We start from the raw sequence: 59,962 nt of genomic DNA, 5'->3' as shown, positions 1-59,962 counted from the left end.
TACATTAGTATTCAGTTTAGGTATTGAAATATTTTGGCCTTGATTATGACTGAAGATAAAATTGTCGAAATGCTGGTGCAGTAACAGTTGTACCGGTACATGTTATTTCTGAGTGTTATTTAGTTCGACAGAATATTCGTATGTACATGATTGATTTAACTTTTATTTATTAATTGAAAAATACAATTCAACTTAAGCAGATAGCATAAATTAACAAGAGAGGAGAGAAAACAAGTTCATTATTGTCCGTTTTGCAATATTTACAGTAAGCTAATGTAAAGAGCAGAAATTATGTTATAAATAATGAAAGACTAAGTTCATACATATACAAATTAAAAGATAACGTGTGAACATATTGATCATGTTGATAATACTGTCTTATCTTTTATAATCAATGTACAGTTTTGCTTTTTGTACATTAACTTCATATTCATTTTATAAAATATATAAACACAGAAAATATATTAAGGTAACATTTATCAAAATATATGCACTTTTAGGAAAGTCAATATTATATTTGTGTATGGTCTATTTTTAGAACTGAAGGTTGACGACCATATCGTTTTGTCACAAGTAAATATTTCGTCATTTTAATATTTGCAGTATCAAGTATTATTTCATACGAGCTTGCTTATCAAACTAAGATTATTATTATATATACATGTTAGTAAAACATATAAGACAGAGTAACGACATCCTCGACGACATCCAAAGAAGTCAGTGATAGAAGAACATTTCCTGTTTTGAGTGTAAATATGCTCGATTTATGGACAGTTTTGCTAGGTTTGTGTGTACTGGGTCTATATATTCTGTGGCAGAAGACAGTAAGAAATGCCACGTTGCCGCCTGGACCACCAACAGTTCCATTTGTCGGCAACCTAAATTTAAAGCTAGACAATATGCCAGAGAATTTCCGTAATTTTAGACGAACTTATGGAGACGTTTTTAGCTTGATACTAGGATCAAACACTTTAGTTGTTGTGAATGGATTTGAAGCATTAAAGGAAGTATTTGTTAAAAATGGAGATGTAACGTCAGAACGCGCAGATTCTTTTATTACCCGAGAACTAAGTCATCATAAAGGTTTGTGTATTTCATGTGTACTCTTTCATATAAAATTATTTATCATGTTTATATAGGTCAATCGTTCTTTTATAATTTAATAACAAACAAGGTTTATTTGTCATGTTGAGGTCCTGAATAATGTATGCATTAATTTTGCCTCTGGACGGTCAACTATCATCTATCCAAACAATACATTATATAGTAAATAAGTATTATCAAGCATTCTTTCGGTGCATCTAGCTCCATGCCCAATATTTAAATAAGTAGGAAGATAAAATGAATAAAACAAATAATGTTGAGTCAAATAATAGGGAAAACGGTACTGTTTATTCTGCCATAGGCGACAATACTAACATTTTCTAATTTTACCACTTTTTATAATAAAAACCGGGATAACAGTTATGTGTGGTGTTAGTACTTTACTACTCTATTTTAAAAAATTGAAGCCAAATAGTATCATGATCAATTTCCAACGGAGCTTGTTTATGTATTCATGCCCACCGTCATTTTGCAGCAAATTTCTAAAAATTTTGAAAGCCTTTTCGAATAATTCTCTAGAAAATATTTCAATAGGTTTTAAAATTAATATTGTAAATATAAACACTGCAGTTATTCATAGATAAATAAAAAAAATATATTGTACCCTTACATCCAATCACGGCGCTCCTTAGTTGACCTCCTTCACCTGTCTTGGGTACACAAAAGTCCAAGTAAAACACATATTTTTGTATCTATTCTATATTCTTCAATACTACACATGTACAGTTATGCTACAAATCTACAACTCCCAGTTTTTGGCTACACGTGCTGTTCTTATCTATAAAGTCATGAATATTTATTAGCTATGTAGGCATGTCAAATTCGTATCATACGCGATAATGACCAGTCAGTACATACTGTAATGATTTCATTAACCAGTATTAAAAAGATAAACATAACATCAGTGACGCTCGAATAAAAAAACGGTTGAAAATGCCAAATAAAGCACGAAGTTGAAGAGCCTTGATGACAAACAAAATCTCTTTTTTTTTTTACAAAATACAGCTATGGTAATCCATGCCTAAGGTAGAAAAGCGATATGTTAAGGCTTGTTTCATTGGAGGGAATTATAGCAACCAAAAGTTTATCATTAGGTTTTATTCTTATAGTATGTTTTGTTTATTAGAGTTTTCAAAGTTTGCGTTGTTTTTTCTTGGCTGGTTGGTATGTTTTGTGTACAAATTAAAGAAATTTATATTATTCTACAGGTGAAACCGAAATAAACTAAATGCTTGCTATACACTGTAATTTTATGTAATGGTTCAATGGTACCGAAGAGAGTTCGAGTTTCGTTCCGGTTGGACGATTGTTTATGAAGTTCTGGTCCCTCGATATTTGACAATAGTTTAAAACAATCTGTTTGATGAGACTTTTGTATTCGAAACGCACGTCTGATGTTAAAGTCATAAGACTGGTATCTCACAGTAGGTTTCATTTTCATATTTTTTCTGTAATGTCCGAATCAATTCATCAAATATTTAAAATGTTTGATAAATTAATTTGGAAATAAAATATTGTTTTTACTTTAAATCTTTTAAGAATGAGTTTCGTAACGGTTGGACGATTTCTGCAGACGCTGTGAAGAACATCGTGAATTGCTTGAAAATATCAGTCATTGCATTTTTCAGTTATGCCTAAATATATATAATATTCAGTGTATAGGCATATTGGTTATAGTAAATGATAGCATTTGTCCAGTGGCATAGAAAATTGTATGAACATACCAGTTTCCTGTGTTTTGTAATACCTGTAATCGATTTATAATGTATTCTGTACCAAATCATTCCGTACGAAGTTACATATACATAACAGGAATGGGTTTTGTTTCCTTGGAGGAAGACGTGCAGATTATATTTAGAAAATTACTGGAAAATAAATTTCCCAACATCTTCTGAGGAATAAAAGACGTAGACAAGTGTTACAAATCGTGGCAACATTGAATAATAACCGGGACAGTTAATAGTTCAAGCTTCATATTTAATGCATATCCTCGTATAATCCTCCATAAACAACAAATCACAACACCATTTATGAAATGTTTTGGCAAAAAAGTTGAAGACAAATACTACACATGAACTTTGAGCAATACGAACTCCACCAATAATGTGGAAGGAGATATAGTATTCTTTTTGGTTGCAGCGGTAAAATAAGGCTATGTGCACATGTATTTTATGTGTTGTAAAGTTTTTATTTCATGATTTTTTTTCAGGAATAGTTAGCTCATCTGGTTCCTTATGGAAAGAACACAGAACGTTTACATTAGGAGCATTGCGCGAGTTTGGGTTCGGTAAGAAGAGTCTTGAATCAAAGATCATAGAAGAAGCTGAAGTTTTAATGAAGCTCATCGAGGAAAAGAATGGACAGTCATTCAACATCAGGCAACTTCTATATTTGTCTTTTTCTAACATAACGTGTTCCATAGTTTTTGGTCAGCGTTACGAATACAATGACAAACGTTTTATGTCATTACTGGACAAAATTAAAGAGAACACAAACAGTGTAAACATAACAATGCTTGCTACAACCTTTCCTTTCCTTCAATACATCCCAGGTGATCCTTTTGGGATCAAACGTACAGTAACCAATGCTGATGTCGTGCGAAATCATCTGAAGAATATTGTTAAGGAACATGAAGAGACATTTGATGAAAATAATTTGAGAGATTATGTCGATGTCTACCTTAAAAGAATGAGGTCAGATGAAGACAATCCAATATCTACATTTGATCGTAAGTGAAAATAGGTTTTTTCATACACCAGGCACAATGAGCAAATCCCAGACGGTAAAGGCTCCAACATGATAAAACTTGAATTAATTGAACGAAAATCTTACTGTCTGCTTGAATCAACATTATCAGTTGGTGGCAAAGGGGATACAATTATATATCAGAATTACTTTCTTCAATTGATGGTATATATGCTTTTTAAGCACTAATTAGTTTATCGCTTTTTTCAAATAACAAAATGTTACGCTTATTGTACTTATTAAGCTAGAATTAATCAAGGTAAAATGCTAATGTATTAATTTGTTTTTGAAGAGACACGTTTTGCCGTTAAAAATCGTATTTTAAATTAGTATGCCTTTGTATGACTCTAGAGAACAAATCTCCAATTTAGTGCATGTACGGTAACTTGTTTAAACATAACTGAATTTGGTCAGGATAATTGTTGATTAATCATATAGCTTTCTTTCTTGTGGTATGTTTGATCGGATAACAAATAATTAAAAGCAGACAACTTAAATTCTATTTATATAACACAAATATAAAACTGTAAAACTAATTCTGTCTTTGACTAAAAAAAAAGAAATAAAATTGATGAGGATACTCGTTGTCATTCATATCACATCTCTTGGTTTACAAAACACTACAACAAAAATAAAATGAATTAAAGAACACTACCAAATAATTTTCTGAACACTTTTGGTTCATTGTTTTATTTTTACGCGTATAACATCTACTGTCTCTTAATTTTAATTTAAAATAAATAAATTTGGTGATTTTAATGTCTTCTGATTGGTTAAAAATATTAGTTTTATTTTCAATGTTGTCCATTTTGATGGCGACACGCCCACTCTGACGTTGTGTATTCATTAACCAACATGTGTGTACGTTGTTATTGTTAATATAAATAATATAAAAAATTCTTTGAGCCTTATTTTTGATAGAAATATATTTATAATGAATGGCAATAATTTATTTTGATTTTATTGAACCATAAAACTAATTTTTGACTCTTCACATTTAACATAATCCACTTCGCGGATTATTCAATGTGAAGAGTCAAAAATTAGTTTTATGGTTCAATAAATTCAAAATAGATAATAGCCATTCATTAAATATTTTAGATGAGCAACTTACTTGTACAATAGGAGACCTGTTTGTAGCGGGGACCGACACGACATCAACAGCTTTGCAATGGTTTATTGTTTTGCTGATAAATCATCCTGAAGTTCAGGATGAAATGAGAAAGGAGATAAACAATGTCATAGGAACATCCAGATATCCATGTATGCAGGACAAACCTAAGTTACCTTATACGGAAGCAGTTTTAAATGAGGTCCTAAGATTTGGATGTATAGCACCTTTTACACTACCTCATGGACTAACGAAGGATTTTAATTATAAGGGTTACATGATCCCGAAAGGTTCCCAATTGATGCCTAACTTACATTCCGTCTTATATGACCCAGAGATATTTGACGATCCAGAGGCGTTTCGTCCTACAAGGTTTCTGGATACAAAACGAAAACTCATTAATCTGGACAAGGTTCTAGCTTTTGGACTAGGTAACATAGTTTTTGTAATCTTATTTCTTTTCTTAAAAAGTGCTTAAACACAAACTCTCTTTGTTCATTTAAAACAAAAGGAATAAAGTATCATGCTAGTTTTTTTTTGCATAATCACTCCTGGTTGTATCTTGCTCAATACGCAGTCATGGAATTAATACGTAACGAAATAATTTTTTATTGCGAATGAAAAATGCCTGAAGACTTCTATATATTTATGCAAGAATCATTTTTTAAAAGTTTGCTTTTATACTTTATAATATTGATTTTAACTATCTTGTTGGTATTTTTATTATAGGAAGAAGAGTTTGTCTTGGCGAGTCATTGGCCAGAATGGAATTTTTCCTATTTGCAACAATACTCATACAAAGGTTTAAACTAATAGCTGCTGACATCGACAACTTGCCGTCAATAAAAGGAAAATTAGGACTTACATTAGCACCCGTTGAGTTTTCTTTTTGTGCCGTCGGAGTATAATAATGTAAATAGGAATATTATTAGGAACAATCGCTAGTTAGTTTTGTTTTGTAAATGCCTCAATATTAAAAACAACTTTTCGACAGGAGAAAAAAAACAGGAAAAGAAAAGAAGTTCACAGTCAATTAGTTAATTCAAATAAATCTATATTCATTGTATTCAATCCAAGTTGGTATTTTATTCCCGTACTGCCTTGATCTACATCTACATCACAAAGGCTTAATATGATTACAAAAAATACTAACTTGGACAATAAATATACCACAGCATATTAAACAATTTATATTTATGTTATAATTACACCTTATGTAAGAATCATGGGTTTTGATTGGTTGGTAGTGTATTTTTCCCCAATTTACTGTTAACAAATGAATATCGTTCATTTTTTAACGCCGCCGGGGTATATGCAAAAAGGATATGCCTTTTTTACCCTCTCTGCCGTGGTATTTGCCAAAAAATACTCTATCCGACTGGACGCTTGTAACGTAACGATCATCAAGGCGAAAAATATAATGAAAAGTCATTTAAAATATAAAAGCCGAAGAAGAGTTGGCATCGGCATGGCAATTTATGCAAAAGTTATTGTTAAGTCTTTTGAGTGGCAGGAAAGCATATAAATTATTTGACAAACGTCCGGTAGTGGCTACTATAAAACTGAGAACAGAAATAGGGAAAATGTCATATAGTCAACAACCCGACCCGAGATCAGACAACAGCCGAAGCGCAAAAATCACGCACCCGGACGTCATACATTTTTTCGGCCAACGAATTTTAACAATTTTACAAAAAAACTATTGAGAGATACCAGGCTAAAAACAAATTTTGCTAGACGAGCGACTCACTTGTGACGCTAGAATAAAAAAGTAAAAAAGGTCCATTAAGATATGACGTTGAGTAGCATTTAGGACCTCAAATTCCGAAATCAACACCAAATGTTTCAATGCAAAAAAAACAAGCTATTTGAAAGCTTTAAACGCAAAGTAATACGGAACTTTCTTAGTCGTTTAAAGGCAACATTCGATTTATTGAGTTACAACCGTAGTTCTATATATCACGAAATATATTATTCCCACGTTTACGCAATGTTAAACGTGTGTCTCAACAGAAAATAGCATTTGTCAGTTTTTAATGTAAATACTTTGAACGAGTGGCGAAAGGTACTAAATGGACTTTTAAAAATAAAGACCAAAAAACAAATACAATTAAGTACGCAAAACACAACATAGAACACTGAAGACTGATCAACACGAACCCCACCAGGGATGATCTCAGTGTCTCCGGATGGTTATGCACATCCTCTGTAATGCTCATGTCAGTACGAACTCGATGATAAGTCAAATTCGATTGGTCACATTCGGGAAAAAGAGGGCAGGGTTGTGGTTACGACAATTCGAACATATCCGCCGTCATCTGTGAAACAAATATTTCATAACGGTCAACCAACTTGGGATGGCATCCATAAATAAAGACAACAGTAGTATACCGCTGTTCGAAATTAACGAGGGGATGATTTCAAATTCTATTTTATCGTACAGTTTTGTTTTCAACCGATCATTTTTGTTAATATATCTAGTTGTAAGTCATGATACAATAAACAGACGTAACACTATCTGCAGTACCCATTTGTAACTTCTTCTCATTCTTTCTGAGATGATCTTGTATTAAATCGTTCTAAAGGAACAAGTCGGCAAGATGGGCACAGATTGGTCGCGTATGAATGCCGATTGTTTGTTGGAAAAAAATTAAAATGTTCTCCTTACATAACAAATATGTTGTTCTAGTACACAGCGGTACTTGTAATATTTTCAATAATGTATTTTATTTGTTACATTCACTACTGGACTGTTGACCTACGATAATAGAGGGACATTATATTTTCTGGTCTGTGTGTCCGTTCGTCCGTCCGTTCGTCCGTCGGTCCCGCTTTAGATTAAAGTTTTTGGTCAAGGTAGTTTTTGATATTAGTACACGTGTTCCCTATGATATGATCTGTCTAATTTTATTGCCAAATTTGTGTTTTTACCCCAACTTCACGGTCCACTGAACATAGAAAATGATAGTGCGAGTGGAGCATCCGTGTACTGGGAACACATTCTTGTTACTTATGAATTACAAAAACATACGTTCTCGATATCCCATTAACGTTTTTAAAAGCAATAGAAAGATTGAGTTTCAAACGTCATTAAATTTCGATTTAATGCCACAAGTTCACTTTTTTGGAGCGTTATTTCATTAACAAAGAGCTCTCTGATACATGAAAAGTATTTTTTTCAAAATAATCATTCTGAATAACTCAATGATATTTTCTAAAGTGCGTACGAGTGAATCTTGGTATAGCAAGCATGGAATTTCCCCACAAAACCTTATCATACACTAAACGTAATCTATGTATTACTGGTAAATTATTAAACCAGGGATATCATTACCATAAATTACTTAAAACCTTTACTTACTTTTTCCATAGATATAAAGATTTGGTTTTGAAGTCTGGTTGTACCTGTAATAAATGTATTTCAAACGGGATAGCACATCCTCATTTTTACGGAAATGTTGTTAACCGAGCCCGTATTCAGAAATGATCCTCGTAAACTTATCACTCCTTTCAATAAACTTATCCTAAAATGTTACCAATTTAACACTGTAATAAGATCATTGAATATTGTTTTATTGGTATAAATATTGATTTTGTTATCAGTAAATTAAAAGCAAACTAAATATTACTAGTATGTTATATACATATACACATCCTTGGATCCACTTGTATTGTTGTTCATCAGCTGACAAAGCCCATTACGCATAGTCAGCTATGAAGCCTTTTTCAACTGATTTTTATAGTTCGTTCTTATATTGAACTGTTATACCACTGTCCCAGGTTAGAGGGAGGGTTTGGTTCCCGCTAACATATTTAACCCCGTCACATTATGTATGTATGTGCCTGTCCCAAGCCAGGAGCCCGAAATTCGTTTGTTTTTGTGTTACATATTTGTGTTTCGTTCATTTTTTTAATTTGAATAAGGCCGTTAATTTTCTCGTTTGAATTGTTTTACATTGTCATTTCAGGGCCTTTTATGGCTAACTATGCTGTATGGGCTTTGTTCATTGTTGAAGGCCGTACGGTGACCTATAGTTGTTAATTTGTGTGTCATTTTGGTCTCTTGTGGAGAGTTGTCTCATTGGCAATCATACCACATCTTCTTTTTTATATAAACATTCATGGAAGGTTAACTTACAACCATCCAGGTAATACACATTTAGGACACGCATACAGTAACCTTTTTTTGGAACAAAAACAATTTACTAATTTGCTTTTTTAAAGTTTAATTTCATCATTAATAATATATGCTCATATCAACACATGAATTGTTCGTCACTTGTTGAATAGGACGATAATAAGAAAGTACTAGACGTGACGATGATCGACTTCTTGACAGTGGTTCTATTCTTTTGTGGACTTAGCGTCTATATTTTGAGGAGCAAACAACAAGAAATGTCAAACTTCCATCGTATCCATCTTCAACACCATTTCTGGGAAACTTAAACGTGAAGTTATACATTTTAACAGAAGCTTTCAGAGAATATAGGCTTAAGTATGGAGATGTGTTTAGTTTAATATTAGGATCCAAGACAATGGTCGTAGTTAATGGACTGGAGACACTTAAAGAAGTTTTATCAAAACATGGAGATGTAACGTCAGAACGTCCTGATAGCTTTATTGTAAAAGATATTTCTCATAATAACTGTAAGAAGCCAATAACACTTAGTGGAGTGACAAATCAAGAAAAATGTGTTTATTTTAACTGAAGGCTGAAAATTGTTTTTTGCAAAGCCAATACCTTTATCTTACTTTTTTCCCTATCTGATCACCAACCTAGTTTTATGTTGAGGTCGAGTCTGCATTTTTGTATGCACTGTTTTGTGTACTTTCAGTTGTTTCTTTTTTGCCATGGCGATGGTTTTTTTTTCTCTAATTATGAGTTTTGAATGTCCCTTTGTGATCTTTTTTCGTTATAAAATACATCTTGCACCAAATATCTCTTTGGATAGAGAATTGACTGAAGATTTACCATTGCTATATAACCAATGATAGTCATTGACAAAGGAAATCACTTATTGTAGGTTGTACTTGGTAAAAACAGCTGTTTCTCAAGTCACGACTCTTTGGGAGATATATAATATTCATAGATATTTTGTTTTGATTACGTACTGGGTCCAAGATATGATCTCTATCTTTCATCTAATAGAGACATAACTTGGGAAGGTTACCAGTATAAAACTATATGAAAGCGGTGAAAATTAAAATGTAAGGAAGACCAGAGTGTAGGTGGCGGTAGTACAGAATTTTAGTATACGTTTAAACTCTTAAAAATTCGGGCATATAAATGTTGAAAATATGCACCTATGTTTTGACCTTTGATTAAGAAATAGTGCATATAGACTTTCCGTTCTAGGATATAATTGTTTACAAAACATCATAGTTAAAGTGGCACATGTTTAGTTAGAAAGGGAGTTCCTATTGGTAAATTGCATTTTCTGTATTAACATAAGTGCAACCTATAGATATCTCAAAAGTCAATGACATAAACTGTAAGTGATGGGGAAACTAATGAATGTTACAACATAAATTTTATTGTTAGGTATATTTTGCATGAGTTTTAATGATTGAAAATTAAATCAATATTGTTTCAGCTATTGGAAGTTCGTCTAGGCCCCTGTGGAAAGAGCATAGAACTTACAATAGGGGCACTTCACCAGTTTGGATTTGGTAAAAGGAGCCAGGAATCAAAGATAAAGGAAGAAGTTGAAGTTTTGATTAGGGTCATTGGAGAAAAAAATGGAACACCATTCAAAATCAAAGGACTTTTGACTTTATGTGTTTCTAATATAATGTGCTCAATAATCTTTGGAAAGCGTTATGAACACACTGACAAGGTTTTTATTGCACTTTTGGAAAAGACTAATGAAATCATGGGCAATGGCAACAAATCGTTTTTGGCTACAATTTTCCCTTTTCTCAGATATGTTCCCTGTGATCCTTTTGGTATAAAACATACTATTCGTAACGTCGATGACGTGGAAAAACATTTAACACTTGTCATAAATGAACTTAAAGAGACCTTTGACGAAAATAGTCTGAGAGATTATATTGATATTTACTTGAAGAGAAGGGAAAACAGAGTCTACGTTTGATTGTAAGTTTATGGTCAAAATGTGCATGGGTTTTCACATACTATACAATATTAGGTCAATATCATAAATATTTCATAACTTTGTCACTAGAGAAGGGTGGCCTTGAATCAACTCCATGAGCAATTTTCGAAAGTTGATATTATTTCTGACTTTAGTCATTAATTGTTTCATCATGTTAACATAGCAGCTATAAAAGGTTATAATAATAGACATTAAAGTGTAACCACATTTTCATGTTGAGGTTAAAGCATTTATGGTTTAAATCCCTAAAACTGCCTATGATAAACTCATCATAGATACCAGGATTAAATTTTGTATTTACGTTCGACGCGCCTTTCGTCTACAAAAGACTCATGAGTGACGCTCGAATCTAAAAAAGTTTTTAAAAAAAAAAAAGAAAAAAAAAGCCAAATAAAGTACGAAGTTAAAGAGCATTGAGGACCAAAATTCCTAAAAGTTTTGCCAAGTACAGCTAGGATAATCTATTCCTGAGGTAGAAAAGCTTTCATATTTCAAAAATTCAATAGGTTTGTAAACGGTTAATTTTGTAAGAATGACCATTTAAATGCTAATTCATGCCAGCACAGAAGTGCCGACTACTGGGCTGGTTATACCCTCGGGGAATTAAAACCCCACCAGCCATGGCATCGACCTAGTGGTTGTAAATAAACTCATCATAGATACCAGGATTAAATGTTGTATTCACGCCATTTTATAGAAATCAACCATTGAAGCAAAAAAAGATATTTGTATACCTCTTGTTTGGGTCGGTTTTTTAATGCTGGTTTTTTTTTCCATGTTATGGACAATAGTTCACTGATTATAGGATTAAGGGACTGACATGAAGATGTGTTGCTATTTATTGGAAATTATGACAACTGGAAGTTAAAAGTTACAATAAGAAAACCTTTTTCTCTCCTTATTCTGTGATATAAAGCGACTGTTAACTCTAATGTTTACCACACTGTCGGTTATGTAAGCACATGTGTTCTACAAAAATGTATGTTCGCTTTTTAGGTCTTTAATCTTTTAAAAATAAATTAATAGAAATGTAATTTATAATCAAAATGCTTATTTTAGTCTAAATTGATATGCTGTACTCGAATTCACAAAATAATTGTAATTGAATATTACAAAGTTGTCAATGTCAACAAATATTTTTCTATAGAAACTAAAAGGTAATTCCGTGATTAAATGGGTCGTGACAACAATTTGTCAGGTTTTTTACTCATAAACGTAGACAACATAACTTAAGGGCATACGATACAGTTTTGAACCTGTATTTACAAGTTCATGAAAATTTGCATATAGGCTATTTTTTACCTGATTAAATCAAATATGTAAAAAAAAATATACCTTCATGAACTACTTTTTGAGTTAAATGAGGTCGAAATTTTGTATATTTGCTCAAAATTCAGATTTGTGGCCGTATTTTCTTTTTCGAAAGAAAGACATAACTTTTTTGTTATAAAAGATACACACAAACTGTTTTTTGTTAAATAATCAGCAATGTCTCTACTTTATAAGTATTCTAAACAAATATACAATTTTTATTCAGAAATAACTCATATTTATCAAATGTTCCTGATTTGAGGAAAAACGTCATTTTTTGCTCCATGTTTATCAAAATTAAAAAAATGTCTCTATTTACAGCTTTATAAAATTTGGGTCAAATAATCTCCTTACAAAATGGAACAAATTGCCGTTTTGAAAAATGGGGGTCCATGAACTCATTTTCAAGATATTTATTAAAAACTGCAGAAAAATACAGCTTTTCCGACTGTGTCACGTTGTGGCGGGATTGAACGTAACGTTTGTTGCTCAATCAGGAAGTGGTGACGTTATCTTTCCTACGTTATTTCTACCGGTAAAAGACTCCGTGTAAAATCAATAAATGATTCTCCTTCGAACTATACAATGCTTCGTCTTGTAATATGTAATTGTCATCCAAGAATTTGACCTTTTGTTTTATGTTGCAATTATATAGAAAACGATACACCAAAAACATTAAAATTTTGAAATATTGTTTTTAAATGAAATGCAATAAAAAAATAAAATGATAGGATGTCGCCGTCTATCTGTTTCCGTTTGTTCTGGTTGATTTGTCATCAACAGAATTTAACATGCATATATGGCGATTTATAATTTATTTTCCAATATAATTGAATGTTTGTTTTTTTTATGTTAAAGTTCAGTGAGCAGTGTCAGCGAAATATCTTACATTTCATAAATATATATATTTTTTTATGAATAAGAAAATGTGGTATAACAAATATGTCCTCCACGACTAAAGTATCAATCAATCAATACAAATATTTGCAGTTTACGCCTGTCCCAAGTCAGGAGCATCTGGTCTTTGTTAGTCTTGTATGTTTGTTTTTAAATTTCAATTTCTTTTGTATAATTCTGAAATTAGTATTACGTCAATAATCACTGAACTAGTATACATGTTCGTTTAGGGCCAGATGTAGGACTCCTCCGTGTGCGGGAGTTTCCCACTGCATTGCTGTCTGTTCTATGGTCGGGTTTGTTGTCTCTTTGACACTTTTCCCATTACCATTCTCAAAATTCTATACAATGGATTTTTTAAAATATGCTCCCATTCTCAAAATGTTACAGATGCATATCAAGGTATGCGTAAGCAGGGGCGGATCGATCCATATTAAAAAGGGGGGTCCCAACCCAAAGTAAAGGGGGGTTCCAACTATATGCTCCCATTCAAATGCATTGATCGTCTAAAACAGGGGGGTCTGAACCCCCGGACCCTCCCCTTGGATACACTAATTTTAAAAATGTCTTGCTTGCTTTGTTGAGTGCAAATATTATAAATTTATTATTTTCCGACAATGTACATATATTGTGTTTATCCTAAAATTACTACCAACACTAAAAACTTTAGTTATGAAATCTAAATCATTGTCACTGATTTCTCAACTGAGAAATCGGAATATTTGAAACGCGGACCGGGAAGAGCGCTCAAAAATATTCACAACATGCCATTGGGATAACAGGAGATTTTATTTGTACAAGTAAATATAAACACAAATTTATTTAAAAATTTGTTATTTTACAATAGTCGGCTAATTACAGGATAAAATATTGTACAAACAAATATAGCTTTGAAAAATTCAGGAGTTGGTTGGGTAATTCTGTTACAAGTCACAGACATAAAGAGAAATATAATTGGTCTAAAACTTGTATGATATATATTCGTACATTAAGCACAAAACGAGGATGAGTTATCCTAGAGTGTCTAAAATGTTCTATAATCATGAAAACTTACCAATTGCGGTTTTTGTATTGATGTCAAATACTCCCGGGCCTCTTGAACCGTTTACATGCGTTTTATTTGTTTGTATTGTATTAATAAAGTTACATTCAGCACAGCGAACGCTTAGGTAACTCCCAAGTCCTTGTCTTTTTTCACCTTCGGTATTGTGCAACTGTAGCGGGATAGTACACATTTTACATGACCGTAGTGAATTTGCCAGCACATCCAGCTCAACAATACGTCTCCCATCCTGCCATGATATTTCGGATGATGTAGATAAGAACAGGTCACAATTCTCAATTTCGGGTTTCTCTATTCTTACTTTTTTCATGTCCTCATGATATTGAAGCATAGATTTAGAAACATTACTCCTGCGTTTTCTCTTTCCATTCTTCTCGTAAGGCATGGTGCCCGTTTTTGAATCGCGGGACAACCGATATTATGACGTCAATTTTTTTCCGCGAATTTCCGTTATTACAAAAGGCGACGTTACGGCAGAAACAACGGCAAAAATTAACGTTATTTGTCGCGTTTTCGCGAAAGAAAGCATTCTACGGTAGCAACGTAATCAACGTGATTATCTCCCCTGTAACTGTATCGTATGCCCTTAAATATGAATGAGGATCATCTTCATACAAGGTCTTTCAATTGTATATGAGTATATGGTCCTGCTAGCCTATGGACACTTGAATAGGTGTCGCGGTCTGTACCGGTAGGTCCTTATTTTAGGTTCGATTCGGAAAACATATTTGACATGTAGAGACAAATGGGTTTTTTTTATCAATTGACAAAAAGGTGTGAACTTCAGAGTTCTTATAACAATTATGAAATTATAGGATTATAGGATATAATTTCACGTATGAAATTCATATTATTAGTAGTTTATTTACTTTTTAGAATTCAAACGGTTTTCAAAGTAACATTTTTTTATCTAATTTTTATTTGATAGGTTTCAAAATTAAGATATAAAGGATAAGTTTTTTCCCCTAATTTAACAGCTTACAGCTTGAAATGGTCAAAAGATCTGACGATTAATATTAAGTTAATTGAAAGTTATATAGAAAGCTGCAATGCTTCCAATATTTTTTTCAGATGAGCAACTTCTAAAAACAATATTAGACTTGTTTGTAGCAGGAACTGAAACGACATCAACGGCTATGCAGTGGTTCATAGTTTTGCTAATAAATCACCCAGAAATTCAAAACTTAATGCGAAGAAACATTTATGACGTCATTGGTACATCTAGATATCCATGTATGGAGGATAGGGCAAATCTACCCTATACAGAGGCAGTTTTACACAAAGTCCTGCGATTTGGGTGTATTGGCCCTATTTCTCTTCCACATTGTTTAACTGAAGATCTTAATTACAAAGAACATTTAATTCTTAAAGATTCCATGCTAGTACCTAATTTACATTCTGTTTTGTACGATCCTGAAGTATTTGAAAATCTAAAAACCTTTAGACCTTCAAGATTCTTGGATGCCGAAGGAAAGCTTGTAAATGTAGACAAAGTTTTAGCATTCAGTCTTGGTAATTATCTATCTATACGAATAATAATAAATACTTTTGATGGCTCACTACATTAATGTATTTGTTGATAAGCATCTAAAACAAATAGACATTCTTTACAAAGTGCATGTAGAGTTTTAGTCTTGTGTCTTTTGCTTGCTTTTTTGTGGGAGAGGGACTGTGGGTGATCGTACTTGTGTCATTTCAAATACTGTCTTTACTTCTTGGTGTAATTTGGTCTGAAACTTTCAGACAAATGTGAAGGAAGATAGTTTAACAATTCTATAGTTATTAAGGAGATATTACTGTTGAAAGATGTCTTTTCTATTTTTGTTCTGGATACACAGATTTCTGTTGAGGGTATTAAAAAAAACATTATCTATAAACAATGAAATCTCAACCATGAGTAAAATTGATAAATTGGTTTATAATAGTTAAACGTAAGGTTAGAATTAACAATGCACTTACCCAACACAATTTAGATATCTGAAATGTGAACTGTATCGGATAAAAGAGGGACGAAAGATACCAGAGGGAGAGTCAAACTCATAGATAGAAAATAAACTGACAACGTCATGACTAAAAATAAAAAAGACAAACAGACAAACAATAGTACAGAAGACACAACAAAGAAAACTAAAGACTTAGCAACACGAACCCCACCAAAAACTTGGGGTGATCTCATGTGCTCCAGAAGGGTAAGCAGATCCTGCTCCACATGTGGCACCCGTCGTATAAAGGTTAAGCTACGTACAAATAAAAATAATTTTCTCACTTATTTGACTTATGTAAGATTTTTTAAGTGATTTCATTTGAAATTTAATCGAAATGCGATCACTTACTTCCATAAAAGAATAACATTTCACAAGTTTGCCTTGCATAAAAAATAATTTGTATTTTTTTGTATCTGTTATTTATAAAGATATTATATTAGTGCTTTACATAATTATGCTAAATAGTGTTTTATTGTACTGCAGATATTTTTATTTTTTATGTCCGAAATGAATTAAAGTAGTTGTGAGGTAAACGTCAATGAAGAAAAAAATCCAAAAGATTTCAAACGAATAACAATATATAGCCATCGATGTTGTGATATAAATTGTTTTGTAGGGCGAAGAGTATGCCTTGGCGAGTCATTAGCGAGAATGGAGTTTGTTCTGTTTGCAACTACACTTGTGCAAAGATTCAAGTTTCTTCCATCAGATCCAAAGCATTTGCCATCAACAGCTGGAAAACTAGGCGTAACGTTGGCTCCAGACGATTTCTCATTCCGTGCTGTTGAAGTATAATAACATAATGACAGTTAGTTTTTTTCATTAACAAAGCTCCAGTAATAATGTAAATGCATTATGTATCATAAAAGTAAATATGTATTCGTTTCTTGCGATCCTGTAATATTTTGGTTTATGTCATAAAGATGGGGAAATAAAACCTTTATGGTACATATTTCTGGAAATAATGACACTTTTACTATCTTTTTAGGTTGCACAAAGGAAAATCTTTTTATTTTTTTTTCTTATTTTTTTCACAAAGAAGTAAACCATAAGTTTTATCGATAGCCTAACGCTCCAGATGACTATTACGGCACTGCAACAGGGGTAAATATATTGATTGAAACCTATTAAGTTGTATAACAGTGATCCAGTTACGGTTAAATAACTAAATTATATGTTTCCAAGGATGATATCGAATTTAATAAGGCAGAATGGTAGGGCTGCAATTGAACAATGTTTATTCATAATTGAAAGAAACATAGTGAAAATTTACTGAGAGAATTGTATTAGCAAAAGATTCTTATAAAGTTTAAATACAAAATAATATTCACATTTCGTTCTTTGTTTTACTCTTTGCGCTTTGAGTTTCTTTTGATTTGCAAAAAAAAAACCATATTTGTCTCTTTTTCAGTTGGGTCTATGTATAAAAGTACATTTTGTCAAATAAAAGTAAAGTCAGTCATTGTTGCCACTTTCAGTCATATATAACACAAACGCACACATTTTGACAGATTTTTCGAGGGATGAAAATTTTCTAGACGGTTTTTTCAAGTTATCGAATCAGTACCGTTTACTATCAAGGTCAATTTACAGTAAATAGACTAAGTCACAGATTCCAGTAAAATTTTACAAACAACTCTGGCTCGATGAACAACAACTGAAAATCGAAAAAACAATGCATTTATCTAATTTATCATTTAAATTATATTACTGATTAGATTCTTTTAAAACTGGTGAACATATGTTTAGAAAGCAAATAAAATCGGCGAAAAAAACTTCTAAATTGTGTCTTTAAGGTGGCTCGGGCCTATTCGAAGTTTCTATTAGAAGTGCCGTATTTTTTGTTATTTTATTCTTTACAGAAAGTGAATCAAATTGGTCGACAAAAATAGGGGATCACGGACCAATTAAGCTCAAAATTTTACTTTTAAACAGGTATGTAAAAGGGACCATTTTTCAATGAAATGATAGGGAAAATAGAGGTGTTGACATATCTTTATCAGAATATCAAAAAAACGTTCTATAACAATTGGTCCAAAACTGTAATATAAAAAGCTGTAATATAGCTTCAAAGAATGAGCCAACATAAAACATAGGTCACCGATAAGGAAAATAAAAATTATTTTGCCTTAAAACCCAAATTTTGGTGGGAAAATGGGTGAAATGTTATTTTGACAAATACGGATAATAACGAAAATATTATATTAGTCGGATAACTACAATGATTTAACATTTCTAATCAATCAAAATATTTTTAAAAAATATATTGAATTTACGACAAATACTTTTGTAATTCATGGGTGAAATTATGCGCAGTCGAATAGTCCCGAGCCACCTTAATCATCAAATCCCTGATTTCTACTCCATAGATTTTTCTTTAAAAAAATATCTTGTTGATACTTCCATTTACTTTTTGATGATGCAAAATACAGATAGAGTCACCGACTTCGTTTGTATGATATACATCATTCAAAATTATGTTCTTTGTGAAAAAAATCCAATAAAACGTCGAAATAATCGTAACGTCATCGCGTTGCAGGATGTAAAATGTTTTTCACTACCAAGGTAACAAATTGATTATTAGACAAAAAACGAAGTGGGTAACCATATGATTACTTTATATCATTAAAATAGAAATGTAAGTGTTTTTAAAGAAGAAAAAAACTATGGAGTACAAATAACAGATTTGATGATTTTAGACAAATTTTAGAAAGTTTTTCGCCGACTTTGTTCTGTTTTTTTTTTTTTTTTTTTTTTTTTTTTTTTTTTTTTTTTTTGTTCTTTCCATACAAATATACACCCATACTGAAAGAAATCAATCTATAATATTTCGTATAACAAAAGAGATTAATGCATTATTATTTTCAATTTACAGTTGTAGTTAAATTGAAGGTTGTATGCAAAATTTAAGCAAAATCTGATACATAGGCCGTTTAATGTTCCTTGGCCTTAAATAAAACAACAGCTGTCCTGCAAACAAGTGGAAATACGAGTAGATTTCCATTAATCCGGTCATTTCTAAACTGTACGATAAATTTGGCATCCGCACTTCCAATAGCCGGTAATAGGGTGTGGGGATATCATTGCTGTCTTTTCCGGATTTTTCATTCTTAAAGTTCATATTCATATTCCATGGGTTGTTTTGTCTATCGTGATTTTCGTGATAGATGATTACTGCTTACAGAAAAGAAATTGATCCAATGCAATTCAATGGTAAGACTGAATCTCTTCTTTCATGAGTTATTTACCGCTGTTGAAGTATAATAACATAATAACAGTTTGCATTCTTATGGTTTACCGTAAACAAAGCTCCAGTAATTATTACTTGAAATAATGTAAATGCATTATTTATAGGATAAAAGTAATATGTCTTCGTTTCCTGCGATCCGGTCCATATTTTGTATAATGTCATCAGGCTGGGGAAATAAAACCTTTATGGCGCACATTTCTTGAAATAATGACACTGTTCACTTAACAAATAAGCTCAAATTCAACTTTTTTTAAGGAATGTACTTGACACTCTTACTAGCTTTTTATGATGAACGAAGGAAAATCTTTTATTTACAAAATGGTCACACACTCCTGTAGTAGTTTACTCAGGGTACTATTTTTTCCACAAAGAGGTAAACCTCAACTTTTATCTAAATCTAACTCTTTAGATGACTATTATTATAAGGAAAGCTAGGTGTCAGCCAGGGTTCTCAGAGGCTATTACGGTTTACTACGTTACAACACGGTAAAATACGGAATACTGTGGATTCTTTTATTTTCGTTGGTACCAATTTTCGTGGATTACGGAAACCTCGAATTTTCGTGGATATTTTATTTCAAGGTTCTGCAAAAGTCTGGATACAAGTTTATAGAAATTTGTTTTTCGTTGAACGTTGAACATTGAAATTCGTTGTTCACTTCTACCCACGAAACACACGAATATTTGTTCCAACGAAAAATAATGAATCCACAGTATTATGTCTGTAACAACGACATACTGACATAAGGCTATCTTCTGTATAAATACTTCATACCTAGGGTCATATAGCTACATATTCTGTGTCTTAACGTTTAGGTATACGTATAATAATGATTATCCAACAAGAATAATCAACAACTGCTGCTTGCAAATAATTGGCTGGAAATGGATATTGATATGGCACAAAAGGCTAGATACTTTATGACAGACGTAGAGGTAGCAGGAGGCAGAGTAGTTGGTGGTTTAAGGACAGACTTCCCTATCCATGGCCAGTTTGAGCCCCTCATGACTCAATTGTGTGCGGCAAATTCAGCTACATTTAAGAATATTGAAAGAATAGTCCTTAATATGTTTCATTGGTCCGAGAGTTACGAATAATACCTCATAGTACAGACAAACAGATAAATGATTTAGTTAACAAGTTCGAAAAAAATCTCAATTAACTGCCATATAGAAATGATGAATAACAAGTAAATTATAGAAATGTGACGGTTTGTACTATTCCGTGTAGACCGTTCTCATTCGTGAGATGATTTCAGCTTCCGAATTGTGAACTTTTCATTTCTATCGATTTTTTGTGTTTAATAAGGCTAAAACTATTGACTGTTACGGAATAACTGAGTCAAAATTGAGTCAATGACCACGTATACATATTTTCAAATTGTCGTCACTTCTTTTCTTTATTCATAACATTTTCCATTGCAACTTGAATATAACTTAGAATGAGCTTGAGAGAATGAGCAAAACAGAGAGTTCCACCAGTAGAGTGGTAACTGCTTACCCTTCTCCAACGTGATTTCCGTATCTTTTTTTTTAAGTAAGGTTGTTTGTATCGCTGTTAATTCGTGTCTTTTAAGATTTTACGTTTTGTCATATTGTTCATATTTACTTCTCTTTTTTTTAATTATGCTTGCTGTTTAAAGAGGTTTAATTACCTATGATTAATTTCTCCTTTCTTTTTCACGGCCGACACTCGGCTAACCGAGAGATTGGTCGGTTAATCTATATTGAGTATGCGGCTATATCGGCGGTTGGTCTGTTAATCGGGTTGGCTAAAGTCTGTTAATCAGGTGTTATCGAGAAAATCATTGAAAGTTCAGCATGTTTCATTGCATGACTTTCTAAATATATTTTCATCATAAAAAGTATGCATGTCTAACAAAACAATTCATTGTACTGAATTCAGTGGTGTAATTATTATTTTTCTAGCTTCGATGTACGATCTATAAAATGAAAAGGCGGGTTACTCATCAACAAATTTATACACATTTTACATACATAAAATGTTCACAAAATGACACATTGGTTAAATTTACTTGCATTCAATATTTTGAACATCGAAAAAAGAAAGGCATTATGTTTGTTAACCATATTGATATCATTGTGTGAAAAATCTACACGAAAATCCGTATTTTGGTGACATAAATCAATCTTTATTTAAAACCTGGTCTGTTAATGGGTCGGATGTATAAAACCCGGTCTGTTAATTGGTCTGTTAAGAGTTATGAATGGCAATAAAAGTATAATTTTATTGCTATATGGGGTGTTATCGGATCAAATAAGTAGGCTCAAGACGAGAGGCTAAAATATACGAAAAAAACACATGAGCAATGAAACATAACATATAAGGAAACAACACATGAAATTGGAAATCGATAAAAATTGTTTCAAAAAGTGTAATATTAAAGTTATATTAATTTCATCCAAGAATGATCGCATATATCATGTTGATTCTGTTTAATTGTCATGAATGACACAAATTTGTCATCTACATTGATTGATTGATTGTTGGTTGCTTAACGTCCAGTGCCATCTACATTGGTAACCAGTATATAAATCAGAGATAAACGTCGTAATGTAACTAAACATCAGTAAGTAAAATATATTGGGATGACAAAATATGAAAAATAAAGAAAGAATAATGAGTAAGATAAATAAAATGTAGAAAAAAATTACATAACAATTTAAAGAATACAATCCGGACCCTCATGGTATACATAAGAATCTGGATGGAAACGCAGAATATAAAATAATATAAAGGAACAGTAGAGAGTGATACATTGGTAAAAACTAGAGAAAAATAATACTTGTTTAAGTATACACACATGAAACACCGATGGCTGTTGAAACAGTAACGGATTGCGATGTACTTATATTGGTGACAAATTCTAGAAGTTTACATGCGGACAACTATGGTGGCAGGTTAATGCCATTTTGCGGTTTAGCGCTTTAGCGTTTTCGCCTTACATATTCTATATGGCGAAAACGCGAAATTGCGGAGTCGAAAACGCGAAAACGCGAAACCGACTTCGACTTCGCGTTTTTGCGTTTTCGACTTCGCGATTTCGCCTTTTCGCCCTATAGAATATGAAAGGCGAAATTGCGAAAACACGAAATGGACTTCACCGGCCACCATAGATAACTGTAAATCTCCTCTGCACTTATGTAGAAAGGAACTAAACGGAATAAAATGAATTGAAACTTAAAATAACCAAATGTAGCTGCATTCGCTCCTTTGTGTTTACTTCTTTAGAATGATTTGTAAACAACACATGATTAAGAAAAGAACCAATTGGATGATGCTGACGAATTAGGATCTAACGTCCAGTGACAAATATCATGTTCATATGTAAACGAGAACACGTTATATGTACCCTGTGTTGTATTAGAAAGACACTTTCAGTCGGAATTGAGAACGTGCTACTTCGAACAGACACAATTAAGGCTGATTGAAAACGTCAATAAAAAATTCATGCATATTCCAGAGGCCAATCCATATCACGTTATAATGAAGTGACACATCCTTCTATAAAATGCAAAGAAAGTCAAAATAAAAATGCTCTTTCTAGGATACTGTGGCACCGTATTGTCATTTTTGTTTACTCAGGAACATCTCATTCTTAAATTTTTCAAGGGAAAAATATAAAGGTAGCAAAAATATTGTCGTGGCTAAATAACTCTTAACTGACACAATTTCAATTGTCCAACCCATTAACAGACTTAATTCCCATAATTTTCACTAAAACGTGGTATTAATCACGTTATTTTACAATTATGAAATATTTACTAATGTCAATTTATTTTTTATAACCACAGTACTATTTTTTGTCCTTTAAATGATATCTAAATTTATTTGTTTCGCCTTTTATTAAAAAAAATTGCTATGCGTATAAGCATAAATACTACATACTTCCGCGACGCCTTTTAGTTTTACTGAAAACTGCGCAGACTAAGAAATGTTTTTACAAGTGCAAAATGTTCTATGATAGATATCATTTTGTCAGACACTTTTCTTTTTTTAATTTGGTTCTTATAACATGCCAAAAATCTGTATATTTAATAGAGTTTAACATTAAATTAAGCGTTTTACTCTTAACAGACGTATAACCAACCCGATTAACAGACCAATCGCCCATATAGCCACATACTCAATATAGATTAACCGACCAATCTCTCGGTTAGCCGAGTGTCGGCCGTGTTTTTCTTTTTTCACGAAATAATTATAAAGGCTTAATTGCTTCAATACACATTTTTTTTTTTACTTTGAAATAATAACCGCAACGTCAAAATGGAGTGAGATTTGTCATTGTTTAGCAAACACTATCAATATCAGTTGAATTGTATAAATGAATAAAATACATTATGGTTGAACATTTTGAAATAGGCCAGGTAATACACCATGTACACAGTGTACATATACTGTGATCTAATTATAGAACAAGGTTATACGGTCAATATAACAACTAAATCGGTTTCTTTAAAGCTATTTCGTCATTTGAATGCTTGTAATAACAAATTTCTTTTTCGTCATTATTATATGTACTTAATATATAAGATTAGGAAAAGGAAGTTCTAGCTTAGGTATTGTGAAAGTCATAAAAAGAACAACATTCAAAACTTGATGTAACAATGCTTGACTTATCAACAGTGCTTTTGTTATTTTGTGGATTTTGTCTGTACATTCTGTTGAGAAAGACCACCAGAAATGTCACACTGCCACCGGGGCCACCGACAATACCATTTCTGGGAAACTTAAACGTGAAGTTGGACAATTTACCAGAGACTTTCAGAGAATATAGGCTAAAGTATGGTGATGTGTTTAGTTTAATATTGGGATCCAAAACAATGGTCGTATTTAATGGACTAGAAACACTTAAAGAAGTTTTCATCAAAAATGGAGATGTAACGTCAGAACGTCCTGATATGTTTATTGCGAAAGAAATTAGTCGATATAAAGGTGAGTGCATGGTATATCTTTGTGATCTAGAATGTCGTCTGTGAATTAACGAAACTTCAATTTGTCTATTTGTGAGGTTTCCGGTAAATAAATTGCATCACTTTAAAATTGAATTTCTCAGACATGGTCACTTTTGAAGTTCTAAAAAAATTGAGATCTATAACATACGAAAAACATATAAAACAGACACATGCTGAAAACTAAAATTACACTTACATGGTTTTTCCATCATAAGATTTACTTGTCGTATATATTTTGTGTCAAATAAACATTATTATTAAATTCATTTAATTTTAGGCATTGCAAGTTCGTCTGGTCCGCGATGGAAAGAACACAGAACTTTTGCAATAGGAGCACTACGTGAGTTTGGGTTTGGTAAGAAAAGTTTGGAATCTAAAGTAATGGAAGAGGTTGAAGTTTTGATTAAGGCCATCGAAGAAAAACGTGGAACACCATTCAATATTAGAGGACTTTTGACTTTGTGTGTTTCCAATATAATGTGTTCAATAAACTTTGGTCAACGTTATGAACACACTGACGAGTTTTTCATGTCACTTTTGGAAAAAATTAATGAAAATCTGAGCAACACCAATATAATGTTTGTGGCTACCATTTTTCCTTTTCTTAAACATATTCCTTTTGATCCTTTTGGCTTAAAACGTAATCTTCGTAATGCTGATGACGTGGAAAAACATCTGACGCTGGTCATAAAGGAACACGAGGACACATATGATGAAAAATATCTGCGAGATTATGTCGATGTCTACTTGAAAAGAATGAAATCAGAGGGAGACAATCCAAACTCCACGTTTGATCGTAAGTTTCTGAACACAATATGTATGATGGGGTTTTTTTTTCTCTCAAGTTACATAAGAAATATAATAAGATGTTCTTTTTGTTTTGTGATTATACTAAAAATAGTACAATATAATAGTATTAAACCATCAATTACCACTATATGAATTGTGCATTGCATATTGCAACAACAAACATTTCTTTTTCTTTTCCTAATTTGTATTCATTATATTCCAAAAAAGGAAGGTTAAATTAGTGTACTTTAAACAGAGATTATTGCAACCATATACTTAAACACTGATATTTTACAGGTTATATTGATTATTAAGTACATTAGTAAAGCATATAGAATGAAATTCAAAACAGTGTGGCTGTGGCCATTGATTGACACATTAAATTCATCCATTGACTGGGACAATTTACGTGAACGTTTGTCTGTAACGATCACTGTTCACGACGTACCTGCGATAGACATTTAAACTGTAGGGTCACCAAAGGTTTCTTAACGCCTTTAATTATAAAATAATTCGAAAAATTAATCAGGAATAACCTTTATGTTTTGATTTATATAATTAATATAAATCAAAACATCGTGTTATTTCTGATTAATTTTTCGAATTACTTTATTAAGGTGTCGAGAACCTTTGGTGACCCCATAGTTTAAGTGTCTTTAAAAAGTACATAGTGAGCAGTGGTCGTTACATACAAACGTTCACCTAAATTGTCATAGTCAATGGATGAATTTAATGTGTCAATCAATGGCCACAGCCACACTGTTTTGAATTTCATTCTATATATTGAAAATAAATGACTGTGCATATCCTTAAAATTCTGCTGTCGTTTTCTTTCATTTGTTCTTTCAGATAAAGGGTTACGATCAACTTACTACATACATGTTTACAAAATACACTGACTATCTCATTCGTCACAACTCTGCCGATTCCGTACCTTCATCTCAGGATAGAAGAAGAGTAACGGATTTACCCGAGGACTGCCGATTGTGACTATCTGATAATTCATATTTGCATTTGTATTTCTTTCAGACGAGCAGCTTTTAAAAACAATAGGCGACTTGTTTGTAGCGGGAACTGAAACGACATCAACGGCTGTGCAGTGGTTTATAGTATTGCTAATAAATCACCCAGAAGTCCAAACTTTAATGCGACAAGAAATCAGTGACGTCATTGGAACATCTAGATATCCGTGTATGGATGATAGGGGAAAACTACCTTATACGGAAGCCGTTTTACATGAAGTTCTGAGATTTGGTGGCATTGCCCCTCTTGCTATTCCACATGGGTTGACTAAAGATTTTATTTATAAGGGTCATGTGATCCCGAAAGATGCCATTCTTATACCAAATTTGCATTCTGTGCTGAACGATCCTGAAATTTTTGAAGAACCAGAAAAGTTTAGACCTTCAAGATTCTTGGATGCAGATAGAAAGCTTGTGAATGTAGATAAAGTGATGGTCTTCAGTCTGGGTAATTTTGTAATTATAGGAATATAAATTCATACTTACTAAGATGCTAATAGAAAGGTCCATAATATAACCATATGGTGGCGACAAAGATTGTTCTAATCACTTGCAAAAATAGTAAACCTTAAAATGAACAAGATGTAGTTCAAAACTTAGTACTCGATTTTCTATAATGTTGAGACAAATATTAGCAGTTGCAGTGTATATTTGACTTTTCACTGTATTGCCTAAAACAAATTCGGGAATTCTATATTACTGTCTTAAAGTGTGCAGTTGATTTATTTGTTATGCCTTCTTTTTTTTTTAATATGTGAAGAAAAAAAAAACAGTTTTACCATGCATATATAATAAGTTGAAAGGAGAAATATATATATATACGTAAATTGGAGACAGGAGATACCAAAAGGACAATTAAAACATTTTTGGGAACCGAAAATACCACGATTAAGGCAAAAAGGAATAACAACAATTACTTTTAAAAACACTTCACTGAAAAAAGGACTGAATAACAAGAATCCCACCAAAATCTGGATGTGATCTCTGGTGTCTCTAATGATACCAAAACGCATCAAACGTACAGTTATCTCCCCTTGTTTTCTCTCTTACTAACCTCATAGTATGATAGTAATGTTATAAAACAGGGATAATACACTCTGATATCTAAAACATAAGTTATATTCACTATTTTGATAATAATAAAAAAGCAGTAAAGAATGTAAATGCTGGTTGGTTTTTTTTTTTTAATTAATCAAGTATCTGATGTCTTTAGAATCACGTATAAAATATGCATTTATACGATTCCAAGTTAGATAGGAAATCAAAGTGATTCTATTTTAAAATGAATTGTCAGACTTTAGCCTTTTGCGCTCATCAAATGAGTTTAATTGGAGCTTACTTTAAAAGTGTATTTCATAAAATTGAGAAAGGAAATGGTGAATATGTCAAAGCGACAACCACCCGACCATAGAGCAAACAACAGCCGAAGGCAACCAATGGGTCTTCAATGTAGCGAGAATTCCCGCACCCGTAGGTGTCCTTCAGCTGGCCCCTAAAATATGCATAATAGTACAGTGATAATGGACGTCATACTAAACTCCGAATTATACACAAGAAACTAAAATTTAAAATCATACAAGACTAACAAAGGCCAGAGGCTCCTGACTTGGGACAGGCGCAAAATTGCGGCGGGGTTAAACATGTTTATGAGATCTCAACCCTCCCCCTATACCTCTAGCCAATGTAGAAAAGTAAAACAATAACAATACGCACATTAAAATTCAGTTCAAGAGAAGTCCGAGTCTGATGTCAAAAGATGTAACAAAAGAAAATAAATAAAATGACAATAATACATAAATAACAACAGACTACTAGCAGTTAACTGACATGCCAGCTCCAGACCTCAATTAAACTGATTGAAAGATTATGTCTTCATCATATGAATATCAGGTACAATCCCTCCCGTTAGGGGTTTAGTATCATACTATCATAAAATATATGTAACTTTACATTTATTTTATTTTTAGGACGAAGAGTTTGTCCTGGTGAGTCATTAGCCAGAATGGAGTTTTTCCTCTTTACAACATCACTTGTGCAGAGATTCAAACTACTTCCATCAGATCCAAATAAGTTACCATTATTAAAAGGAAAACTAGGCATTACGTTGGCTCCAGAACAATACACCTTTCGTGCAGTTGGAGTTGAATCACAGAATTAGTTGTAGTGTACATGGTTTCTCTATAAACATAACTCCAATTATTATACTTATTTACATAATATTATAATAGTAAAAATATATATGTGTTTGCTTCTTCCATTACCGCTTTTAATATGATAACATTTTATATATAATATGATGCCATAAAATATTTGTTCAAATTTACTCTAAATATTCTGTTCCGTCTCTATAGTCTAACATCATTAAGAACTTTATTGAGAATATGGTATTCCTATGAAAAACAACTGTGTTATTCTTGGCAAGTTGCTAAATTGATCCTTTAGTCATATCAGTCAGAATTTGTCCATGAAAAAAAAACATAGAGAGAAGCTAACATTTTTGCTTAACTTTTACATTCCGCAATATATTATGATTCCCTTCACTAAATAAATCATCGAGTGACATTGTTGAATTCATCTTTTCTATCAATCTTGAAATAATTGTATCACAGATACAGTTAAATATGCCTCAATGCAAGCCTTTTTTCTCGTTTGTGTCATCCTAGAATGAGACTTTTCGCAAGATAAGTTGTTTTCTCTATACTTTTTTTTATACTTTGTTCTGATTTTGACATGGTGCCGGTTTTTTTAACCTGTCAAATACGATATTACCCATGATTAAAACCTTGTATGCCTTGGCTCGATTTTTCTTTAAATACCCGGTGTACATAATGGGCAGCAACGTCGGGGCTATATATTTTTTAAATGACATCCATAAACTAATCAAAATCCGATGAATATATATAAATATACTAATCTGGCGGAAAACTATTATACAGAAAAATAAAGGAATAGGGAGTAAATGTGCAAGGGACATACTCTCACAAAAAGTCATTAAATAGAAAAATTATCAACTGTCAGGATTTTTATTCCTGTTCTTCATCTTAAAAGTCGCCTGACGGTCTTCAACAATGAAACAATTATAAGTATAAAAAAAAATTTAGTCATAAAAAAATCAGCAGTCTAAACACAATACAAGACAACAACAGCCAGATGCAGTATTAATGATTTTATGAGAACTACAATTTTTGCTTTATCCTACATATCGATCTTGTGATGTTGTCCCTCAAACCTAAAAGTCTTTTAAAATAATAATGAACCTATATATTTTGCTTCGAGACCAGTATTAAAGAGATAATCGTAACTGGAATTACGATTATCCCAATATGGCGACGGCAGATATAGGTAAAATCTTTACAGTCATTTTTCTCAAATGTAGCATGTTTTTGTCAAAAGTTACTCAGCTGCAAGGTTTTTCTATACCATTACATCATATTGGAATCGTAACGGTGCACTGGAATTTTCTAAGCAATTTGGGAATTTCCGTTGAAAAATTCGGGATGATATTCGTAACTCGGAAAAAAGATAATCGAAATTATGGTATTAAAAAATGAGAAGATAATTGTAACTGGATAGTGTTTTATTGATATTGACACTAAAAACGTATATATGATAGCACATGATTAAATTATGGTGAGGAATAAATCACGTTTCAACATCTTATGACATTTCTTTTTGTGCATATATTATTAATAGTTCTAATAAAAACAGCTACATACTATTATATCATAAAATTCGAAGGTTGACCGTTGAAAAAGCTTCGAGAATTTGGAAATGCGTGGGAAAAACACAAACTATGTTAAAATACAGAAAACTCCAAGAACTAGGAATGTCACAAAATATGGGAATGAGCGAAGAGCCAATTTTAAAGGAAGTTATGATGTATGGCAATAATTGTCGTGCGAAACGCATGTGTCACCCTACATCAGATTTGTGATTAAGACCCTTATAAAAACATTGATTTATCCTGAATAAAAACATAGTAAATGTAGAAAATATTGCAATTATTGCAGGTGGATTTATGTGCTATTTCTCCCCGGGTAGCCACTGCTTCTTCAATTCTAGCCCATATCCTATTATATGCCATAATGAAGTAGGAATAAGTTAAGTACTCGCCAGCGATCGACAGTTTGGCCCTATTCTATGTTGATAACATACTGAAAATTACATGAAACTAACCCTTGTTATTTGTTTTGCACGAAAATAATAAAAAAAAATACAAAATCTCCAATACTTGCAAACATTAAGAATGACTGTTGAATAGGGCGTCTAGGGACATGCTATTTTGGTTATTTTGAATCATTCCGGAATCAATAGCTTATTAGTACCTCTAAAAATAGTATATTTCTTTGCTTAAAAATGTTAAATTTAATTCCATGTACTGACTGCACAAAAACTCACTTGTAAAGATCAAACACATCTTTTTTTAAGTGACTGGGACAAGAAATCTCGGTTTTGTTAAAAACGCCCATAAATCGAGATATATCAGTAAATTTGTCTTAGACCTCTAAGTTTCTTCACTTATTTTTATTTTCGTTAATGTCACCAATTAACGTGACATTTGCATTTTAACACACAAAATACCATTGAAATGCCGAAAGACAAATTCCAGAGTTCCGATTATTATCCCGAATTTTTCAACGGCAATTTTCAAATCACTTAGACAGTCCCGGTGCACCGTTACAATTCAAATTTGATGTAATTGTAAAGAAAAACCTTGCAGCTGAATAACTATTTACAAAAATATGCTATATTTGAGAAAAATGACTGTAAAGATTTTACCTATATCTCCCGTCGCCATATTGGGATAATCATAATTCCAGTTACGATTATTTCTTTAATACCAGTGAGAATGTTGTCGAAAATAGCTAAAAATGAATTGCGTTTCAGAGCTAGAAAGAGTCTGGGAAACGCTCAGAATGCACGATTTTGTGTCAATTTTTCAGAGCTTCTGGGGGGCTTCAGCTGCCCGAGACCCCTCGCCGAAAATTTGTTTTGCCTCACTTCTAAAAGAGGCTAGTCATGGCCCTGGTGTTATAAAGCCTTTAGTTTTTGTCAAGCTCGACAAAGTGATATTGCGGCGGTTTTAGCTAGCTTCAAGGCGGAAGACCTGATGCTTAATACTTTGCATAAATATATGATATCTTAATATCTGTCTGTGAGTTAGTTGATGAAGACAAAATATAACTTGAAAGATAAATATTTAAATCAGGCTTTCTACACTAGGCACGAGGTTGGCATGATGGGGTATAGGACACATCGTACAAGTTCTATTACCTTTCTGTTTGTGATATTTTTTTTATCAAACTTCTTATACTTTATCCTTTTCGTAATATGAGCACTTTGGAATGTCGATAAGCATTGTCCCTTGGTGCCTCTTGCAGTTGTGTCACTTTAAAAAGTACTGACTCCTCTGCACCAGGCACGAGGATGACATACCAGTTATGTGCAACTTCTTGCAATATTTTACCATATCTTTAGTGTCCTGATACACAGTTTAATATGCACCCACCATGCCATATAGCACCGTCCCTTGGTGCCTCCTGCAGTTCGGCTAGATATATTCGGCCTACTCAGTGTTCTTTTTTGTTACTTTCTAGAGGTGTGCCTGAGACGAAGGTTTTATGTATACTCCTATACATGATATATTTATATATATATATATATATATATATATATATATATATATATATATATATATATATATATATATATATATATATATATATATATATATATATATATATATAATAATATTATTAATTCGTATATTTTAACAAATTTGATTCGTTTAAGGATAGTCACATGTTAAACTATATTTTCGAAGGTAGAGAGAAAACGGCGGATAGCAAAACGCATATTGACCTGAAAAAAGCATATTGCACGGTTATTTTTAGAATATCTAAAAACCAATATACTTTGTGACGTCATGTAATGAATTTCAGTATATTGTTTAACGTTTGGAACACATGATATCTGTGATCGATTATTTGACGAAAAAAATCTTCAAATACATAAGATGTCCAAAAAAAAAAGTAAATGAAATAACAACTAATATTATGTTATTGTCAAGGAGACAATGTAATATCTATAAAATTCCAACAAACCTAAATGACGATTTTGATATAAATATGGTCAGAAATTAATAATATAACAAATATAGCCTTTGTATGAGGTCAATACAGGATATATCGACCCAAAGAAGTATATCGACCTCGGACTTCGTCCTCAGTCAATATACTTCTTTCAGGTCAATATATCCTTGTATCGACCTCATACAAAGGCTATATTTGTATAATACATGAAGACTGTTGTCTCTTATTTGTGTTTGTGACTATGTATACTGTATTGTTTATTATATTTGTAAAATAATAATATTGTAATGATATTATATCATGCTCCTTGTGAGCCCATTTTATGGAAATAAAGCATCTTCTTCTTCTATATGATAGATGCCTTATGTTATAAAGTTTGCGTCTGTGACATCAGTGGCGTAGCCAGGGTTCATGTGATGTGGATGCGAAACTGTCGCCGAGCGTAGCGAGGCGAAAAAAATTTGGGACCATTTTATGCAGAAAATGATTTTTTTTTTTACATTTTCCCTGTATGCATGTGTCTACAATCCGACACTGGCTAGATTTTTGTTTAATTTCAAAATACCCACCAATATATATGTTTCTCGAAGGATCCGAACTGACTCCCTTTTGTTGGAATTTGAGCGTTGCAGGGGACATGGAAATATCGGACGTCGTCCGTGGATGGACTTCTTAGCCCTGTCATGTGTACAATTCTTGCCATATTTTTGTGATATTTATATCATCAGCAATATTTTTGACTTTATTTGGCGATAATAAGTCCTGATCAAATATTTTAACCAATCAATACCTTTGAAATATAAATTACAACGGAAATCCCACTGCATTTGACCTGAAGCTTTTATTTCTCTCAAGATATTAATAATAAAAAAAATGCTTTTTTTTGTTCTTTCACTTGTATCTTGGATAGATAAAATATGAACAATGCGGGGACATTAATCGTTCTTTTATTGAAAATAAAATTAATATTTGTACCTAGATGGAAAAGGGAATTATCAAACTCCGTTATAAATACTAGTCGTGTTTCATGTCCCAGGAAACGATATCAGGATATGATTGATTAGTTGTTAACTAATAACGTTGTTATGTCATCGCTCTGCTTGGCTCAATTTCAGACCAAACATGTCCGCAGATCTGCGTATCATATGATCGTCTTCTGCGCTTGCCGTAGCCGACGATGCGCCACGATGTAGACTTTTTACGAAAAAGTGGAGAGCACTTTTTAGTGATTTATCCGTAAACTAAATGAGCCTAAAGGAAAGACCACGTATACTGCTTCGGAAAAAGTTGAATGCTCTTCTCATATCCTCACTATTGTTACGTTTAGATACTAGAACATCCGTGTGTTTCTGCTGCGAACACATGCAATTATACATTTATCAATTTTTTTTTAATTTTTTTTTTGTCAAAATGATGTGGATGCTTGAGCATCTGAGCATACATGCAAGCTACGCCACTGGACATGTCCATTGCCCTTGATCTCAATTTCATGGTTCGGTGACAACGTAACTTGCAAAATATTAATTTCTATCTTTGTTATGAGCAATAGGATAACTATATTTGGTATGTGCGTACCTTGCAACCTTATGCCCGTCGGACATGTTTTACTTGACCTCGTTTCATGGATCAGTGAAAAAGGTTAATTTTTGGTTGGCAAGTCGTATCTTAGATACTATAAGCTAATATGGCTACTATGTGTATAGAGGATTGCAAGGTGCAAATGTCCCGGCGTTTTGCATTTTCGCCGATTTTTTCTTTCATTTGCGCCAATTTTTTTACAGGTAAATTGCAGGTGAGTAGATATAAGAAGATGTGGTATGAGTGCAAATAAGAGAACTCTCAATCCAAGTCATGTTAATTTTCATATATCATTTTAGACCTCTTCCATTAGCCATTTGTACAAATGTAATGTATTGTCAATCATAACATTTATATAACTGTTGTCCCCTGCTCACTGAGGAGATGGAAGAAGGCCTACAAGATACACCTCCAGACTTTTTCCTTGACAGTACCCGTAGTTCTTTAACCTCTGTCTTTCGGACATCTGCCACATGTTTATGCTCGATCAGTGTTTTGACAATAAAATCCGTAGTGACTCTGGCTTTACACGATTTATGGTACATTTGAAAGATATGTTGTTATGTTTCAGGACACTAACCTTCCCATATGTATGCCCCTCGATGATTAAAGAATTGACTCATCGGCTCGTTTCAATGTGTAATATGTCCATCATGTACAACGAAGTTCAAGAACAATATGAATCATAACTAACTTAAACATAAATGAACAACCAGATTTTATCAATGGTATAGTACAGTACATGTACAAGTAAATCTAATTAGGAGCAAATATAAAATCGGCGCAAATGAAAGAATGATTTTTTTCAAAATCGGCGGCGCAAATGTCATACGCCCAAATGTCCAACTGTCAATCGTCATCTGACCGTGACCTATTTTCATGGTTCAAAGATTATAGTTTTTAGTTTTTGTGGGTTTTTTTTTCGATTTCCTTATACTGTATATTTTTTGTGTATGGAATAATTTTAAGGTGTAAATGTCCAGCTGGTAGTCACCGACCTCAACTTCAGTGTCATGGTTGAAGTTCAGTGGTGAAATAAAGTTTTTGTGTTTTGGTCCGTTTTTCTAAATCTGTATGCACTAGATCAACTATATTTGTTGTATGAAAATTTAAATTGTACAGGTTTTATTTTACCTGGACCAAATTTTTACGGTTCATTACTCTAGTTAAGTTTTTTTTGCGTCTATTTTTCTGATAATATAAGCAATGCTGAAAAGGTCAACTATATATGTATAAAATGATTGTTAGGTATAGGTCAGTCTGGCAATAATCATCAGACTAATTGACCTTTTACTTGTATTGGTCCATATTTTGTTTTTTGGTTTAGTTTGTTTCTTCGATACCCTATCCAAAATGTCGAACTATATTCAAGGTATTTATTGTAAGGTGTACACATGTCTGGCAGGGTGAATTTGGCCTCATTTTCTTGGTTAATTGATCAATGCAGTTTTCCTGGTAAAGTTTGTTTCTCAGATGTGCAAAAGGTCAACAATATTTCAAGAATATAATGTGTATGGAATGATTGTAAGGTGTATTTGAATTTCAAATTTGGTCTATCTGACCTTGACCTCATTATCTTGAAACATGTCAAGTTTATAATAGTTGTAGTAAAGCTTATAATTAATACTATCAACATAATATCAAGTTAGTAAAGGAAGCGAGACATTTCAGCATGTGCACTCTGGTCTGTTTACAGTAGGTTTTCTTAATGTTGAAAGCCATCCAGTCACCTATAATTGGGCTGGCGAGTGAGTAGTGTTGTGGAAGAATATTCCATGCCTTCCTGTTTGCAATCATGCCTTCCTATTTGCAATTTTAACGTCTGGTAGAATAATAAAGATGATCATATTGACGGCAGTACCAAAGTAAATGCATATTCAGGACAGAAAACCGACATATGATATGAATGTTCTTATACTTTGTAATGGATAGACAATGAGCAGTATTTATAGTATGAAGTCATGTCACCCTAACCTGGACACATTTTAATTTTCAGAATTTAAGTTGAACCATCTTTAGTCAAAACCATTCTAAATTATGCACGTAACGATGTTGAGCAGAGTAGCAGCTAATACAAGTCTTAGGTTTGACCTGTTAAAGCATGTTTCTCATGACGATATGCACTCAGGATGAGAATGCTACTATACCTATGACAGTCTACTTTTTACAAATTGTAAATTGGATGGAGAGTTGTCTCATTGGCACTCATACCACATCTTCTTACTTGTACATGTACTACAGACTATTAATATAAATCTGTTAAAAAAGACTTCCACTTTATAAATGTATTATAACAATATAACATGAATACAAACAATGCACATACACAATATGATTATGAAAGTTGTTAAAAAATGAAATGTACATTTAAAAATGAATGAAAGATGTGAAGTGTTTGTTTTAAATATATTTTCATGACACCAAATTAAAATTGATACATTTTTAGCTTGAAATTTTTGATGAATTATTCACATCAATTGTTTATCAGCACTGAATAATGTTAAGTTCATGATATCTTAAAATGTCATCAAATATACTCTACTGATGCTATCGCTACCAACTAATCATTGTTCTTGGTAACATGAAATCAAACAATCTTACGAAGCCTTTAGGTGTCAACAAATTATCTAAAATGTTCAACAATGACTCAAATACACAATTCCAGTGTGTTATTTTACTCAGGAGATCTTGATCTTGATTTAGAGATACTTTTGTTGTTGCTCCTGCTGCGACTCCTGCTACGACTACGGCTCTCTGATCGACTTCTAGATTTGGAATAACGTCCCCTGGAACGGCTCCTTGAACGTGATCTGGATCTTGACCTAGATCTGTAAAAATAAAAAGTATGTTTAGTTTATAGAATTTTCTTGTACTTCACAAAGCTGTTAAATAAAAGGTCAGATTTATGTTTCAACTTTTCAAAATAACTGGGGGATTTTTCTTCACTTTGGCTGCATATACAAATCCTCTATACCAAGCACAATTTTCTCTGAAAAAAAGTCAGTTGTGTAATATGAACCATGCTTAACCAACAATCTTGTTGCAATTCTCTCAGTATGGACTTTTAAGACTTCCATTGAATTGTTTATAAGGATTGGGATATGGTTATATTTTATGTATAGAATAAGGCAATGTTAAATGTCAAAACTGATGCATGGGTCCTCAACTCTGCATTCTTTTGAATAAGATCCGGTTTCTCAAGGTTTTCATTTTTTTAAAATAATTTCAGCTACATGTAGGAAAATACAATTATAATAAAATAAACACTCCAGGAGTTGTACATACGTGAATATGTTTACCACAACATTGGGGTTCTCTCTCAATATTAGTTGAACTTTTGTTCACAACTTACCTATATTCACACTAAATGCAGTAATTTTGAAACAGTACAGTAATCTAACAACCCCTTCACTGCCTCAGCATTGTAAAAACTGCTGCTTTTTAGTCCTCATTTACAAGCAAACACTGCTACTCAAATAATAAATGCAGGACACATGTGACTGAATGCTTTAACAGGATTAGAACAGGTTGAAACTTTTAACAGGATTCAGGACATCTAACTTTTAAAACTGAATACAACTGCCTGCCTGCTAGCTCTATGTTTAACAGGACGGCCAACTGACTGCCTGCTGATTCAGGACTGATTACAGGACATCTAACTTTTTAAAACTGAATACAACTGCCTGCCAGGTCTTAAGTTTAACAGGACTGGAGATCAACTGCCTCCCTGCTAGCTCTATGTTTAACAGGACCGCAAACTGACTGACTGCCTGCTGATTCAGGACAGGTTACACTTTAATGCAGCATTTTGAGACTGAGAACAATTTCTGCTCACATTTACTGATTTCAACTAGTCAAAAGAAAATGACAGTTTCATTGAATTATTTGATTTTTTTTTTAATATATTTTAAAAATAATTCACAAATACCAAATGTTCTAAATCTGTCAACATAAAATAAAATGTTAAATGTCTATAAAAGCCTAAAGGTGTGTGCACCTGCTATAGTTAAAATTATTTATAATAAAAAAAAAGTGTTTAACTATTTACTCAACAGTGCATTGTACTTGAACCAGTACTTTTCTTTGTCACAAGAATACTCTTTATGAGTATATAATAAATGAAATTTATTGCAAGATCATAAACTTGACTTTTAATTGTTATTTTGCAAAAATAAACAAATTTTATAACAAACACAATTAAGATTCCAAAATGTAAGTATATATTGTTATTATATTTAAACTAAATCCTGAAACTGCAGCTAGGTTTAAACGACATATGTCATTGATCTCCTTAGTTTCTTCTTAAACTTAACTTTTGCATTGGTGCAAACTTTCCATCATTCCAATGCAAGCATGAGGTCTCCCTATATGCAATTTTATTTTCATGACTGTATAAATTTACCAAACATAGTCCAGTTTTTAAAAATAACCTATCATGTACTTTTAGCATTTTAGTGATTAAATTAGTATTAATGTTACCAAAATCTATTCCAATCAATTTCCAGATTTACTTTACAGACAGGTGGACAGTCATTTCTGTCAGTCCAAAGCAAAATAGACGGTTTTATAGTGGATTCTAACTGAATTAAGTCCTTTAAATTTTTAAGAATATTTTTATACCTGCGTGATCTTCTGGAATAGTCTCTGTCTCTGTAACTATCCCTGCTATCTCGGTCTCTTCCACCACCATCACGATAGCCACCTCCTCCACCGCCGCCATAACCGCCTCTTCTACCACCACCACCACCACCTCCTCGACTCCTGTCTGGGGGTCTGGCGTATCTTGCCATCTGCACTCTTAGTTCTCTGCCATCTAACATCTGCATATCCATAGCATCCATTGCATCTTCGGCATCCCGTTTGTCATAGAACCTTACAAAGGCAAACCCCCTACTTTTCCGCGTGAACCTGTCTCGTGGAATGTAAATGTCTCCAATGTCGCCATACTTGTCAAATGCTCTTCTCAAATCGTCTGGTGTTGTTCTGTAAGATAGATTGTCAACTTTTAAAGATGACATACGCTCTGTATCCGTTGGTCTCCTGTCGTAACTCATGTTGATTCTGTAGAAATTTGTCAACCACGCTCACCAAATCGATCTCTTTGTCCGCTTCCTTCCTTAATCTCGTTTTGGATATTGCCACGTGACAGGTGAGGCTTTGTTGTATATCGTGTTGATTTCATGTAGGACATAAAGCAACATAAATCTTTTAAATGCACTATTTGATCATGCTGTATTTTTTGCTGAATAGTTTTACATTAAATAATCCCTAAAAAGGCATGACACGTGTCATTCAAATTGAGACAATAATATTCTAACTAATTAAATCTTAGTTATGTAACTTAATCTTAATTATTAGCCGCTGGATAAAATCTTAACATCAAACGAGTGTACACTGAGATAAACAATAAGTAATTTATGCCTACGGGATTAAGAATAGTTTCTAATTAAAAACGAAAATAACAAATTGAATTAACTTTAGCTATATTATAAGCTGTTTTTAATATTTGCTATGAAGTTCACAGCTTGATATATTTCGGACTGTTTAACATTTCACAAATATATATATATTCCCTCTCTTTTTTTTTCTTCTTAATATTCTGAGAATAGATAGTAGTTTCTTCTAGTAGTTTCTGCTAGATTTATAAATAAACTTACGTACAGTTTTTTTTCCAACATCACCCAGTCTATTTGTCCAATCATAAATCATTGCAATTACTATGCATGTGTATTTAAAAGTTGCTGAAGGTAATTCTTACTGTTTATGATATATATAGCCGACTCATGATACTGTAACGGGTTTTCTCATTGTTGAAGGCCTTATGAGTGTCTAATTATTAGTAACATCCTCTTCATTCATGATATCTTATAATGTTTGTTAAAAGATGTTTAACACGTCTTTTTAATAAAACCTGGTTTATTTATATTAAATTTGTATTCAAGCTTTATCGGTATTTTCTTAATTCTGTCAAAAAGCATATGCTCTACTTTGACCGTGTTTTATAAATGCAATCTGGATCCGATCTTTAATGCCAATTTCAACAGAGTGTAGACTTTAAAAGCACTGTCTTCAAGTTAAGGTTTGGGATATTTATAGGATTTTCAGGACTCACATGAAAGTTTCTTTGTACCTTGCTGAATTTGCAAATGAGGCACCGTGCAATAACTAGGATTGGGAAAATCAGGGTTGGAAAAGTCTGATCCGGACGAGAAAACTAGTTAGACCTAGTCACTAATAGGTTGTATGCTATAACCAATGCAACAGTCTACAACAATCAAACTGTAAACAAAAAAGAATCAACCAAAACAATTCAACCGTTATTGACTCATACAGCTTTCAACCAACAGAAATACAAATAAATTTAGGAAGTGTCATTCAAAATAAGACAAATGCATGTAATTTTTTTTTTTGACTATTTGCAGACCATAGAGTTACGCAAAATAAAAATAAAAGTACAAAAAGTACCATAATAGTTACGGTTTCGCAGCTAAGTATAGGCGTGTCTTCAAAGAAGGTCCAAACCGCCTTTTTCGTCACTTATAGTCTTCAGATATGTTTTTCTTTATTCTTATATAACTTTTGAGTTATAACGACTCAGAGGCGGATCCAGCCATTTCTAAAAGTAGAAAGTGTGTGTGGGGGGGTTCAACCATACCTCTCACTGATTTAAATGGCTTGCATTGCTCGTCAAAAATTGTTGGCACCAACCCAAACCTGGATCCGCCACTGCTGCTTCAAAACTGAGTGTTTGAAACTGAGTCACGCATTCACGTATGGAACAACTAGATGGAAATTTACAAGAATTCGGTACAAAACTATTAAAACATCACGGTTTTGAAGTTTTTGTCAATATTTAAATGATTTTATTATTTTTCCCAAGTAGTATGTGCCTTCTTGTAACCTTAATATTGAAGTTAAGAAATACTATGTTAAATGTTTGTAGATGAAGGTGTAGATATGCCGTTCGGGTTAATAAGGGTCATCAGAGGCGTGCACATTAAATCCTATATACCGACTTGCTTGGTCAATAACTATTAAATAATTACATAAGATAATGCTGAATAAAGCCGTGTTGCTTACTTTTTTCATGCACTTGAAGAGTTCAGTTATAGTTAATCCAAAACTTGAGACAATGGTCGGAAAAAAATAGTGCATGTGAGCTAGGTTGTCAAGTTTTTCATGCACTGACATCATGCAATTTCTTTTGGTGGAGTTTGACTGTGATACTTAAGTCTTTAGTTTTCTACGTGATGTTTTGTTATTTTTGTTTTTCCTATTGATGTTCTTATAATTTTTTCTCTTCTGTGTCGTCTGTTTTTATTTGACTTTTGATCTTGAAATGCTCCATAAGTATTTTCTCATTCCTGTTTTATTAAGTTCTTGTTATATAATTATGTGGTTCAAAGGGTGAATATATACATGTATATATATGTATATATATATACATGTAGATTGCCTAACAATGTAATTTTAACACAATATTTAGTATGTAAATATAAGCATGTTTAAAATATTTACAAAATGATGAAAATAAACGCAATATTTCGCTAGACCAACTAGCTTTATCAAGCGTGCATCTATCCAGGTGAAATGTAGATGATAAGAAACTTTTGCAGCTCAACGTCTATGTTGCACTTAACTGCCTCTAAATTAAGAAGATTTTGCAGCTCAATGTCTATGAGCAATTGCATTTAGCTGCTTTGAAAATAAGAAAATTTTACAGCTCAATGTATATGTTGTATTGGATTTAGCTACCTTAAAAATACATAATAGGTAGTTGAAGTTAGCAACGTCCATTGGCCAATATTACGGAATAAATAGGACGATGCTTTGTTTTAAATTATTCTTTATCTTTCCTGTATCTTTTTTCGTCTTTTTCGTTAAGACCATCAGGTTCTAAAGTGTGGAGTTGGTGGATCCAAAAATTTTCTCTTCTCCTTCTCGCCGTGGTGTCCCACTCGGTGTTAACTTCTATAATTTGGAAAGTAACATTATCAAAAGGATGTTTCGTTGAACGAAGATGTCTTGTGAGGGGACAGTTTTTGTTGGTTTTGTACGATGAACGATGGTTATTGAGCCGAATATTAAATTTGTCCATTGGTTCTCCCACATACTGAATGCCACAAGTGTCACATGTTAATATATAAATTGAGTTCTCCGTTTTACAGTTGGAATTAGAGTAGATGGTATAATTTTGTTTAGTAACGGAGCTGATGAAAGAACTGCTTGTATTGGCAGCTTTACAACACAAACAATTCCTTCGACCACATTGTTTGTAGCAACCGGGCGATGGATTAGGCTGCTTTGCTCATACAGATGTCACTAATTTGTCACGGATGTTTTTAGGTCTTCTGAAGGCCATGACTGGTGGTGATGAAAATACTTTTTTTTAGATTTAAATCATTTTCTATAATTTTCCAATGCTTCTGAACAATGGATGACACATTTTTAAAATCAGGATGGTAAGTGAGTACAAGGGGTGTTCTGTTAGCTGCTTTATTCTTATCTTTGTACTCAAGAAGTTCTTGGCGACTAGTTTTGTTTGCTCTTTCGAAAGCGCTATCAATGATGTTGTTATTGTATCCTCGAACAACTAGATGTTTACGAAGTTGTCCAAGTCTAGCATTTTTCGTATTTTCAGTAGAGCATATTCTCTTGATTCGCAATGCCTGGCTGAATGGGATACCACGGGAGCAGTGTTTAGGATGGCTACTTTTAGGAGAAAGGAATTGATGTTTGTCCGTTTGTTTGGTATGGAGGTCCATTATAATGGTTCCGTTCTTGATGTAACTCGTAGTATCGAGGAAGTTTATTTTCTCCATAGATGATTCATATGTAAATTTTATTGAATGGTGGAAAGAGTTACAGTGTTCAAGAAATGAATCATCTTTAAGTCTTCTTAGTTAAACTTTTACTAAATCTTGAAATATACAATAAAAAAGGCAAACCGAACATCAGTTAAGACGCTTGCACCATTCTAAAAAATTTGTTGAATATGACATAGGTTATAAGACTAATTACATCAGAGAGTTCAAATATATGCTTTAAATAAAAATAATAATGTGCGATGTGAACTAGCACAATTTTTATGATGTTACAAGAAAGATTGCGTCAATAAGAATTCCAAATAAACAGCACTGAACGGTTTAAATTTCTAAATATTTCAGATTTGACAACTGTAGTGTAGTTACATTAAAGTCTGCGATGTTTAAAACAAATGGTCGTTAAAATATAATAACAAATTTTGACTAAAGTAAAATAGTTGGACGTGGCTTGGTACTTATACATCCCTAAAAAAATTAAGCAATTTAAATTGTTATATTCAACAGATTTATTTTAGAGACGAGTAAGGTAAAGAAATAGAAACGGAGACTGTAATAATAAGTAATATAACCCAGATGTGAAGCACTGCATGGTGTCGAACTACATCTTTTCATTTATCCCATTTGGTGCCAAAGTTGTTAATTTTCTTATCCAAAATCTTTCCCGAGTAAGTCTATCCTCCCTAGACCAAGCAGAGTTGTGGTCAATGATAGTAATGGTCAGTCGATTGAGATCTGACTTAGTGTGGCCAGGGGATCTCAAATGTCGACTAAGAGGGAGGTCTGGCTTGCATTGGTAGTCACTACGATGACCGTTCATTCGTTTGTGAAACGGTTGTTCTGACTCGCCTACATACTGTTTACCACATTTACACTGTAGGAGATACACAACATTTGTAGTCTTGCAATTAACATTGCAAAATATGGTGTATTCTGTACCAGTGGAGTGACTGTTAAAAGTCTGGGTATCCAGTATTTGTTTGCAAGTCAGACATCGTTTGTTTCCACAACCCTTACAAGAGCCCACTGACGAAGAACCTGCTTGAGAGGATAACTCAGCTCTCACCAGCAAGTCTTTAAGGCTTTTGGGCCTGCGGAAAGCCAGTACAGGTGGCTCGGGAAAGATCTTGGATAGTTTAGGATGTTTTTCGATATCTTTCCAACTTTCGCGGATAAGGTGAGACAAGTTGTCAAATTTTGGATGGTAAGTCAACACAAAAGGCACCCTCCTGTTGACCTTTTTGACTTTATATTGTAAAAGTTCATCTCGGCTGATGTTGCTAGCACGAGAAATATATATATATGCGTGTCATGTTGTGCTGAGTTGACTATATATCTGAGGTAGAAAAGTCTACTGAGTATTTCTAAAATTCAAAGTTTTGTAAACAGTTAATAATTTATTAAATAATCCAACTTTTTCAATACAGACTTGTTCTGAATACTGTATTACAACTCTACATCAAATTTTTAATATATAGGACCAATATTTTCAATACGGACTGGCAATGATGTGAAAAAAGGGCCAATATTTCCCATACGGACTGGCAGTGAATCCTGAATTACATGCACAATATATGTTTACAGGGCCAATGATTTTGAGTATTGGACCGGGCCGAAAAGCAATATAGATCACGTGATTTACTATGACCAGGACGATGTCACCAGTATGACACATGCCGTTTTAATAGTAAAAATAGGGCAGTTTTAATCGTATTATTTAATAAAAGAGCATTATAAAAGGTACGAGTCTCGAGGCCAATACAACAAACCTTGAATCTATACCAGTGCCAATACAGAAACAGCAAGTTCGTAACACTTTATTAAATGATTATAAGACATTTTTTTTTATCATAATGTAAGTTAGTTTAAATGATTTAAAAGTTATATATATAATCTTCAAGTGTCACAAAACCTGTGCAAATTTTTTAGTCTGATATATATATATAAGTACGTCCGAGTCAGTGACAACTCTACACTGAACAGATTTATCCATCGGATCACCAGCATACATTGTTGGGTTGATGTTTAATAAAAGACGAGTTATATATATATATATATATAGTGTATGTGAGTGTCAGAGATAGTGTGTTGGACGGTTATAGTGTGTTTGTCAAACTTATATTTTAGTTTTTCCTTGAAAACTTTAAAGATACCATGCAAAGGGAGGCAAAACAAAGGAGTAGGTCCGGTAAGGGCCGATTTTGGCCTCAATTTTCAAGTTCATCTGACGAAATATTTTAGATACTTTTTAAACACTTAAGTGTCTATTTCAATTGATTTAATTAGTTTTTGTGAAAAATTTTAACTGATTAAGTTATCAAAAACGCTCCGATTCAAGCTTAAATATGAAAAATCTATCAAATTTGCCAAAAATCGTCACTTTTCATATGGTTTTTGTCAAAAATGAAAGTGGCCGCATCCGTGTTCATCCTCAACCTTTATATATATTATGTATTATCGTCAAATACAACTTGCATTTCAATATTATGAATGAACACGAATGCGGCCACTTTCATTTTAGACAGAAACCGTCTAAAATTTTACTAAAATGTTAATTTTGTGAAGATTTCAGTAATTTAGCATGACTGTATGATGCTAGTAGCCGATATATGTGCATTGTATTGTAAAAAACAGCCCATATTTATGTAGTAGAATCATTTTACTTTCCAATAAATAGCTTCATGATTACATTATCACAATTTTGTAAAACGGCTATATTTTGGGGCCAAAAAGGGGTCTTACTGAACCTTCTCCTTTTCCAAAGAGGTGCCATATCGCCAGCTGATAGTGCTATATCTGCAGGTGACGGTGATCTAGATCTTACTACATGAGCTTGCAATGGTGTTCAGGATAAGTGCATTATGCGCGGCATAAATTTGACTTGATGCTTGATCGGGATAACAACATTTTTTGCTACATGACTAGCTTGACGTAAATAAATGCTCAGAATAAAGTATGTACAACATGAGCTTGACTAGATGCTTAGATTAATAGCATTATGTGCCACGAGCTTGACTTGTTGCACAGGATAAGAGCATTATTGTCAACGTGAGATTGACTTGATGCTTAGGTCGGATAGGAAAAAACTGTGCCACATGATCTTGACTTTATGCTGGAGCTCGGGAGATAAGAAAATTGTATGCCGCATGAACGTAACTTGATGTTCACAAAAGCATTATGTGCCGCATGAGCTGGACTAGATGCATACTTTTAATAGCATTATGTGCCACAAACTTACTTGATGCGCAGGATAAGAGCATTATGTGCCACAAGCTTGCTTGATGTGCAGGATAAGAACAGTATGCGCAGGATGAATGCATTTTGGGCCACATGAGCTTGACATGATGATCAGTATAAGCGATGGTCCAGCCCTGGCCTTAGCTAGTGACTTATTTTCATTTTGTTGTTGGCAGGATAAAAGCATTATATGCCATGATGAGATGGTCTTGATGCTCTGGATAAGAGCATTTTGTACCAGCGGCATGAACTTGACTTGATGCACAGGCCATGATAACTGAAGTATTATATAGGAACTTGATTTGATCATGGAAGTATTATACTGCCAATATAATACATGTGCTTTCATGAATGGCTTGTCGATGCTGAAGAAATTTGAAAAAAATGGCTGTCAGAATTGATACCAGAGCTTGAGGTATGGAGTACATTTCATGCTTGGAAAATAAAGCTGGAGATAAATAATACAAGTAGAATAAGTTATCAAGAACAGAAAAAAGTCAAATATATGAACCTCCTTCCATCATAAGGATCTGAAGATGGTGTCACTTTGTAAAACTCTACAAATTGGGAAGATCTGTATAACCTATACAATTAGTATTTACATTAATACATTAATATATAATAAAACAGACAGCATGCATAAAATATTTGGGAAAAGCCGAATCGTTGACAGTCCAGGCGATTATTGTTATTCGTAATATTCCTCAAACTTGTAATATTACGACAAATAGTAACATTACAGCTCTGTGTAATATAAGGCCTTTATTACAAAAAAAAGCGTAATAATCAATATTACGAATATCTATAATATAGTTTTTCTATATTACGAATATTTGTAATATATACGATTAAATGACTGTTTCGTAAATTTCGACGTGTCTTAACATGACACCAAGTAATCTTTCTAAAAGAAATAAATACGGTAATCATTACATATGCAGAAAATTTTGATTTAAAGCCAAAAAACAAATGTTTACAAAATTAATGATTTTCCTACGAAATTTCCTAACTAACAACTAAAGTTTGGACAAACTGTTCATTCCTACAATCTTAAAACTAATTTCCTGTGAAAGAATTACATTTTCTCTTTTTTAAACATAAACGTTTTACTGCTAGTATTACGTCGAAAAATCTTTAAATAAACATGTGTATCGATTCCATACCACATTCGATGGAGACAACTCTTGGTCGCTTAGAAGTGGTTGAAAAGTATAAATCGTTGTCTCCTTTAAAATTAATCTACCGCATTGAAATTCCAATGTTTGTCAGTAGCTGAAAAATATTAGGACAAATCTGATAAACCAAATTGATTTCAAGTTATGTTTTGGAATATTAAAACAATATAACATATCACAGAAAATGAAAAGAGATGCGCATGACATCTTGCACACACGACGAGGGAATCATTTCCTATGTAATAATATAATGAGGAGAAATTAAAGATTTTCCGCAATAAATGATGTTAGGCACTGACCTTTTTTTTTTGTTATTTGGGGGGGGGGGGGCATTTTTTTTTTAAAGAATTGTTAAAATCATAATAATTTGTTTCAGAACGGAAATAAGAAAAAAAAATAATTTGTTTTATATTTAAAAAAACAACTTTGATGAGGATCTTCATGTCTGTTTTCTAGAATTTGTGCCCATTATTCTCGCCCCTTGGTTGCCGGGACGTCTGCTGATGCCTGCATTTTCCCGGCTTGAATTTTATTCTTTTTATTTCAACACTCGTTTTTATATAAAAAAAAAATGCCGGGATGTCTGCTGATGCCTGCATTTTCTCACTTTTTGTATAGACGTGTATTACACGCTTGAAAGGGTAGGAAACAAGTTGGGGGACTATAGGTATCATCCACTTTTTTGCAAAATAAAATTAATGAGAAATCATAAAAAAAAAAAGAAAAAAAGAGGACATTGACAAAACAATAGACTATTATACTATAGAATATATATTAGACTATAGAAGACTTTTTAATTTTTTCAATTTGTTTGATTTCCAATGACAAAGCCTTGATCCCTCACCTTCATTCTATTCTTTAAGGGCATACGATACAGTTACAGGGGAGGTAATGACGTTGCTAACGTAAAATGTTATTTTCGCGACGTCAAACTGTGACATATCGGGAAAAGATGCATTTTTCGACTGATTTTTATCATTCAAACTGATTTAATTTGAAAACGAGTGCATGGACCCCTATTTTTTTAAATGACATTTTGTTTTTCAAAAGATTGGAGACGTTGTTGATCTACCTGTACAGGCTCAGGTATCAGTGATTATAGCGATCTTAATCCGGATATCCTTCAGGCGTTAGAACTGTATTGGATTATAATATATAAAAAAAGCCTACGGGTTATGCAATTACATGCATTTGATTATAATTGCTAAAAAAAATGGCACCGGGCTATAAAAATGGCAGCAGTCCTTTTGCGCCAATTACTGTTTTTCAGGGGTATCATTTGCGCCAAATTTTGTTTTCCAAATGCATACTGATTGCGCCAATTTTCGGAACTCATTTGCGCCAATTTACCTGTACACATATCTATCTATATATTCTTATTTTTGCTTAAAAAATATCATATTTGTTCGGAGATATTTCACCATCCGTATGGGCTGAAACTCCATCTACTGCAAGACGTACCAGTAATAGAGCGGAGCGGCATTCTACAGTAATTATCAGTATGAACTGTTTTCATCTTTAATGATCGTCTTTTTTGGACAATAAAGGGAAGTTACACGCTACTACATACATTGAATTTGAAGTACCCATGCAGCAGCAGTAAGAAGAAAGCATTTTTCAGAAAAGTAAACATTTTACATGTAAACTTCCGATTCCAAGTCCGAATAAAGGAGCAGGGAAGTCATTTTTCTTCTAATTGGCGCAATCGTATGTTTTATTTTTGGCGCAAATGATACCATATAATTTTAAAACAGGTGGCGCAAACGTAGAATTGGAGAAAAACAATTGTGGCGTAAAAGGACGCAGTTTTGGCGCAAATGGATATCTCCCATAAAAATGATATCAGTTTGAACGATGGCGGAAGACAATTTAACGATTGCGCGGGTCATTTGACGATGGCGCAAGACATTTGAACGATGGTGGGGCGCCATCTCTAAACAGGCCATGGAGATCCCTGGCAATGCAATAGATCGCCAGATAGAAATACACCCAAGCTTAATGCCTATCGATAAACAACATCCCCCACTAAGCTAGAGATCATATAGTCCCTAAAGACAACGGATAGCATCTCCTCGGACAAACTCCAGAAATCTCGGTTATTTCAGACAACCAGGATACGGAGTAAATCAAAGTGAAACCCCAACAATGGGGTCTTTAAACAACAAAGGCTCAGGTCAGTAGGCCAACGCACGATTCCAAAGTCTATTGGTCATGAAACATCACCTAATCACGGTCTCACTAATTAGCGACAACGAGGTACTATACATGACCAGAATGTGAGAATGATTGTGGACACTGCTGCAATGATAACATTAGTATATGAGAAATTAATTCCGGCAGAAAATGGAGATTTGGAGAACGTAACGCTACGTAGTTTGGGTTAACAGCTTGTTATTGGGTAGATTATAAACATGGAACGACTCTCGACATTAATAGAGTAAACATACAATGGGATGTGTGCAAAGACACTGTGTCTAAACCACACCGGCAAAATTTGCTCGGACTCGATGCTATCTAACATCCGGCACAATGACGGAACACCAATAGACAAAAGAAAGGTAGGTTTCTCCTCATTGTTTTATTCTTTTTATGATATCGAAGAATATATATACATATACAACTATTTTCTATTGTGAGATGCAATATTTTCTACAACCGTTCTCTATTAACGGAGAAATAAGTCAAAATGCATGTCAAAATGACGAATTGAGTGAACCTTGCCTCGAAATTGTTTAATTTCTCGTTAAATCGTTCACATTGTACGGAAAGAAATGTACGGGAAGATAGATATTGACACAGAGATTGCAAATGAAGTTATTATGAGCATCTCATTATTTGTATCTCTGTGTATGGAACGAAAGAAATGGGTCATGTCAAATTAAAATAAACCGGTTTCGTCAATGTTGTTACTACACAATCACCCGGTTTCGTCTATATATATCACCCGGTTTGGTTGGTTTTTTTAACAAACAATTTATGAAAAGCAACTTTGGCAGGGGTCTGAACATTGTATTTCGAGAATTTAAATATATATTTATTGTAAGGTAAACTTGGCGTGTTAAAATCTATTTAAAACAGGCACTTTTGGACATAGTTAATTATGATAATACACATTTTCTAGTGAAAGGCGTATCCCTTATTTCACTTAACTTCAAACTAATTTTAAATGGAATATAAATACTCAATAGCAAACACTGGTATCTAACTATTTGTAACATTATTATATTTTCTTCGTTTATAATAGTAGTATGTAAAGATGAAAAATAAAAGTATGTGTTTTGATTGTGCCATAATTTTAATTTACTATACTAAATTATATACACTATGCATTCAATCATTGACGAACAGTCCCAAACCGACTATAGTCTTTACTGTTCTGCACAAGTTTATCATGCATGCAGTCCTGCCACATTTTCTGGTACTATATATACTGTGTTCCTTGCGCACTAAAGCAAGTTTTCACACTTAAGCATCCATAACATAGCAATGAGATTTGTAACTTTCTCCCCGTTTCTGGTAGGCACATTTATTTTCCTATAGGCATTTTTTTCACATTATTTTTACAGTTCAAATTCATTTTTTTTTACATTTCAAATTCATCTTTTTTACAGTTCGAATTCAATTGAAACTTCAAGATAACTTTCGAAAACAATATCTGACAGTATTGTATTTTCAATGTGAATAAAAGTTGGTTTGCAAAACATGACCGTCATTTATAATTATATCTAGGTCTTATTTAGAAAAAGTGACGGTAACCACTTATCCCATACACATTGACAATGAGACAACTTTCTTTTAGACACAAAAATGATGTTGAATTAATCAAGTTTAGGTCACCGTATGCCTTAAACAATGAGAAAAACACACAAACCGCATGAAAGCAAGCTATAACAGGGCCCTAAATTATAAATGTAAAACAATTCAAACAAAAAAACTACCTGCCTATGTTATGTTCAAAACACATATGGTACAAAGCAACCAAAGACAACCATGGAATTACAAGCCTGTGACTCGGGAAATGGACTGAGTCAAAGTGTTGTCGCTGACACAAACAGTACAACAAAAGTACAAATAATAAAAAATGATGAATAAACCTTAACTCGTCCTATGACAGAGCCTTTATAGTAAATTCGCGATTTGTGCCAAAACTTGTATCATAGTTAAAATTATCCATTAAAAATGATAAATATACATGTATTCGCAGTTTACTATGAAATCCACTATCACTGAACTAGTATACATATTAATTAAGGGGCCAGCTAAAGGACACCACCGGATGCGGGAGTTTCTCGCTTCATTGAAGACCCATTGTGGCCTTCGGCTGTTTTCTGCTCTATGGTCGGGTTGTTGTCGCTTGTAATTTGTATCAATTTTTCATGTTTAAATGCCCCCCCCCCCCCCTTTGTTTTTGTTTTACCAAAAAAAATTCAATCCCTCTAAACCAAAATTTTAAACATCACCAAAAAATAAACAGAAGTTTATAGTATTTATATAACTAAGAAGTGTATAAAGTTTTATGCAGTTATAATACTTCGTTTTTGAGATATGGCGCGACATGTTAAAAAACCCCACATTCCTGTTTCACTTACATGTTCTGTAACTCAAAAAGATTTAATTTGATTTTCACTAAAAGGTTTACAGATCATGTTTTTTTAAGAAAATAAGATAAGCTGTCCTGAAGTTACGGTGCGACATGTTTATGGTGGACAGAAGGATAGATAGACGGACGGACGGACGGACAGAATGACTGATAGATGGAGGAACAGACGGATGGAAGGACGGACGGTTAGACGGGTGTATACAATAATACGGCCTGTCAAAATTGGGACGGGCGTGTAAAAACGCGGAATGAGAAATGGAGAAAAAAATCGTAATTAAAGGTCAATAATTTTTATCAGAATATCGGCCAAGTCGATTTATTTGTATATTTGTCTGCCTTATCATTTTCACATAAAACTTTTATATATATTTGAAAAAAAAAATGTATAGAAATCGATAAAAAGAACTTGATATTCGGCATTTATTATGAGAAACATAATCCAACTGACATAATCCGATTTCCCGGGTGTCCCTGTTTTCTCATTTCTTACAATATTTTAATTCGGTATACACTTTATAAGGTAAGTGGCGAATCTAGATGACGTATATGTTGCACGCCCCGACCCCACCTTTGGTTGCCAAAACTTTATTGATTCCTGTATTTAAAGATTTTGTAAAGCAAAAAATAATCAAAATATTGTTCGACTCGCTACGCTCGGCGGTATGTACAAGTTGTTCGAAATACGCCCACTTTGAAATAAACTGAATTCGTCTGTCCGTATATATTGTCAAAATATATTGACCAACATCAGTGTACGATCATCATAACACAATGGCAACAGTGCAGACTCGTTTTTTTTTAATAATGTTAACAAAATAATTATTATTGAATTGTATCGCTGACCTGAGACTATTTAACTAATTTGTACATAGCAGTATAGTGATAAATAAATTTTATTTATTTTTAACGATGGTAGAAAAGATTACATACATGGAATGATTAGATTACTTATAAAGGTGTCCATTCTTTTGTGCGAGAAAATCACATATCAATTGTGTGTTTCGATTTTTAAGACCGTAAACTTTAATTTCAAGTTTAAAAATGTTCATCATATTTTCCCATAACTCATATAGAGAGCTTTAATCTCAATATGCTGTTAAAAAATTTCGGAATGCAAAGTAAAATTAAAATATATGTGTCGGCTATAAGAGTATGAATTTGCTTATTATTTATTTGAATCTGAGACTCATATAAATAATAAGCCGCTGTCCGGTGAACGAACTTGTTTTCGAACGACCCACAAAACTCCTTTTGAACGCTGAAGTTAAATAATCAATTCTAATGTAATGGGATTATGATTTTTTTTATTTGACCAAACCGGGTTATGCATTTTGAAATCTATGACGAAACCGGGTTGTATACATTGACGCAACCGGCCAGTTCGATTTTGACATGACCCATTTCTTTCGTTCCATACACAGAGTTACAATTATTGAGATGCTCATAATAACTTAATTTGCAATCTCCGTGTCAATATCTATCTTCCCGTACCTTTCTTTCCGTACAATGTGAACAATTTAACGAGAAATTAAACAATTACGAGGCAAGGTTCACTCAATTCGTCATTTTGACATGCATTTTGACTTATTTCTCCGTTAATAGAGAACGGTTTTAGAAAATATTGCATCTCACAATAGAAAATAGTTGTATATGTATATATATTCTTCGATATCATAAAAAGAATAAAACAATAAGGAGAAACCTACCTTTCTTTTGTCTATTGGTGTTCCGTCATTGTGCCGGATGTTAGATAGCATCGAGTCCGAGCAAATTTTGCCGGCGTGGTTTAGACACAGTGAAAGAGCCATTAACAGACTATGTTATACTTAGGCTAAATTTCGGACACACTGAGCGCAGTGATAAACCCGAGTACTCCCAAAATTACCATCAACAATAAAGTGACAAATGAGACATTTGTTAACAGTGGAAACGAAATTTCAACTCAGCAAGTTTGCATAAAACAAACCATCACAGTTCCGCCAAACTCAAAAATGACTGTTACCATTAAAACTAATAAAAGTGCTGACCAGGAGTGTATTTTAAAACCATGCTCGCTGAATAGTTCCGAATTCGTTTCGCACAAAGTTGGAAAAACATGTACAGCTAACAATGCTTCTATACAACATATTAAATAGTTGACCCATTACTTATAGTTTAAGAAAAATAAGACCAAAACGCAAAAACTTTAACACTGTGCATTGAACCATGAAAATGATGTCACGGTCCAATAAAACCTGCTCGACTGACATGAAGATCATAAAATATTTCCATACACCAAATATAGTTGACCTATGGCATATAGTATTAGATAAAAAGACCAAAACTCAAAAACTTAACTTTGACCACTAAACCATGAAAATGAGGTCAAGGTCACATGACATCTGCCCGCTAGACATGTACACCTTACGATCATTCCATACAACAAATATAGTAGACCTATTGCCTATAGTATGAGAAAAACAGACCAAAACACAAAAATTTCACTATAACCACTGAACCATGAAAATGAGGTCAAGGTCAGATGACACCTGCCAGTTGGACATGTACACCTTACAGTCCTTCCATACACCGAATATACTAGCCCTATTGCTTATAGTATCTGAGATATGGACTTGACCACCAAAACTTAACCTTGTTCACTGATCCATGAAATGAGGTCGAGGTCAAGTGAAAACTGTCTGACAGACACGAGGACCTTGCAAGGTACGCACATATCAAATATAGTTATCCTATTACTTATAATAAGAGAGAATTCAACATTACAAAAAATGTGAACTTTTTTTCCAAGTGGTCACTGAACCATGAAAATGAGGTCAAGGACATTGGACATGTGACTGACGGAAACTTCGTAACATGAAGCATCTATATACAAAGTATGAAGCATCCAGGTCTTCATCCTTCTAAAATATAAAGCTTTTAAGAAGTGAGCTAACGCCGCCGCCACATCACTATCCCTATGTCGAGCTTTCTGCAACAAAAGTTGCAGGCTTGACAAAAACCGATCAACTGTGAGCAAGACTAACAAGTTAACTTCCAAAAGCAATAGTCAACAAAGATCATCCGAATCAAATATTTACCAATATTCTGGTTCCCAGACAACCAGTCTTTGCATTTATCATGCTTGGGAGACGACCAGAAAATTTTCAATCAGAATTTTGTTTTCTTTGACATCGCAGGGTATCAAACCCACCTCTCATTGAACACTCCATAAGCTACTCAGACAGCTTTTAAAAGACGAAATCATAAGTTCAATGTAGGATAAAAAACTTAATTCATAATTATTTTTTTTTACTGATCTTATCCACTACCCTTCTCAGTGTTCCAGCTAGGCCGTTTTCAGAGGGCGCGGCGCCCGCCCTTTCCAGAGTGCCGCCCTGTGCCCTTTTTACAGTTTCCAGGGCGCCCTGCCTTTTTGAAGATCGATTTTATATTAATTTGTTCATATTGATAAGATACGCTAATTACTAAATTTACCTGGGGAAAATTTTATGATTTTGTTTACGACCCCAAGCTAATCAACGGTTACAACTGGTGTCATAATCTGTTGTTGTAGGTAATCCGTTTAATATCGGATAGGTCATTAATGATCATCAACATTAATTCATTCAAAAAGAATCGGTCAGTCGGCAATTATCTTTGAAGAAATGTGCATACAACAACTTGGGCACAATTTGCAATTTTTACCGTAGTTTCATGGAGGAAAGGTAATGACAGAAAGTTAAAAACTGTAATAAACTCGTTGAAGACATTGTTTTACTTGTTTTCCGTGAAATAAACAGGAAATTCAGACATATGTACTGTTTATAATCCTCCAAAGAAGGAGCACACCCGAATAAAGAAAGATAACTCAATCTGATTTTTTTCCTAGCATTGAGTAACCCATTTACATATTCTAAAATATGTCTACATACTTCTTGCTTAAGAATATATATGTTTAGGTATTTTGAGTTATGGGAAAAGTTAAAGAGGGTCTTAGTAGCAGTGTTGGTAGGGTGCCTTGGTCATCTTTTTCTGTATTCTTTATTTTTGATACAACTTTTCACTTTTGCTATATATCCTAACATTGTGTATTTACTGAGGACAGCTGTTTTGTGCTGTATTGCTATTAAGCACAGCAGGGGTAAAAAGGTTAAACTGGTAAAATGTGCCAGACCATAGAAACAGAATGAAACAGGTCACCTTTTAAAACATACTGCATATAAAGCTCAACTGTGCCAAGCAATGATCTAAACACTTGTGTGACAAGCTGCTTGACAAGTTTTTCGGCCTAAAAAGTAGAAAGATAGAGTTCTATATGGGCTAATGATGTTGTTTTTGTATAACCTGTGATTCAACAAATAAACACAATGTTTGATTAATATCTTTTATCACAACATGCCCTTTTCATATTATCATATCACGCGTTAAATGCCCTTTTTCAGGATTGGCACCCTGCCCTTTTGAAATCCTAGCTGGAACACTGCTTCTCAACTTTATTTGGGGAAAATTGATAGACCAATTAGATAAATATAAAATTGACGTCAATTAAAGAAACTTGTACCAATTTTGACAACCCCCCCCCCCCCCCCCCCCAAACTATTTGAATTGTTTTTTATGTCGTCCCCAAGTTGTCATAGTGTATACCTGCTATTGTTGACATGGAAATTTATATTCTTCTAAAAGCCCCATCACATTTGACAGATTGAGGTCCATTTCAATGTGTATGATTGTTTATAAATACTTCTTGACAATACTTTTGGTAGTGATTGTGTTGCTTAGTCTTTAGTTCTCTATGATGTGCCTTGTGCCTTGTTGTTCTTATTTTGCCATGCCATTGTCATAGTATAAGATTTAGAAGATGTGGTATGAGTGTCGATGAGGTTTGTTTTCAGTTTGTATTCGACTTTTGAGTTTGAATATCTGTTTGGTATATGTTTGCCTCTCCTTTTGCTCATTTTATTATTTTTTTTATAAACATGTAAATAACAACAAAACTTAAATTTTCAACTGTTTATTGGCATACTGATTCTGTACAATGCCAAACCACAACAAAATGCTGAACTATACCAAATAGTGGTTTGTAAAACAACCTCAACATATAATGCTTGTCCCACCCCATAAAAACAGAATCAAATAGTGTCAAATAACAGTCTATTCAAGAACTATTTGAATGCCTTATTTAAAAAAAAAAGGCTTATCAGAGTGACATACAATCAGTTTGAATTTGTGTTGACAATCACACCTCCCATGTTAATATATTGAGATTTCAATTTCAATTATTGCTAAAAGTTGAAAAGAATGGCCATTCAAAAAATATAGCCAGTAATGTCTTTCTGGTAACCTTATACCCATGGACCGATTGTCATTCACTTTAAGAACTTTACTGGTGCTAAAATATGACATTTATCTCTCAAAATTTTTCAATAGATTGGTACAAAATTCTTGAAAGCAGTTAACCATTTGTTGTTTGTAATACACCTTGATTTGAAAAAGATAAAAGTTCAAAATATTTCTAACAATATCATAGATATAATATTTAAAGTAGCCTAATTTTTCGGCTATGAAAAGAATATATGCTGCCTTAAGTATAAATTGATGAAAAAATAGTTGATAACATTGAGATAACTTTTAAAATGCTCAAACAACACATTGTTATGTTATTTTGTGATTTTTTTAACTAGAATATAAATGCTTAAGTGTCCCTGATAAGTTGTCAGTTTTTAAAAATTGCATTATTTCATTAAACAAATAATTATCATGGAATTTGAATGGTAATTTAACATACAATTATACTTTCCTGAATCAAACAAGATTCAATCATGGCATCACGACTTTTTAGACTATCAAACTTTTTTAAAACTTTTTTGATTATAAAGATTGTTTTTGTATTTATGATTCAACTACAGCACCCTGCTTTACTATTAAATGAACTAAAACATTCACATATATTTGATTTCATGCTTCATTACCTATCGCCATTAAAACTCCAAAATTTAGGAATACTATAATTGATTGTTTGTATTTATTTTTTGATTTTATATAATTTAATTTCTTACAGAACAAGTGAATACCAAGTATAAGAAATACTGTTTTGTTTACTTTTAACATACACCATATAACATATTGCATAAAAATGGATATGTTGTCATAATGTAGATGAAAGTTTGTAAATACTGTATACCTATAAAATTCTTAGATGTCAATTGGTATCTTACTGAAACACCGGAAAAATTGTTACCCAAGTTACAAAAAGTAACATATATTGCTTATAAATTTGTGCACCTCTTAAATATCTACAAGTCTTATGTACAACCATCTATAGTCATGGGCGACCAAATGCCTTAATTGTACTGAAATGAATGTCCTCGTGACGCAGGAAAGAGCACTTAATTTTGTTCTCAAAAAGGTAGTCAAGTGGTATTCTTAAATTTCTAAACACAATCCATTTTCATCACTTGTCACTATCATCCACTTGAAGTCCTTCCTATTCTTACTTAAACATGCTATGGACTATTAGATGATTGTACATCAAACTTTTCAACAGTTTAAAACAATTGTTGTTACACGACATAAGGAACAAGGCATATTCGTGTTAAGCATTTTTCACATTTAACAACAGTTAACACTGAACAACAATGCACTCTATGGTCTTTGAAATTATGCTAAAAGTTTACCCTTTAATAAAATGAAGACACTTCATCAAAAAATATATAATAACAGTCACATGCACTGTAACTGATCATAAAATAAAATGATGTTATATTTAAAAAGATCAAAGACAATGTACTGCCATATTTAAATTTCTTTTCATCTTCTATATCTGAGATCATCAAAAAATGCCATGAAACAGTACTTTTGAGTTATGATGAAAAATAAAATAACTGGGTTTCCTTTCAACCATTTAAAATTATTTTAGTAACATTATAAACATATGATTGGCTAATTAACTATATTATTACCCTGTTTAAATGACTGTATAAACTTCATTTTCTTAGTAGAAAGTAAATTAAATAGGCAATTAAAATCAATCATTTTTTATCAGAGTTAAAATGGTTAATTAAGACTAGATCCAAATAATATATAGAGAATTAACCATTAATTAATTAATTAATTAATCAATTAATTAATAAAATGTAGAATCCATATTGGTTCCAGGGTAACTGTTTTATTATTTTGTTAGGTGATGAAATAAAAACGATTCAATTCAAATTTACAACTTAAAAAAAATACTGTAAAAGCTGTCAGCAAAAAATAAAATATCCTCTAACTATATTATGAATGATTGACTTTAAAATACTGAATTTGTTGATTATCCGTTTAAAAACATAATTGGTGGTAGCTAGCAGCAAAAGATTATGGATCAAATAGAACTAAAATTCAATTTCAGCACAATAAAGCACTTTTTGATGCTGGTCTTGTTTTTCTTTTATTAGAAAGTAAAAGCACAATAGTATCTATATATACACATTTAACAAGACTCATTTGATATGTAGTTTTGATAAAAACATTAATTTTATCTATTTCTTTAAACAACCCTAAACAAAACAGCTTATCACATAATAAAGTTGTGCATTCAAAAAATATTTACCAAATCACATCTAACTACCAGATCCATCATTTTCCTCATTTCTTCATCTTGTGTATCATTGAAGTTGGCTAGAATATTGAGTTGTCCTTCCTTAAGTATACAGATTTCAATTTTTTTTTTTTTTTAATTTGCAACTGTATTACACCACAAATGTCAATCATACAAATTGATTGATCAACATCATGCTAGTTTCAATTTATCAAGAATTATATTAAAATTGACAGAAAGTCTTAAAGACCAGAAGTCTGTTTCACAAAAAAAAACTTACAGTTAAGATTGATTGTAAGTCATGAACAACTAAGTATACTTGCAATAAATCTTAAGTCTAAAGTTGATTCGTGAAACCGATTCCCGTACCTGATGGCTTGACTTAAATATGTAACTTTTGAAATATATAAAATTGAGAAAAATGTTGGACCTGGCAACCTAATTTAAACTTGTAAGGGACTGAATTTGCATTATACATATACAATCTTACTGATTAACTGAGCAAACAAAAAACATTAATATACAACAAAATC

The 59,962-nt window shown here is 32.8% G+C and overlaps 3 protein-coding genes and 1 pseudogene across 4 annotated transcripts; 3 read left to right on the top strand and 1 right to left on the bottom strand.

Moving 5' to 3' along the window:
* The first annotated feature begins 329 nt into the window (after positions 1–329).
* LOC139491068 (cytochrome P450 2C8-like) lies at positions 330–6,031 on the top strand. The gene is made up of 4 exons (XM_071278374.1): positions 330–1,083; positions 3,314–3,832; positions 4,951–5,391; positions 5,690–6,031. Exons 1-4 carry the CDS (start codon positions 756–758, stop codon positions 5,866–5,868), a joined length of 1,467 nt encoding a protein of 488 aa, XP_071134475.1. The 5' UTR covers positions 330–755; the 3' UTR covers positions 5,869–6,031.
* A 3,464-nt stretch (positions 6,032–9,495) lies between these two features.
* LOC139492747 (cytochrome P450 2C27-like) lies at positions 9,496–17,127 on the top strand (annotated as a pseudogene).
* A 6,879-nt stretch (positions 17,128–24,006) lies between these two features.
* Positions 24,007–28,606, top strand: LOC139491067 (cytochrome P450 2H2-like). The gene is made up of 4 exons (XM_071278373.1): positions 24,007–24,539; positions 24,837–25,355; positions 26,378–26,818; positions 28,338–28,606. Exons 1-4 carry the CDS (start codon positions 24,212–24,214, stop codon positions 28,526–28,528), a joined length of 1,479 nt encoding a protein of 492 aa, XP_071134474.1. The 5' UTR covers positions 24,007–24,211; the 3' UTR covers positions 28,529–28,606.
* A 7,704-nt stretch (positions 28,607–36,310) lies between these two features.
* On the bottom strand, positions 36,311–39,198 carry LOC139491053 (serine/arginine-rich splicing factor 2-like). 2 transcript variants are annotated; one of them, XR_011656455.1, is made up of 3 exons: positions 38,661–39,198; positions 37,393–37,890; positions 36,311–36,868 (listed from the first exon to the last, which is right to left on the bottom strand). XR_011656455.1 is itself a non-coding variant. In XM_071278326.1 (2 exons), the coding sequence occupies exons 1-2, from the start codon at positions 39,092–39,094 to the stop codon at positions 36,715–36,717; spliced, it is 588 nt and encodes a 195-aa protein (XP_071134427.1). In that variant the 5' UTR covers positions 39,095–39,189; the 3' UTR covers positions 36,311–36,714. The 2 variants fall into 2 exon arrangements, 1 of the variants encoding a protein (XP_071134427.1); XM_071278326.1 differs by lacking the exon at positions 37,393–37,890 and having other exon boundaries at positions 38,661–39,189.
* Between the last annotated feature and the right edge of the window lie 20,764 nt (positions 39,199–59,962).

The sequence above is a fragment of the Mytilus edulis genome, chromosome 10 (assembly GCF_963676685.1).
Source record: "Mytilus edulis chromosome 10, xbMytEdul2.2, whole genome shotgun sequence".
NCBI classification, from domain to species: Eukaryota; Metazoa; Mollusca; class Bivalvia; order Mytilida; family Mytilidae; genus Mytilus; species Mytilus edulis.
The sequence above is the reverse complement of the archived record's forward strand: the minus strand, read 5'-3'. Positions and strand labels throughout refer to the sequence as shown.

Coding starts and splice junctions, on each gene's coding strand:
- LOC139491068 (XM_071278374.1), top strand. CDS start 756: ATGCTCGATTTATGGACAGTTTTGCTAGGTTTGTGTGTACTGGGTCTA. Junction 1,084..3,313: donor AGAACTAAGTCATCATAAAG/GTTTGTGTATTT, acceptor ATTTTTTTTCAG/GAATAGTTAGCTCATCTGGT. Junction 5,392..5,689: donor GGTTCTAGCTTTTGGACTAG/GTAACATAGTTT, acceptor TTTTTATTATAG/GAAGAAGAGTTTGTCTTGGC.
- LOC139491067 (XM_071278373.1), top strand. CDS start 24,212: ATGCTTGACTTATCAACAGTGCTTTTGTTATTTTGTGGATTTTGTCTG. Junction 24,540..24,836: donor AGAAATTAGTCGATATAAAG/GTGAGTGCATGG, acceptor ATTTAATTTTAG/GCATTGCAAGTTCGTCTGGT. Junction 25,356..26,377: donor TCCAAACTCCACGTTTGATC/GTAAGTTTCTGA, acceptor TATTTCTTTCAG/ACGAGCAGCTTTTAAAAACA.
- LOC139491053 (XM_071278326.1), bottom strand. CDS start 39,094: ATGAGTTACGACAGGAGACCAACGGATACAGAGCGTATGTCATCTTTA. Junction 36,869..38,660: donor TATTCCAGAAGATCACGCAG/GTATAAAAATAT, acceptor TTATTTTTACAG/ATCTAGGTCAAGATCCAGAT.